This window comes from Aegilops tauschii, chromosome 4 (assembly GCF_002575655.3).
Source record: "Aegilops tauschii subsp. strangulata cultivar AL8/78 chromosome 4, Aet v6.0, whole genome shotgun sequence".
In the NCBI taxonomy this organism is placed as follows: Eukaryota; Viridiplantae; Streptophyta; class Magnoliopsida; order Poales; family Poaceae; genus Aegilops; species Aegilops tauschii.
Window position 1 is genome coordinate 125,308,769 of NC_053038.3, and position 72,089 is coordinate 125,380,857.

General features: G+C 42.7%; 1 protein-coding gene across 1 annotated transcript; it reads right to left on the minus strand.

Moving 5' to 3' along the window:
• Positions 1 to 19,418: 19,418 nt before the first annotated feature.
• On the minus strand, positions 19,419 to 22,264 carry LOC109757753 (probable proline transporter 2). Its single transcript, XM_020316578.4, has 4 exons — positions 21,922 to 22,264; positions 20,850 to 21,169; positions 20,205 to 20,735; positions 19,419 to 20,110 (listed from the first exon to the last, which is right to left on the minus strand). Exons 1-4 carry the CDS (start codon positions 22,040 to 22,042, stop codon positions 19,730 to 19,732), a joined length of 1,353 nt encoding a protein of 450 aa, XP_020172167.1. The 5' UTR covers positions 22,043 to 22,264; the 3' UTR covers positions 19,419 to 19,729.
• Between the last annotated feature and the right edge of the window lie 49,825 nt (positions 22,265 to 72,089).

Consider the following 72,089-nt stretch of genomic DNA (forward strand, 5'->3'; position numbering starts at 1 on the left):
TCCTCGAGTACTGTGTGTGTCAGCATACCGATCCAGGGATGACACTTAAGCACAGAGACTTGACCGTCTGAGGTCAGGTCGCTATAGAGGTCTGGGGTTCCTGTTGCACCCATTCGTGTGCGGAATTATGTTCTACTATAGGCTTTACTTCCACCACATGGCCCCGAAATCCATCCTCCACCTCGCCTCCTTCATCATACTCTGCGAGGCCTTCCTCCGCTGTGAGCCGCACTTCAACCTATGGCTGAAGACTTTCAGGGTCAAGCCGAAGTCTAGCAGCTCCGATCTGGCGGAGTGCAGAGGGGCCATGGTCAGCAAGAACCAAGGCGCCGAATGGTTCAAGGGCACCTTCATCGAAACAGTGAAGGAGTGGCAGTGGGAGTGGTTCTACATCAGCAAGCCGCTCACCCCTGGCTAGGCCGAGGTCCCAGTCTTTTTGGCCGGGCCTCCGAAGAAGCTCAAGACCTGGAGCGAGAAGGGTGTCGCCTGGGGGAACCCAGATGAGGTGGAGATGTTGATAAAGAAGATCAAGTGGTGGTCCACCGATAAGGACCTCCAGCTCCCCGATGTGTTAATATTATGCTCAATCGTTGTATTCTTTCGTTCCAACTCCAGGCCAAGCCGATGTGGGAGCACAAGCCCGAGGATGCGGGGCCCATCCTCCACTTCTTCCACGCCACTTTGGCCAGCATGTCACTACTGCAGGATGCTGCTAACGTGACACTACAATCAGAGACCTTCGACGAAACTGCGTGTGGTGCATTGATCGCAATGGTGAAGTAAAAAACCATCAAAAAATATGCAAAACGTTTGTGATGGTGGATACATCACACACGGTTCAGATTTTAGATGCGTGTGTGATGCGGGGCATATGGTTGATCCCTATGAACTGTTTGGGATGATACAGAACAACAGAAATGGGCAGCTAGATCAGGGTGTGTGCGATATACGGCATACAGTTCACCCCGATAAACTGTCTGTGATGAGGTGGAACAACATAAACTGGCAGCCAGATGAAGGTGTGTGCGATATACAGCATACAGTTCACTCGGATGAACTGTTTGTGATAGGCAACACAAAAGAAACGGTCAGCCCGATGAATGTGTGTGCGATATACGACATACAGTTCACTCGGATGAACTGTTTGTGTTGAGCCAAGAGAACAGAACCGGTTCTACTTAACAAAATGTGTGTGATACGCAGCAAACATGTCTGCAATCGAAAATGTGTGGGAAGACCGATAACAACACAGACGATTCCTATTAACAAGTGATACGTCTCCAACGTATCTATAATTTTTATTGTTCCATGCAATTATATTATCTGTTTTGGATGTTTTATATGGATTAATATGCTATTTTATATGATTTTTGGGACTAACCTATTAACCTAGAGCCCAGTGTCAGTTCCTGTTTTTTTCCTTGTTTTAGAGTTTCGCAGAAAAGGAATATCAAATGGGGTCCAAACGGAATAAAATTTTCTCGATGATTTTTCTTGGACTAGAAGACATCCTGAGGACTTGGAGTACACGTCAGGAAAGCCACGAGGCGGCCACAAGGACAGAGGGCGAGCCCCCCACCCTTGTGGGCCCGTCGTGACTCCACTGACCTATTTCTTCTGCCTATATATTCTCAAATATTCCAAAACCTACCAGGAGAGCCACAAAAACACTTTTCCACTACGCAACCTTCTATGCCCGTGAGATCCCATCTAGGGGCCTTTTCGGCATCCTGTCGGAGGGGGATTCAATCATGGAGGGCTTCTACATCAACACCATTGCCTCTCCGATGAAGCGTGAGTAGTTTACCACAGACCTACGGGTCCATAGCTAGTAGCTAGATGGCTTCTTTTCTCTCTTTGATTCTCAAAGCATGTTTTCCTCGATGTTCTTGGAGATCTATTCGATGTAATACTTTTTTGCGGTGTGTTTGCAGAGATCCGATGAACTGTGGATTTATGATCAGCGTATCTATGAATATTATCGGAATCTTCTCTGAATTCTTATATGCATGATTTGATATCTTTGCAAGTCTTTTCGAAGTATCGATTTGGTTTGGCCAACTAGATTTGTTTTTCTTGCAATGGGAGAAGTGCTTAGCTTTGGGTTCAATCTTGCGGTGCTTGATCCCAGTGACAGAAGAGGAACCGACACATATTGTATTGTTACCATCAAGGATAACAAGATGGGGTTTTCATCATATTGCTTGAGTTTATCCCGCTACATCATGTCATCTTGCTTAATGCGTTACTCTGTTCTATGAACTTAATACTCTAGATGTAGGTAGGAGTCAGTCGATGTGTGGAGTAATAGTAGTAGATGCAGGCAGGAGTCGGTCTACTTGATACGGACATGATGCCTATATTCATGATCATTGCCTTAGATATCGTCATAACTTTGCGCTTTTCTATCAATTGCTCGGCAGTAATTTGTTTACCCACCGTAATATTTTCTATCTTGAGAGAAGCCTCTAGTGAAACCTATGGCCCCGGGGTCTACTTTCCATCATATAATTTTCCGATCTACAATTTTAGTTTCCTATTTACTTCCTTTGCAATCTTTTACTTTCCGTTCCATAAACCAAAAATACTAAAAAATTACTTTACCGTTTATCCATCTCCATCAGATCTCACTTTGCAAATAACCTTGAAGGGATTGATAACCCCTTTATCGCGTTGGGTGCAAGTTGGTGTTTGTTTGTGCAGGTATTCGGTGACTTGTGTGTTGTCTCCTACTAGATTGATACCTTGGTTCTCAAAACTGAGGGAAATACTTACTCTACTTTGCTGCATCACCCTTTCCTCTTCAAGAGAAAAACCAACGCAAGCTCAAGAAGTAGCAGGAAGAATTTCTGGCGCCATTGCTAGGGAGATCTACGCCAAGTCAAGACATACCAAGTACCCATCATAAACTCTCATCCCTTGCGTTAATTATTTGCCATTCATCTCTCGTTTTCCTCTCCCCCACTTCTAAAATGATTTTATAAAAAAATTGCCCTTTCTTCGCCCCTCTTTCGTTCATCTTTCTATCGCTATGGCTGATTCTAGAAGGGCTTCCCAGGTTTTAATGCTTTGGATAGCCCCTCTTCCTTTCTAAGCTCATAAGTAATGATGCTATGGAAAGACTTACCAGGGTTGTTAAGGATGATTGCAATAATTCTAATGAAGATGATCCTGGGATTTTTCGTTATTTGCTTGATGAATCTTTGAAAGATGCTTGGGATAGGCTGTTGAGGATTCGAGCTAGCTATGTGCCCCAATATCAGATTGAGATATATTTGAAAAGCTTTTATATTGGCTTACCTCCTTCTTTTAAACAAGTTTTAGATTCTATATTTGAAAATGGTTTTCTTGGGGGGGGGATTCCATCGACACTTATGAGAAGATGAAAACCATATTTGGGCATCCTAAGGGAGAAAATGTTGAATCAAATGCTATTATGTGCTTTTATCAAAATGAAATAATCAAAGAGATGAAGGCTAGGTTGGATGCAAATTTTCGTAATGTGCTTAATCTTTCTTCTACTATTAATGGCCATGTGCTTTCAGAAAATAGAAAGATAAATGCCATAGATAAGAAATTCTCTCTTTGTTTCTCAAAGGGGCGGGGGGGGGGGGGGATGATAACATCTAGATCTATTCGTGTTTTATGCCTAGCTAAGGGCGTTAAACAATAACGCTTGTTCGGAGGCAACCCAATTTTATTTTTTGTTTTTGCTTTTTAGGTTCTGTTTTGCAATAAATAATTCATCTAGCCTCTAGTTAGATGTGGTTTTGTGTTTTAGTTAGTGTTTGTGCCAAGTAAGACCTTTGGGATAGCTTATGGTGATAGTTGATTTGATCTTGCTGAAAAACAGAAAATTTTGCGCTCAGGAAAATAATTCTCATTTTTAACAGAAGAGTGATTTTGAGTTGATTCTTTTTTCAGAAGATTAATAAACAAATTTCTTAGGTCTTCCTAATTTTTCAGAATTTTTGGAGTTACAGAAGTATTTGAAATATCCATATTGCTACAGGCTGTTCTGTTTTTGACAGATTCTGTTTTCTATGTGTTGTTTGCTTATTTTGATGAATCTATGGCTCGTATCGGGGGGTATGAACCATGGAAAAGTTGGAATACAGTAGATATTACACCTATATAAATAAATAATGAGTTCACAACAGTACCAAAAGTGGTGATTTATTATCTTATACTAACGGAGCTTATGAGATTTTCTGTTGAGTTTTGTGTTGTGAAGTTTTCAAGTTTTGGGTAAGGATTTTATGGACTATGGAATAAGGAGTGGCAATAGCCTAAGCTTGGAGATTCCCAAGGATCCCAAGGTAATATTCAAGGACAACCAAGAGCCTAAGCTTGGGGATGCCCCGGAAGGCATCCCCTCTTTCGTCTTCGTCTATCGGTAACTTTACTTGAGGCTATATTTTTATTCACCACATGATATGTGTTTGCTTGGAGCGTCTTGTATGATTTGAGTCTTTCCTTTTTAGTTTGCCACAATCATCCTTTCTGTACACACCTTTTGAGAGAGACACACATGAATCGTGATTTATTAGAATACTCTATGTGCTTCACTTGTATCTTTTGAACTAGGCAATTTTGCTCTAGTGCTTCACTTATATCTTTTAGAGCACGGTGGTGGTTTTATTTTATAGAAATTGATGAACTCTCGTACTTCACTTATATTATTTTGAGAGTGTTTAAAACAGCATGGTAATATGCTTTGGTTATAAATTTAGTCCTAATATGATAGGCATCCAAGAGGGATATAATAAAAACTTTCATATAAAGTGCATTGAATACTATGAGAAGTTTGATTCCTTATGATTGTTTTGAGATATGAAGATGGTGATATTAGAGTCATGCTAGTGAGTAGTTGTGAATTTGAGAAATACTTGTGTTAAGGTTTGTGAGTCCCGTAGCATGCACGTATGGTGAACCGTTATGTAACAAAGTTGGAGCATGAGATATTTTTTGATTGTCTTCCTTATGAGTGGCGGTCGAGGACGAGCGATGGTCTTTTCCTACCAATCTATCCCCCTAGGAGCATGCGCATAGTACTTTGTTTTGATGACTAATAGATTTTTGCAATAAGTATGTGAGTTCTTTATGACTAATGTCGAGTCCATGGATTATACGCACTCTCACCCTTCCACCATTGCTAGCCTCTCTTGTGCCGCACAACTTTCGCCGGTACCATAAACCCACCATATATATTCCTCAAAACAGCCACCATACCTACCTATTATGGCATTTTCATAGCCATTCCGAGATATATTGCCATGCAACTTTCCACCATTCCGTTTATTATGACACGCACAATCATTGTCATATTGCTTTGCATGATCATGTAGTTAACATCGTATTTGTGGCAAAGCCACCGTTCATCATTTTTTATACATGTCGCTCTTGATTCATTGCACATCCTGGTACACCGCCGGAGGCATTCATATAGAGTCATATCTTGTTATATTTATCGAGTTGTAATTTTTGAGTTGTAAGTAAATAGAAGTATGATGATCTTCCTTTTTTTAGAACATTATCCCATGTGAGGAAATAAAAGAAAAAAATGGGAAAAGAGAGAAATAAAGAAATGAGAAAGAAATAAAAATAAAAAAATAAAAGAAAGAAAAAAAGGAGGTAAGAAAGAAAAAATTAAAAAAGAAAAAAGAGAGAAAAAGAGAGAAGGGGCAATGTTACTATCCTTTTCCATACTTGTGCTTCAAAGTAGCACCATAATCTTCATGATAAAGAGTCTCCTTTATTGTCAATTATATATACTAGTGGGAATTCATTATATAACTTGGCTTGTATATTCCAACGATGGGCTTCCTCAAATTGCCCTAGGTCTTCATGAGCAAGCAAGTTGGATGCACACCCACTTAGTTTCTTTTTGAGCTTTCATTAACTTATAGCTCTAGTGCATCTGTTGCATGGCAATCCCTACTCACTCACATTGATATCTATTGATGGACATCTCCATAGCCCATTGATACGCCTAGTTGATGTGACACTATCTCCTTCTTTTTGTCTTCTCCACAACAACTTTCTATTCCACATATAGTCCTATGTCCATGGCTCACGCACATGTATTGCGTGAAAGTTGAAATGGTTTGAGAACATCAAAAGTATGAAACAATTGCTTGGCTTGTCATCGGGGATGTGCATGATTCGAATATTTTGTGTGATGAAGATGGAGCATAGCCAGACTATATGATTTTGTAGGGATAAGCTTTCTTTGGCCATGTTATTTTGAGAAGACACAATTATCGTGTTAGTATGCTTGAAGTATTATTGTTTTATGTCAATATTAAACTTTGGTTTTGAATCATACGGATCTGAAGATTCATGCCACAATAAAGAAAATTACATGGATAAATATGTTAGCTAGCATTCCACATCAAAAATTCTGTTTTTACCATTTAAGACGAGCAGGAATTAAGCTTGGGGATGCTTGATACGTCTCCAACGTATCTATAATTTTTTATTGTTCCATGCTATTATATTAGCTGTTTTGGATGTTTTATATGCATTAATATGCTATTTGATATGATTTTTGGGACTAACCTATTAACCTAGAGCCTAGTGCCAGTTCCTGTTTTTTCCTTGTTTTAGAGTTTCACAGAAAAGGAATATCAAACGAAGTCCAAACAGAATGCAACTTTCGCGATGATTTTTCTTGGACCAGAAGACATCCAGAGGACTTGGAGAACACGTCAGGAAAGCCACGAGGCGGCCACAAGGACGGAGGGCGCGCCCCCACCCTTGTGGGCCCTTGTGACTCCACCGACGTATTTCTTCTGCCTATATATTCTCAAATCTTCCAAAACCTACCAGGAGAGCCACGAAAACACTTTTCCACCTTCACAACCTTCTGTACCCGTGGGATCCCATATAGGGGCCTTTTCCGGCGTCCTGCCGGAGGGGGATTCGATCACGGAGGGCTTCTACATCAACATCATTGCCTCTCTGATGAAGCGTGAGTAGTTTACCACAGACCTACGGGTCCATAGCTAGTAGCTATATGGCTTCTTATCTCTCTTTGATTCTCAATACCATGTTCTCCTCGATGTTCTTGGAGATCTATTAGATGTAATACTTTATTGCGGTGTGTTTGCCGAGATCCGATGAATTGTGGATTTATGATCAGCTTATCTATGAATATTATTTGAATCTTCTCTGAATTCTTATATGCATGATTTGATATATTTGTAAGTCTCTTCGAACTATCGATTTGGTTTGGCCAACTAGATTGGTTTTTCTTGCAATGTTAGAAGTGCTTAGCTTTGGGTTCAATCTTGCGGTGCTTGATCCCAGTGATAGAAGGGGAACCGACACGTATTGTATTGTTGCCATCGAGGAGAACAAGATGGGGTTTTCATCATATTGCTTGAGTTTATCCCGCTACATCATGTCATCTTGCTTAATGCATTACTCTGTTCTATGAACATAATACTCTAGATGCAGGTAGGAGTCGGTCAATGTGTGGAGTAATAGTAGTAGATGCAGGCAGGAGTCGGTCGATGTAGACTCACAGATAACATATCACCGCGTCTCATAGTTGGGTTTGTCCGACTCGGACCTTATCTCAACTTGGATCCGACTACGTCAAATCCGACTAGATTCTTCTGAGTCCATATTATCCGGTTAGCATCCAATGCTCCATGGCTACTGAGACCAAGCCATTGACCGTGTCATATGCTAGTCTAGTCGGTTGCGCGTCCACACAGCCCTTTCGACTAGGGACCTTTTAGGACACTCATTATACAATGCATAGTCCCACAAACAAGTCATGTACTTGTTAATACACATCATTGATAATGTCCAAAGACTATCTTTATTCATAAACACATAGGAAATATCATCATACATGATTGCTTTTAGGGCATATCTCCAACATATGCCCACAACTAAAATTGGGAAAAGGTTAGATTTTTATTTTGTCAAGTAGTCTAATCTCCCCCCCCCTCTAGACCTACTTTCGATCCTACACCATACATGTGCTGAAAGCGGAGATGCTGTTCTTTAGGTACTTCATTGGTTTGGATCGCGATTGGATCGTGACGAGTACGATTACATCAACCGCGTGATATACGCTTCCGCTTAACGGTCTACGAGGGTACGTAGACACACTCTCCCCTCTATGCTTCTCCTAGATAGATCTTGGTACGTAGGAAATTATTTGATTTTCATGTTTCGTTCCCCAACAAGACTAATATGCGGTGCTCTTTTTAGTGTATATATTGTTGTTTCAATTATACCCCTAAATTTTATAAAAGCAGATCGGTAATAATACCATAATTATTCGAGTGTTTTTCTAAACTTATGACTCCGATAATTTTCTTCAATATTGAAGAATCACTTTATCTTTTTTCATAATGATCTTTATCTTCATTATAAAATATAATATTTGAACTCTTCAAATAATATATTCTGAATTTCCTTTGAACTATTCAAATATTCTAGATTTTATGTTAAGTAAATCATATTTTTGTAATCTTTAATGAAGCATAATTATCCACCGCTCCCTCTGTTATTCATCGGACCTTATACAGCACTATGTATTCTTGTATTTGATTTCTCAATCAATACATCATCTATATCAAGATTATTTCCCGATATAATCAAGCAATGCCACATTTGAGTGGAGCTCATCAGTCTTCTCAAGACGTTTAGCATTAATGTTATAAAATTTTCAAATCAGGATTTATGAAAATACCATCAAAATCTAAGGTAAATCCACACATATTCTTATAACCACTTCAACAACTATTGTTCAAAACTTTATAAGAATATCTGTCGCATAATCCAAAACATAATGTCTTACACAAGTCTGGAACATAATAACTATTATTCGATCCTAAGATAAATCTTGAATATAGACTCCATCAGTCTCGAGTAGCGATCCCATCACCATCCTTGACTAGCATCACATGTTTATTTCTTCTCAACTTGTGAGCTTTCTGTAGTCCCTGCATCGGATTGCAAACAAGAGCAATCGGTCAAATACTTCTGACATACAGAAACAAGTAAAACAACATTAACTTTGTATAACTTTTATACCTTTACCGAAAGAACTGTTCTTTTTATCTACCAAGTACATCTTGCAGTTACGCTTCTAGTGACCCTTCTGCTTGTAGTAGAAACAATCAATCTCTTTAGTGGCTCCGCCCTTGTTCTTATCTATAGTACCTAAATAGCTCATCCCCACTATTCCATTTCTCTTAACATGCAAGCTATCCATATCAGCAGCCCAGCCTTATCATTTTTTCTTTATAGGCTTACAGGGTGGACCCACCACTGGTTGACTAGTTGTGGTCAAGCCACGTAACCTGCTGCTGTCATCAATTTTTTTTGCACCGAGAAAACTCTGTCCCAAACGTTGCACCGCGTGCCGTTTGACTCTCGATCTTCCAACCGAACACTTAGTTGGGATTAAAGATCTTTCGTCGCATTGACTCAGTTTCCGGAACCGACGAAGGCATTCGAAGAGATATGACCGCTCACCTTTATTTACCGATCCTTGGAATCTCGAAATCTTTAGGAATCCAATAACTCCCGAACGTTCGGATTTTGAGCATTTCGTCCCGAACGTTTTTACATGGCAACTTTAGTTGATAGGGGATGGCAACTTTGTCCTTTTTTGTTTTTTCTCAGAAAATTGCCATGTTTCCCTAATCTCACGCAAACTAAACTTGCCATCTAAACCCATTTGTGTTGCCATGCTTAACTCCCGAACGTTCGGGAGTTATCATTACCAAATCTTTAATGTGAACTTGGCTAGCACCTCCAGGTCGCATCATCATCCACCTTGAATCCAATACGGAGGGGGAGGGGTTAGGGAGAGGCGGAACAGAGAGAGAATGGCAGCGTGCCGTGTAAGGGGGTGTGAGGTCTGCATCTCGGAGCTCCCCAACATGCCGCGGATGGAGATCCTGAGCGTGATCCTGAGCGGCGTGTCGTGTGCAGGGGGCGTGTTGTGCTCACGGTGCCACGAGGTTTAGGATCGGTGGCTGCTCATGACATCCTCACTCAGCCTCGGAGCCTCGTCAGGTGTGGAGACTAGATCGCGTACTCACGGTGACACGAGAGTACGAGACTCCAGCCAATCATGTCAAGGTGCTGCTCAGCCTGGGCGGAGATGCGCTCAGATAGAACCTGACCTTGCCATCGTACGCTCGGGACATGGCCATCTACCTATGCTCAACTTGACTTCCAACCCCTACGTGTGATGCGGCTGACCTCGACACAGGGTGTTTGTTGACATGTCGGTGCAGTTCTGCGACAACCCACAGTGCCAGTTCGTGCCCAGAGACATGATCGAGCACTCTGCCGAGCGCATGCACAACAGTAGTCGAGGGCTTTGTCGTCGGCCCGATAGGGACCGTATATCTTGGCTTGCCGGCGTCGTTGGATGCTGCGCATGGCGGGGTCATGGACACAAACATGTCCATGCCATAGTTTATGCTGCTGGAAGACGCTGACTATTACGGTGGGTCCATCCCATGGAGCTGCTCCTAGGACTCTGGTGCTGCAGTGCAGATCAATGCAAAACCGGAAGAAAATCACATGTACCTTCTGCTTTGTAGGCTTACAGTGACTTGATGCCAAAATTTGAAGTCCATAGTTTGTTGTTTGCTTGCTTATTCTATTTAACTAATTTTATTGGCATGTCTGCATCTTTCAACAAGCTCTGTTGAAAAAAATACAAAATCAGTAATGCTTACTGTTTAGTCCATTCTGATTATGTTTCCATGCAGATTATACATTTATATTGTTCAACTAGGCTCCAACTTAATTACTCCATACGATGTGCACAACCTAACTCAAGAATGTGCAAGTTAGTAATTTCCTTTACCTTTCATTTGGATGCATTTTCACTGCCTATTGTTTATATATGGATACAATTGCATGAGTCATAGGTGGCATCTTGCTACTGCACTTTACCACTGGCACTGTGGCACATGCAGACAACCCCATCAAGTTTCTGACAAAAGCCATCTGCCCGCGCGTTTTTGTAGTCCATACTGGCCCTGTTTGGATACTCTGACTCAGTTAGAGGTTAGAGTTAGATTCTAACCCTGAACCAACCCTGAACTAACTCTAACCAAAGAGGTATTTGGATGGCAGGGTTAGATTGACAATAAATGCTCTTTCTCAATCATTTGTCTACTTTGGACCCTATTACCTGCCAGATTTGGCGGAGCGAGCCCTGGCCGAGGCAGACGGGGACTCGCCCGGCAAGGATCCACGCTGGCCTCTCACGCGGCCCGCCGACCGAATCCACCGTCCCTACACGAGGGGTCGCGCCGACCGAGGCCGATGGGGACGGGCCACGCAAGGATCCGTGACTACTTACCAGCGGGCGGACGGGCTGCGGGGAGACGAGGGGGTTGGAACTGGAGGATAAGGTAGGGCTTCTTACCAGCAGCGGACGGGAGTGCGGATACGGCGAGGCGCCTTCACGGACGGTGCGGGAGGGAGGGAGGGAGAGGACGAGAAGCTTCAAGGAAGTGAGGAGGGATCTGCTGCGGGGAGAGCAAGAGAAAAAGGTTTTTTTAGGGATCCCAAGGATAACTAACCCAAATAAGCACATCTTAGGTGGGTTAGATTTTTTGAGTGGGTTAGATGCATCTAACCCAAACTAACCCTCTTGTTTGGATATTTTTGGGTTAGTTGAGTCCAAACTAACTCTAACTCGTGGAACCAAATAGGGCCACTGTATTGCCGAAGCGCAATGCTATCTTCCTCCATCATGTTTGTCAGTTGTGTCACCTCCAATCTAATAGTAGTGGTCTCTCTGTATCTCAGTCAAAATTTTCTCATGCATTCAACCAACGTGGCAATCAGTATATCCACTAGCATAGTTGGTTATTATGAGTTGCAGCGGAGCTCGGTTTAACAAGGTGTGGATAAATCTGTGAATTTTGCCGGTCCCATTGAAGTTTATTTTATTTGTCTTTCCTAAGGCGTCGATTGATTTTAATTATTTTATTCATCATAAAGGAGAGACTGAAATAAATCTCTATAGGTTGTCGTCGTAGGTGCAGTGATTGTCGTGAATATGGTCCTATAATAATATATATTTTGTGCTCAAAACGCACAGGCTAGAATTAGTAGCTTCATTTGGCTTATGTCAGTGCCTGCTTGCAATAATACCTTTTGAAGCAATGTTAAGTAGTTGACCTGGTGCTGAAAACTAACTTCATTTGCTTGCTGTATCTGCAGTTCTACACTATTTGTTGAACGAAAAATCAACCTGTATGTTACATCAATCTTCAACTTGCAAAACTAAATCACCTAACCAACATCTTCCTTTGAGTCTCAACAAAACATCTGCCTTTGACAAATACTCATCAAATCAAATCATCTGTCATATTTTTCTATATGAGAACCAGTGTTAAATGCTATATGGAAGTATGACTATTATTCAAAATAGTAATTGCAAATCCTCTATCCTATTTAGCATGTACTTAACCGCATGCCGACTTCTTGCAAACAACCAAAATAAGATCAGTGTTCCATTAGTAACAAATACAATGGTTGTTGAGACCAAGCCATTAACCATTCAGAAGCCTACTAGATGTCCCGCAGCAACGCGCGGGGTATTCATCTAGTTTTAAGAGACATTCTTACCGGCACGAGTAGATTTCTTTTTGGACTTGCCCCTCTTCTTGAAACTGGTAGTCTTGTTGACCATCAACACTTCTTTGTTCTTCTGCATCCGAGCTTCCGCAATTTTGAGCATAGCAAAAAACTCGTTTGCACTTTTCTCCATCCCATTCATGTTGCAATTCATGATAAAACCATCATAAGATGGGGCAGTGAAGCAAGCACAATATTTGTACCGAGTGTTGGCGAAATTCCAAATTCCAATGAACCAGGTCTATCAACATAGCCAACAAGCTTCACTATATGCTCACTCATTGAGGAACCCTCTTTCATCTTGCACTTAATAAAGGCCTTGGTTAATTCAAACTGTTCTGTCATTGCTTGTTTCTTGTACAGAACTTCCAGTGACCCAATTATAAATTGAGTGGTAGATCGTTCAAAACACTTCTGTAGTCCAGGATCCATGCAAGTTAACATGAGACACTGGACTGCCTCATAGTCATCACTACAAGCCGCATAAGTAGCAACTTCTTCTGGGTAGTGCATCCTTTATGGGAACATCACCCAGGGGCTGATCCAGCACGTAGTCCTTAGCACCCGTGAGAAGAAATCTCATGTTCCGGATCCAATCCGCGTAGTTTCCACCATTTGCAGCCAACTTTCCTTTCTCAAGCATAGGGGATAAGTTGAACATATTGCTAGCCATTTAATCTACAATGATAAACACATAAATAATTTTAGACATAATTCATAATTAATATTGCACTAGTTATTAAAACAAATTTTAATTTAAAGTTCACTCCCACTCAAATTAATATCTCTCATAATTAATAGTGAGTAATTCAAGATCCAAGTCTAGTTCGCAGGCATTGATGTGGATCGATGACGAGAATTTTGACCGGTGAGCAAACTTTTGCCGATCATATATCCATATGAATCTTGTTCATCTTCTGACGCTTCTTGCTCCGACTCAGAATGATTCTGCTAGAACTTCAAGACAACCAAGTGTTATTCGCATATATGGTCTAACCATCCCTGTATTACACCTCATGTCCCGTGTGTACTCATGTGGACATGACGCGCTCCGGAACGCTATGCGTTATAAACATTTGCAACACTGGGAAGAGCATTTTTTAACTTGATACTTACTGTGAGAGATCACCCTCATAATTGACTACTTCAGAATCAAAGGGTGCAAACAACAAAGGGATAAACATCTCATGCAATTCGTAATAGCATGATATGGTATAGCCCTGGTCACCGGGAGTTCTCCATGATCGTCTTCAATCTCCAGTTGAAGCGACGTGACGGCCCATATTTCGTTGCCGTGGCTACTGTTTCAAAAACGTTGCCGTGGCGGCAATCTCAGAAAACGCTGTTGTGGCAGCCGTTTCAGAAAATGTTGACGTGGCACCAAAATCTGAATTTCCGTTGTGGCAAGAAATTATCGCTCCTCGCCCCGCGCCCGGTACACCTTTTCTTTGTCGGAGGTCCTCCGTGTACGTCTTGCCACCGTCACGTGTAATCTATCTCTATGATATTTACATTAAGGTGGCGATCCCATGACTCCAGCCATCATGTCGTGACGCTCAGGCCACTTAACACTACATCTCATACATAAACTCATTATCATGACGAAGGTTATACCACATCATATGCAAACCCTGCAAAACCAAGTTATACGTCCTCAAATCAGTTTGGAAAATTTTAATTGCATGGCTTCTAGGGTTTTTGGATAAACCTAGCTACCTATGTGTACACCATAAAGTGACAATCCTTGTTGCTAGATTAACTTTTGGGGTGTGTGAAAGAAGAGAGCTTAATTAAAAATCTCGATCCCCCACACTAAACTTCGTCTAATACGCGTGACCCCCTAGAAGATCATCCATCTTCATCACCCTCTTGTGTATGCAAGGGTTCGCTATTCTTGACTCTGGTGAAGCCCAAGGAACTGTTAGCAGATCGTGGACAACCAGAGCCAAGCGATTGTCAAAACCTTGTGAAAAGCGACACCATGCCGTCAATGAACTGAACCAAAGCAACACTCGAGGGAAGCATAGCAAGAATATCACCCCAATCACATGTGATCTAGATCGAAACCTGCATCTAGTCATAGAACCGCTGATGATGCCACTATTGGGAAACATAGTAGAAAACAAAAAAAATGCCCTACAGACGCCCAAGAACAATATGAAGATGCATATCGGCTTTGGATCAACTATCGTTACAGACTCCAGAGTGTAGCCGAAGTAGACGAGTCGGTGTAGATCATACTTGGAGTCCCTCGAACATCGATGGCGATTCCGCAGACCGCCCTCGAACATCCCTCGAACAGAAGACCGAAAGCACAACCTCTCAACTTGGTTGCAAGCGTACCGTCTTCATGATCCGGCAGTGCTTCGCCTTCCAGAGCTAATCGTCGCTGAAGAATTAGAGGGAGGAGATTAGAACCATACGTGGCTTTTAATTACGAGGATTAGAGGTGGCCAGGGCTAGCTCTAATTAGTCAACTAGGACCAACTAGAATTAGAACTAGATCAACTAGAGGAAGCACCAAAACTTCTATCATCAGAGGGTGATCCTTAGTATATATAGCTTTAGGGGAGAGGAGGGGGCAGCCACCAAGGGGGAAGGAGTCCCCCTTGGTGCGTCGGCCTAGGGGGGTGTTGGAGTCGCACCCCTAGTAGGATTCGACGTCCCATAGTGGGAAAGGGGGACGCCTCCCTGTCGGGCCCTTGTGGCCCAATTCCTTTTCCACCTCTTGGCCTTATTAGGCCCATTGATATTATATTAAATATATATTTATTCTAAGCATTTTCAGAGCATTATATATATATATAACTTAACATCCTCGGAAACATTTTCCACCTATATATAATTAATCGGTAATACCCGGTATTACCCGATATTAACCGAAACCCTTCAGGTGACCCCAAAACGCTTTCGGAACCTCTCAGAACTATTCCGGATATTAATGAAACAATTCCAAAAATATATTCTCATTACTCCCGTACCACTAATACTCAGCAAATCCTGATTACCTTAAGCTTGTGAACCCGTAGGTTCGGTAAATCATAGACATGAATGAAACCCCTTCGTTCAATGACCGATAGTGGAACCGTGGACATCCATATCGGTCCCTATGATTACATGAATGATATTCAAGTGAACCTTTGGTTATTATGTGATGTTCCCTTTGCTTCGTGATACTTTACAAAACCGGTGTGCATCGGTATCCTCCTGAGTCATCACCATGCTCACTATACCGTTGCTCCCTTTACCGGTTTTGTTCTTCTTTCTCGTTAACATGTTCTGGCATCCCTGTGACATAGTCACCTGTGTCTGGCCAGACGATGATGAATGCATCGCGCCGAGAGGTCCCTAAGAATATCTCTCCATCGTTGGAGGAGCAAATCCCACTCTCGAGCTATCCGGTCACTTGTCAAACTTTCCGGTAAACCTGAAAGTTGTCCTTATGATCACCTTGTTACAGATGACGTTTGAGCAACCCCAAAGCCCAGCATCAAGTAGTAAGTGACTGAGACACTCTCATGGTCCGAGGAACTAAAACACATGCTAACACTACATGTTATAATAGATGATTTCAGATGATATAATCACAAAGTATAACAAACAAGTATTGGGTCGATTCAATATGATCATTCTTCTAACGTCATACCCTCAATGTTGTTTTAGGACTACCATTACACTTAACGATATCCTAAGTTCCGGAAAACGTGATCACCAACAACACTTGAGCCAGTCTTAGAGGCGAGACCGGGAACATATTGTTTAACCATTTATCATTTCACACAATCGCATATACCAGGATCATATCAGTTATAGCATGAAATATAAACTATTAATTATGAATAATGGAAATATAATAACACAATATTATTGCCTTTAGGGCATATTTCCAACACTATCCGCTAGTTATATTCACTTGTCATTGTTCTGATCCGTAGACCCGAAAGTGACAATAGTTGGGATACTCTCCAGGGATGACTGTAATTCGAGGAGTTCATGTATTCACCATGTGTTAATGTTTTGTTCTGGTTTTGTATTAAAAGGAGGCATTAATATCCCTTAGTTTCCTTATGGACCCCGCTGCCACGGGAGGGTAGGGCAAAAGATGCCATGCAAGTTCTTATTATAAGCACGTATGACTATATACGGAATACATGCCTACATTGAATTGATGAATTGGACCTATTGTGTATCGCTCTAGGTTGTGACTTTTATATGATGAATATCATTCAACACAAATATCCATTGTTGATCCAATGCCTACGCTTTTCTCATACTGATCTTTGCTAAGTTGTGGTTGCTGCTGCTGTTACAATCATCACAAACTGCGTGTTGAGGATGGCCTTGCGTGATTGTACGAACTATATTTTCGCTACTTAATTAATACAACTCTATTTCAGGAAAAAAGATAAAGCTCCAGCTCATTTTTCTTAAAGCTATTTTTTGATTCTAAAATGTTGATGGGCTAGTGCTTGTTATACATATGGTCTGGACCATTGATTCAATGGAAAAGCCCATTCTTGTACACGATAACATGATCAGACCACAGTGGGAGAGCCATAAGCTATAACGAGATATATCGACCTCTCGCCTCAGACGCATCGCCAACTAACCAGGCCATTATTGAAGTTATTTGCTCACTGTAGTTTGTTCGTTATATGTTCACTCTTGCTCTAGTTTATTGCCTTTTTCTTTCTTTCTTTTTCTTTTTCTTTGATTCTTTTTTGTTTTTTAACCAGTTTTCTTTGGATTTTCTTTATTCTTTGATATAACTTTGGGTTTCTTCATTTTTCTAGGGTTTCCCCGGGTTTTTCTTTGTTTTTCCTTTGTTTTTCACTAGCTTTTTTTATTTTCTTTGTTTCTTTCTTCCATTTTCGTTGTTTTTCCTCGGTTTTCTTTTTTCCTCTTTCTTCATCGATTTTCTTTGGATTCTTTCTTTTTAATGTGTTTTTGTTTATGGTCTTCATCGAGTTTTCTTTTCCTTCTCATTTATCTTCTTTTTCTTCATTTTTTGTTTCTTTCTTGGTACGCAATGTTTCTTTTCTTTGTTTCTTTATCGGTTTCCACTATTTTCCATTCTTTTTACACTTGTTTCTTTGGTTTTCTTATTCGTTTTCTATTGTCTTGGTTTCTTTTTTAGTTTTCATTGTTTTTTCTTTGCTTCTTTTGGTTTTCATTCTACATTTTTCGTATACGTCAATTTTTTTTTCTAATACACGTTTAACATTTTTAATACATATGCGACATTTTTTTGATACATATTTTAAACACTTTCAAATGCTTGATTAATATTATTAAAATAAAAGATTATTATTTTTTATTACATGGATAATATATTTTTAACGTTGTTGAATGCTTGATTAATATTTTCTAAATACTTGATTTTATGGTCAATTCATGGTCAACATTTTTTCTATACACATTAAAAAAATATTCAAATGCTTAATTAACATTTTTCCAATACTTGTTAAACATGTTTTTCAAATGCTTGATTAACATTTTCTAAATACATGAATAACTTTTTTCACATGTATGTTTTTATATACATGGGAAACATTTTCTTTGTAGGCATATTTTGAATGCTTCTGAATACATGATCAACATTTTTATACATATTTAAAAAAAAATCAAATACAAGTTAATATTTTTTTAATACATAATCAATATTTTTTTCTGCATATTTTAATATTTTCAAATGCTTGATTAACATTTTTCAAATACAAGTTTGACATTTTTAATGCTTTATTACCATTTTCTAAAAACTTGTTCAACATTTCTTCAGATGCTTCATTAAAAAAATTTAAACAAATGATCAACTTTTTTTACAAACAATGTATATTTTTTTATACATTTTTCTTATACATGAGAAACATTTTCTTTATACACATTTAACATGTTTCAAATTCTTGGTTAACATTTATTTTCAAATATTTTATGTAAAGTTATTTTTTGATATGTTTATTTAGAATATTTGGAAGTATAAACCAAAGTAATAAAAATAAAGGAAAAATGAAAATAAAAAACATGGAAAAGAACAGAAAACGTGGCCGTGGCATCCTGTGTGCCCGAGCCGGCCCATTTAAGGAGGCGCCTGACGCGAGAGCATGCTAGGTCTCACTATATGTGAGACATAGCGCTACTTAGACTACAGTCCCTCCCTGGCTTTCTGTAAAGCAAATGTAGACCTTAAATGTGTAGTTTGCGTCACCGAATATTTGTTTCCATGCTGATTTCTCAAGTACATAGTACTTATTCCAAATTCCTAATCTGTTTTTGCTCACGACTTTGCTTGGTCAAAGGCACGTCAAGCCAAAACTAAGTTAGGTCATTCAATAATAGCTCGTTGGGGTATTATTCGTGAAGCTGCAATGATGTGGGAACCCGAGACTTTATGACAGTTGATGACATGTTGTGTCACTTTGCACAATATAATTGTCGAGGACGAGTGTTGGGAGCGTCTACAGTCGGACTTGGCAAACCCGACTTATAAAGCTCAAGAATAAGTGGATTCTTTACCCTGCTTTAGTCCAACTCAAAAAGATAAAGCTCCCAGCTCATTTTCTTAAAGCTATTGATTCTAAAACATCCATGGGCTAATGCTGATCATACGTATGGGCTGGACCGTTGACTCAATGCAAAAGCCCATTCTTGTAGACAATAACATGATGATACCACAGGCCCTCCCCTGCTTTCTGTAAAGCAAATGTGGACCTTAAATGTGTGGCTGGCGTCACCGAATATTCGTTTCCATGGTGATTTCTCAAAGCACGCACACACAGAACTTATTCCAAATTCCTAATCTGTTTTTGCTCACGACTTTGGTTGTTCAAAGGCGTACGTAAGCCAAAACTACGCTAGGCCATTTTCAGTAACAGCTCAGTACTATGCGACAACACTCTTGTGTACTAGTAGTAGTAGGAGTAGTTGGCTAGCTATTGTTGCCGCTAACACACACACACACACACGCACAATAGTTAATGGAAGCGCTAAATGAAGGTAAGGCATGCTACATCATGCGGCTAGTTGCGTCGATGAAGGGAAACTATCCTCACTCCTCAGAGAAGCAGCTTGCTGGAGAGTGAAAGAAAGAGAGTCAGACATCGGCGAAGATATGGTATGTTTTGGAGTCGCGGGCGATGAGCCTGAGCGCGGCGATGGCGGCGGTGATGGAGAGGACGGTGAAGAAGACGATGTTGAGCCAGTGCCACGACTTCTGCAGCGAGGAGAGGCGCTGCCTGTTGGCGACGAGGTACATGTGGTTGGCGAGCACGAAGGTGAGCGGGAACGTGCTGAGCGCCCCCGTGAGGCTCATGAAGTCCCCCAGGAAGGGCAGCGCCGCCGCCATGAGCGTGTTGACGGCCAGGTACCCTCCCCTCACCCCGACCCTGAAGATCACGTTGTGCATCGCGAACGGGCCTCCCACCTTGCTCCCGAACCGGGTGTCCAGGTACTCGTACATGGGCGACGCGAAGATCTGCATGTCCAATTAACGGATTGATGATTGAAATTGCATCCTGAACTGAAAAACAGAAACAAAAACAAAAACAAGAAAAGAGAAGAAGACTTACGTGTAGTGCTATGACTGTCTGGAGGAAGGCAGCGAGGTTGGCAACTGCCTTGATCCACACGGGCCCAGTGACGTTGTTGAGCAGGTAGGTGGTGGTCTGGTTGCCGTAGGCCCAGTAGCCGATGACTATGATGGCGTAAAGGGGCACGGAGCCGGCGGTGAACTGGAACCACAGCGCCTTCTCAATGTTCTTCACCACGGGTGCCTGCACGGTGGCCTGGATCTCCGGCAGCATGCCGGTGTTGTAGGCGAACACCAGGCTCGCCGCCGCGCCGATGGTGGTGAACACCCTGCTCGACGGGTCTCCTTGGATGCTGTAGTCCCGAGGCGGCGTGCGGAAGCCGTCCTTGAGCGACAGCACGCAGGCCGCAAAGATGTAGGTGAGGCTGAAGATCGTGGAGAAGCCCAGCCAGATCCTCAGGGCCGACAGGTACGGGATCCCGAAGGCGAAGAGCGCGCACACGAACCCGGACACCGCGATGCAGTAGGGCAGCTTCATAGCCCCGTCGGCACTCACCAGCAAATACAGTGCCTGCACGTCCATTTTTTTTTATCCACCGTGTCAGTCAGTCAGCCAGTCAGTCAGTTAGAGACACTGACAATCACTCAGTATTAGATTAGATATACGAGTCGATCAACGTAGTACCTTGAGTGCTTGCCCTGCTATTATGATGAAGCCTGTGTTGATCATGAAGAGGTTGACGTACTGCATCGCCCAGGTGATCTTGTACATGTTGGGCCCGTAGATGTGGCCGGCGAGGTCCCTGTACCTGATGTGACGCTTGCCGCCGAGCAGGTGGAGGCGGCCCAGCAGCGTGTTGGCGTACATGGACACGGCGGCGGCCAGGAGGAGGCCCACGGTGCCGCCCACCCAGCCCAGCGGGACCATCAGCGAGCCGGAGTAGCCCAGCACGTAGGCGCTGTTCACCCCGGTGGTCAGCACGAACGCCACCTGGTACCATGGATCTGACAAAATTCCATCACACACATATTACTTCAGGGATTCCAAACAGGCGAAAATATTCAGATCCCTTGTGCAAGTACACATCGTGCATCTCCCATGCATCGTACTACTACCCGACAGCCAAGAAATTCGCACGTGCAAGCAAACCGAGGAAAAAATACTAGCACTACACATGAAACACAGTTACAGTACCACAGTAGTGGTAGTTTGTATAACTTGGTGGAACCCAAACAACATGGCTGAAACCTTTTGAGTTACTACAGTTTAAAAAAAGGCATCAACTGAACCCATGTGTGTTAATTTGACCATGGCACCGCACTGCACTAGTGTGGTACACGACAAGGACACAGCTGATGCTGGCATTATATATACTACGTATACTCCTATATTGTCACTATCCCTTCCTCTAGCTACAACGGACGATGCGGTGGACGCAAGCCTGGGAGAGATGGTCAAAGGATGCATGGATGGACGGATGGACGCTAGCTTCCCTCGATTAAAGTCTGAAATGGCTGCAACAACAAACAAGGCCGTAGTATAGTCAAGGAGGGAGCGCTCGTCATAGGTATAGATGGATGGATGGATGGATAGATAGATAGATTGTTGTCATGTAGCTGGCTTGTGCGGTTGGAACCTAAGAATGATCGATCAAAGAGGACAAAAACAAGAAGATGAACAAGAACAAGAACAAGAACAGGAGCTTCCTCTTTTTTCTGTCTAAGAAAAGGGATTCAGAAGGAGGGAGGGAGCGTACCAACGCCAATCTGGTGTGAGGTTTCATCGGCGACAGGCAGGTCATCAAGCTTGTCCCCGTGCCCGTTCTTGGAGGGGTTGGCGTCCACCACGATCACCTTCTCCGCCGGCGGCATGGCCATCTTCTTCGACCGTCTGTCGATGTATATGCTGGAAGGAAGGCAGGCGATCGATCGATGGGTTTGGTTTCGTTTGGTAGAGATATATATATATAGCAAGAGCGGTGCTAGTAGATGACCGAGAAATGGCCGGGAAGGGACTATGAATGAACTGAATGGAGGAGAATCACAGCTAGCAGGAGGGAGGGGGAGGGGGTCTCTTATAGGGGACGGGAGTCATCGACTAGGACTGATTTCCTGGTCAACAATTAATATATTATTGTACTACTACGTATTTCATGTGCGCCGCGTCCTTCAATTAATTACTCTGATCCTCAATCCTGGCTTGATTTCTTTTTAGGGACGATCCTGCCTGGATTTGTGTTTCCATCACGTTTTCCTCCTGCAAAGCTCATCAATCATTAACTGTAAAATTAACACTACATTTATACTAGTGATATCTTGCTTCGTTATGTAAAATTCACGACATTTATTTTTATTTTTATGTTTTAAAAAGAGGATGATTCTCGGTCTCTGTATCTGAAAGATGCATGCACCCATTTTATTAATTATTCACTATATTTATAATGTGGTATTGCCTGCAAACACGCCCGCTTGCACCTCTATTTTTCTGCGTGTGCGTTTCATCATTCATTCAACTAGTTGCTTTGATCTGCGGTCCCGGCCTTGCTTTGTTTTCCGTCACGTTTTACGTTTTCCACGCGCACACGTAGTAGTATGTGTACGCAGCCATCTGGGTGGAGAGGAGTTGCAAAATTCACGGCCCCTTTTTGTCCCATAATTAGTCACAATCACATGAAAGAAAGCAAAGAGATGCGCACTTGGAGTCTACACAGCGGCGTGTTATGCAAAAGGGGATCCCATCGGATCAACCTCCAATTGCGACGCCTTGATTCCATTCGTGGGCATGCATACCGCCACCCAACTGCACGCCAAACCAACATGGAAACAAACAAACCAAACTCCATCACCAACTTGCCATCGACTCAAGCCGGACCACCCTTCTCTTTTCTTTTCGGGAAACCAGGCTCTTCTTATCTCCAAGGTCCAAGCCTAGCAAGGAGAAAATGGAAAATGGAGGGACCTCTCGTCTTATCTCCAAGAGCTGGAGAAAATGGAAAGGATAAAATGTCTGCGTGTGCACATGGTTCAACTGCTCGTCAACATCATCCCATTCTAATTCTATCATATATATACCGATATGCTAATGTGTATGTGTATGTGTTGTGTGCTACTCCTTTACACGATAGGCTTGGGCTAGCACAAATTGCCTTGTGCCTCTTGCGTAATTAGGTCGACGCATCCAGCCATACACCCCCGTCGCGTCACGCTACATAATTACGCTTTTTATCACCATCGACGACACTGTGCTTGTACGTATATGTAGTACGCGCGGGCCTATAGCTAAAACCCGTGCGGTATGTGTCAAATAATTCAAACCTTTAGGGCACCGCAAAACGGACACGCATCACATCAGGGGATTAGTCTCTGGACACGAAAGCGGAAGTTTGTCACCCAAACTACCCGTATACATCTGGCCTCAATTTTTTCTTAAAGTCCACACGCTTTAATAACCATATAGTATAAAATAGTTTAAATGTTCAAATGCACCAATAGTTCAAGCTTTAAAAAGTTCAAATACTACACTTCAATATTTTGTTCTCTTTAACCGCTCGCAGATGCTTAAACAGATCTTCCTTCAATTGCTCGTGAGTTGCTCGATGCCGAATTTGTTGATGCATTTGAATAAACTCTTCAAATGCGACTGAATTCTGGTATGGAATTTTGATAGGACCACCCATGTTCTCAAATTCAAGAGCTGCGGCAGCATCCCCACCCTCATCTTCCACGATCATGTTCTGCATGATCACACAATAGATCATCACGTCACACAAGGTCTCTGGATCTTATTATTTAGTAGGTCCACAGATAACTGCAAAACGTACCTGCAGAACTCTAAATGCCCTCTCAACATCCTTTCTAGTTGCTTTTTTGTTTTTAGGCAAAGTGAGACTTTTTCTGGCCAATTAGATTAGAGATGGTGTTGACAAAGGTAGCTCACGGAAGATAGATGTCATCAACCAGATAGTAACCCATGTTGTACTCATGCCCATTGACAATATAGTGGCAAGGAGGAACTTTTATTTCGGTCAACCTAGCAAACAATGATGATAGTTGCAGCACATTGATGTCATTGTGAGACCCGGGCATGCCAAAGAAAAGCGTGCCAAATCCAAAAATCATGTGATGCAACTGCTTCAAGAATGATGGTAGGCTCCTTAACATGATCCTGATATTGCCCTTTAAAACTTTTGGGCAATTCTTCCATTTTTTCAATGCATGCAGTCAATTGATCCGAGCAAACCTGGCCACCCTCTTGCTTCCAAGATTGCCCAGATCCTCTAGGTGTCTGCCACAGTTGGTTCTCTTGGGTACCGAGGTCCAAACACATCGACTACGACACTTGTAAACCTAAAAATGGCATCTCCGCATTTGCTCTCAAACATCCGTAGGTACTTGTCCCACAAATCAACGGTCGTGCCATATGCAAGTATCCGCAATGCAGTCTGCACTTATGGTAACCAAAGAACTCAATCCTTCCCACGGAGTCCTTCTTCAAGATGAAGTAGTCATCAAAGGAAGAGATGCCATCGTAGAGACGATCGAAGATATTATTGCGCATCCGAAAGGGCCGGCGAAAATTGTCAGCGAAGAAGGCATCGGGGCAAAGTAGTTGTCCATTAGCGTCAAATGGTTGCGCACCCTATTGCGGTTGAGGACTCGATGACCCTTGATCGATCCCTTAAAATCGAGAACATGCTCCTCCGCATGCTCCGTGTCTGCAAGGACCGCCTGCATCATCGTCGTCTCATCGGTGTAGTCCTCCTCGTCGGACGACTCAACATAGTGCTCATATATTTACTCCATATCCGAATCCATTTCTTCAAAGAAGAAGGGACTTAGCACGAACATTTCACTGAACAGTTGCCGGGCACGGTGAGTATCGTAGGAGCAGACGGTACCTGCGCGGCGATCGGAGCAGAGATGTGGAACGGCCGCGAAGGAGAAGCTCTGTGCAGCCCGGGTGTACCGTTGAAGGTGACAGACTTGTCGAGCTCCAACAGGGGGGTGTGGGGAGGGGGGGGCAGTTGGGGGGGGGGGGGGGGCGGTTGGAGCAGCAGTGAAGGCAAGAGAGAAAAATGAAAGGAGAGATGGGAGGATGGAGGCGTGCGGTCCGGGAATGATTTTGGTGGGGTTTTTGGGTGGGCTGTGGGTGCCAGAGTCCAAAGTGGCTGCTGTCCGGACTTCCGCAAAGCCCCTTCCTCCTAATTTTTTCTGGGTTTACGAGAAAAAATGCGTCTTGATCGCTCGGCAGGCTGATATAGGCCCCGTGTTGGATGGCTAAACACGTTCGGACCGTGCAGTCCAAACGGTCGCTGGCTGTTTGTGAGTCCGCTTTAAAGATGCCTTCACCGTGAATTATTTTTCAGGATGGTGCAAATACCGTGGTACTCCCTCCGTCCGAAAATACTTGTCATCAAAATTGATAAAAAGAAATATCTAGAACTAAAATACATCTTTTTTTATTCATTTTGATAACAAATATTTCCGGTCGGAGGGAGTACAATACAACACTAATGTCCTCTCGCTGTGGCAGCGTGGCGCCGTCTTCCTCATCGTATACTGGGCACGCCCGGTACTTGTGATGTCTTGGCTTGCCCCAAGGAGGAGAATGGGCATGCTGAGGATCCCCTACCCCGAGTATGGGGCGGTCGAGCAGGCCACTTGTGAATTGTGATGGAGGATCAAATGAGCTATCCTAGGGACCAGTACTACTATTCACTTGTCTGTCCTCTGGTGACGTAGTAGTAGTACCGGTTAGGCTCAGGACCAGCTCTCACTCTCTTCTTTTTCTCTCGGTCCCGCCCTTCTTGGAAACTACTGTAAAAGTCATACTGTTTGCGCATGCTCTAGGTGATTATCGACATGCATCTACATAAACCAATTATTAATTGGATATAGAAACCGTTCCATGCGGCTGTACGTGAAGGAGATATTCCATTTCGTCTCCAAAAAAGTCGTAGAAAAAAGGTTGGAGTGCATCTCAAAGAACCTTTTTATACATACAGTGTGTGGACTTGTGTACACGCTAGTCTATCTAATCATCGACTTTGGTGGGAATCTAAAGCGCACTTTCGATCCAAGAATTCAAAAAGGAGCTCCCGGAAGGAAGAAGAAAGAAAGAAAGACGGATGGGACTAGCGTGCTAACAAAACGGGCCGACTGATCCAGCCCAACTATTATTGATTATGCCCATTTTCATTTCTGGTAGGAGTAGTAGGCTGGCGTACCTGTACTCACTTTTTGAAAATCATGCCGCATCCGTTGCCACGCGTCACAGGTCTAATTTGTTTATTTGTTTCGATTCGTAAAAAAGGAGGATCCAATCTGCTTTTGTAGACTAATAACCACTGCTGCTAGAAGATATTAAAGTAGACTCTACTCTCTCGAGAAGATTTATAGGTTCAGTTGCTGTCCCTTGCGCTTGGACCAAAGATCCATGACACAAATCATTTTTGTCAGAAACAAAAAAAATGTGCTAAAGACAACAAGTGGCGGAGCCATTAAAATTGTATCAGTGGAGTTGAATGCTGCTAAAACAGATTAGGAAGAACCAAGTCATTGGGAAATTGGATTTTAACAGGGACATAAATAATCACCAATTTAGCGGGCTCATTTTGATAGCCGAGAAGTCATACATGAAAACGTTTTTCTCCTCCCCCAAGAGAGACTAGGACGCACGCGTATAGGGTTTCCCCACTTCCTGTCGGTGCCACCAACGATCTGCCTTGTCTTCGGCAGTCTTAGGTCCATGGAGCCATGGTGGATATCAGTGGAAAATAATCCTATACGACCTGCTCTCACGCTTCATCTTGTAAGACCCTCGCTAGAGGATGCCACGTGTACTTCACCAACCTTGATGCACCCCTTCTTCCCCAATCCTCCTTGCAATTTATTTCCTGTGTCTACCGGAATGGTGGCTCACAGCCGTTCCTAGTTCACTCATCAAGTTGAGTAGACATACGCACATCCACCCGCGATGACTGCTATGACATCCGAACCTGTGAGACAAGCTTCTATTGCTTGTATACAAATCATCTGTCCGCCGTGCCTCGAGCTGATTAACTGTCGCCGCATTAGTGCAACTGCTCCTCACTATGAGCCGCCGGTCTCACCTCTGACAGCCCGCTACAGGGCAAGAGATTGGTGGAATCACTTCCATAGCCGCTACCAATACACCATAGCCATTGAATTGAATGTGTCCAATGTGTATATGCCTGTATTTTGTCTCTGCTGTTTTGAGATTTGATGTTTAATTGATGAAGCCCAAGCAATCCGGCATGCCCGTCGGTGCACTAGATGGCTAGCTTTCATGGGGATGGACGCTGGAGGAGTGAAGTTCGGGAAGGAGGATCGAGGAAGAAGGACTGCATCAAGATTGGTGAAGTACACGTGACATCTTCTAGCGTGGGTCTTATGAGATGAAGCGTGAGACCAGGTCGTATAGAATTATTTTCCGATATCGGCCCTGGCTCAGACTTCGTTTTTAGGTATTTTTTTTAGTTTGAAGGGTTTGTATCCTACCTAAGTAGGCAAGACGGTTGGAGACGCTTTCTGAAGATTGAATAAGGTTCTCCCTACCTAGCCCCCGTCCCGGCAATGCATATCGTTTCGTCGGAGGGCGTGTGGAGGTGCGTCTCTGGCGGATCTCGCAGGATTCGATCAGTGTTTGTTACCGGTGGATCCGTGTGGATCGGTCTCTGTTCGTTTGTGTTCGTGTGTCTATACATTGGATCCTTCCGATCCACATGTCTCTTTATTGGCGACGGTTGTTGTTCTGATGCATTGGTCCTTTGGCGCCTTAAAACGATGACTTCTCGACTGTTTATTGATTTCCCTGCTCCTTTGAATGAGTGGTGATGACGTCGTCGCACCTTCTTCTTGCTCCAATGTTTGTAGTTGTCACTTGGTATACTGATATGTGTATAATTTTTGTTACTTCTGATGTTCTTTGTACCGCCGATGAATAGATCGAAAGCTCTCGCCGTAAAAAGAATAATCACCAAAATTTGCACTGTGCTCCGTTTAAAAAAAAGTGTTGCACTGTTCATCAGCAAATTAGCACTACATCTCTGATCTTAGGAGGGTCAGGCCCGGAGGTCGTCCCTGTGTCCACCACTACAAAATAATATTATGCGGCTGTACTAGAATGGTCCACATATTACTGTATGAGATAGGCAGATAGCACAATACAAGGAAGAAGATATGTGCATGCATGCGCGCAAAAGAAATCAGAAACGGAAAAACGCAGAGATCGATCGGCATGATTATGAAGGATAATCGGAAATGACGGAAAGAGAGAGAGAGAAAGGGAGTGCGATTGGATGCGTGTACGTACGTACCGACGCCAATCTGGTGGGCACTCTGGTCGTCGATGCCCATCTGATCCGGCACCTCCTCCTCCATCATGGCCGCCATTCCTTGATCGGTTGATCGATCGGGCCCGGCCGGATGTAGAACTCAACTCAACTCAGCAGTTCACTTCAAATCTTCAATCAAATGCTAGCAATATTCGATGGGGTCCGGATGGATCCAAATCGGCTCGCCATTCCTTGATCGGGTCCGGCAGGATCAACTCAACAGTTCACTCCAAGTGCTAATTTCGTTGTCCGATCCAAATCAGCTGGCGCAAATTCAATCGATCGGAGAAAACGCGCGGCGGCACACCATGCATCGATGGGCCGCGTTTTTGGGTTTTGCTTGGTTGACAGCGGGAAGAGGGAAATGGAAGGGAGAGAACGAGTCTTGTGATCAGTCACTCCACAGAATGAGGTAGGACGTGTGTCGGGTACACAAGGCAACGCTAGCTGATTCGTCGGAGCGGAGGACCAAAATCAATTCCCCCCGCAAAAAAGGATATAAATTAATTTAATCTATTATTGTTCCGAAATAATAATAATAATAATAATAATTTACTCCTAAATAAAATCGTCCCGGATCTCATCAAACCCAACACATGCATCCTATACTAGTATATGTAGTGTAGGGATAATATGTTGTCCGCATCATGCATCAATTGCTGGTTGCACTTGCGTATGCTTTGTATTCCATGTGCGTCCATCACGTTTGGATGTCGCCCATTTTCCACGCAGGCGCATATGCACGGCTACTCGCGTACAAATTTAGTCAGGTCACATGACGGAGATGCGCCCGCACCAGCCACCAGCGCGGCGTTCCTTTCCGCTTCCGCTCCCATCAAGATCAAATCATTGTGGCGACCCCGGTGCGTTGAACGTTGCTGCCACTCTAGTCAGGCCCTAGTCCACAATTTGGGCGCCTTGATTCGTGGACATGCAACACAACGACCCAACCACCCCTCCTCAACGGCAAATCTCCCTACCACTACTGCTACCAGCGTAGGGGCAGCAGAACATGCAGAAAAGTTCAATTTATTTGCCCGTAAAGCTTTGTGTTTGTGTGTACACGATTGACCCGGTCGTCGCATCACTCCCCAAAGATTTCTCAGTGTTTTTGTCTCTTGCACATGTGCGCCCATACTCAGCAGTCATCACGACGCATGTTTTTCCCTCTCTCCTTTTGGGGTCTCGAGGCAACAAAAACTGCTTTGCGCGCTTGTACTGTCAGTTTTGTCATCCACTGAAAACCACCACTAGCGCCAGTAGAGTTTATATGGCTAGAAAAGAATTACAGAAACACGGAACTGGGTCGACCAAATGGAAGAAACGTGTTACTTCCAGGCCGATTGCTAAAGCCCAGCTACCACCTCCTTGGGGCCCACACCGCAAACGTGTTACTTCAATTCTTTTTGCTCAGCACGTACCCGGGTTGAGCCAGATTACCACACACAGCGACAATGGTAGGCCCAACCCACTACCTGGAAAGCCCACCACACCCCTCCCATGTTTTTCCAACACCGCGTGTCGGCTCGTCTCTAACGTCCTTGTCGCATCAAACGTCTCAAAAAGCGATCAAAACGAAAAACACAACACCATTGACCGGAACTTCCTAGGCACGCACGCGGGCATCCATTTACTTAAAGATTGGTGAATTTGTGTATGTTTTTACTTTTTTTTTGCGGGTTTTTTAGTCCTTAATTGATGTAATGTGATTGCTGCCAACTTTTGGCGCTTTTGGCAGCTCCATCCACTTCACCTCCTATGACTTTTCATTATTTATTTTCAAATTGGAATCTATTATACCTATTAAACCGAAAGTCCAAAGTAAGCTTTGTTTGCATATTCATGTTTGTTGCAACAAGTACTCTTGGGCAAGACTAATTTCGAATACATATTGACATTTTTTTTAATTTTTGCCAAGTTTTAAATATTAAGACCTGATAGTCGTAATATTAACTTTTACCAAGTTTCACCAATTTTCAATTGCTTTTAGGGTTTAGGGGTTAGGTCTTAGAGTTCGGGGTTTCAGTTTTAGTTTTTGAAACTTAGTGAATGTATCGTTCATTTCTATCAAGTTTTAGTAGTTGAAACTTGGCAAAGTTAAAAAAAACTTGTCAAAAGATATTCAAAGGTTGTTTTGTTTATTCGAAAGGTATTCAAAATGTCTGAAACGAGACATATATAAAAGAACTTTATCATCAGTATTAAATTCTCATTTCTGAATTCTTTTATCATGCCATCTTTTAACTTTTTATTTAAGCAACTTAACACTTTCGTAAGCTTCAGTTCTCCAATCAGGTGATTGGACAATAGGAGCGAAAATTAAAGCTTTCTTAAAAATTTCAAAGGCTTCCACACAATCATCGTCAAAAACAAAACAGACATCCTTTTGCAATAAATTAGTAAGAGGCCTATTAATTTTAGTGTATTATTTATTAAACCTTCTATAGAAACCAACTTGGCCAAGAAAAGTTCTTATACCTTTGATATCTTTAGGACATAGCATTTTCCAAATAGCATCCACCTTAGCTTTATCTACTTCAATGCCTTTTTCAGAAAATTGATGACCGAGCACTATACCTTCGTTTACCATGAAGTGACACTTCTCCATTTCAAGCCAAGTCTAGTTTCTTCACATTTCAGCAAAAGTTTATCAATGTTGTGTAAACATTCATCAAAAGAGATCCCATAGACGGAGAAATCGTCCATGAAAACTTTGACAATTTTTTCACAGAAATCAGAAAACATAGCAGACATACATCTTTGAAGGTAGCAGGCGCATTGCATAAATCAAATGACATACGCCTATTGTCGGGACCTCGATCCTAAGTCACACCGGTCTAGCATGTAACACATCATCTCACTTTGCGGCCTCACGCACGGTATTCCCACAGCTACAGCCTTATCTTGGCCGGGACCGTTTGTGCCTTTTAGCTCATGTATATGACTGTGTCGTTAGCACCCATATGACAGAGAACCCGGACCAACATAACTAGTCGTAAAACCAAGGTGGCACAAACTTACAGGGACAGGCATACGTAACCCAACAATGAACGTGTCGGTCATCAACGTATGAACCCAAGTCGTAGCAAGCTACCAGGACTTAAAGGAACAACGCGTGACATTCCCTGAAGGGACAGACACAAGAACAAATAAGGATACATGCCGGCCAACCCATGTGTTTCGGAGCAGTAGCAAACTGCCATGGCTTGGTGGAAGCACTAGGAGACATTTCCCCATAAGGAATGCTACCAAGAATAAAACCACTAGGTGTCAAATCCCACACATACCAATGCATTTCAAACATACACACAATATGCACGATATGTGTAGATACAACATGGCATCACAACATAACTCTACAAATTCAAGTATTTATTTAGAAGGCTCCGAAGAGCCATACATAACATGATATTACAAACAGGGGTCACATGACCCGTCATACAAAGCATACAGGCAACGGAAGCATAACATGTCTGAGTATAGACAACTACAAATGGGAAAGGCTGAGAAACCTGACTATCTACAAGACCCTCCCAAGGTACAAGTGTTGGGAAATGTAGCATGCAATTTCAAAAAAATTCCTACGCTCACACAAGATCTATCTAGGAGATGCATAGCAACGAGGGGAGAGTGTGTCTACTTACCCTCGTAGACCGAAAGCGGAAGCGTTTGACAACGCGGTTGATGTAGTCGAACTTCTTCTAGCTCCGACCGATCAAGCACCGAACGCACGACACCTCCGAGTTCTGCACACGTTCAGCGCGATGACGTTCCTCGCCTTCTTGATCCAGCAAGGTGTCGAGGAAGTAGATGAGTTCCGTCAACATGACGGTGTGGTGACAGTGATGGTGAAGTGATCCGCGCAGGGCTTCGCCTAAGCACCTCGAGAATATGACCGGGGGTGTAAACTGTGGAGGGGGGAACCACACATGGCTAACAATTGATGTTGCGTGTGCTAGGCGCCCCCCCTCATATATATAGGTGGGAGGGAGAGGGGTGAGGCCAAGGGGTGCCCCAAGTGGGGCTGAATCCCACTTGGGCTTCTGCCCTGGTTCGGCCCCCCTTCCTTGTATAGGCGCCAGGGGAAGGAAGGGCGAGGTGGCGCCCCCCTTTCCTTTCTCCCTTTCCTTTCCTTAAGGCTGGCCGACCTGGTGGAGGGGCGCACCAGCCCCTTGTGGGCTGGTCTGTGTTGGCGAATGTAGTAATTCAAAATTTTCCTACGATCACGCACGATCTATCTAGGAGATGCATAGCAACGAGACGGGAGAGTGTGTCCACATACCCTCGTAGACCGAAAGCAGAAGCATTTAGTAACGCGGTTGATGTAGTCGAACGTCTTCACGATCCAACCGATCCAAGTACCGAACGTACGGCACCTCCGTGTTCAGCACATGTTCAGCTCGATGACGTCCCTCGAGATCTTGATCCAGTTGAGGACGAGGGAGAGTTTCATCAGCACGACGGCGTGGCGACGGTGATGATGAAGTTACCAGTGCAGGGCTTCGCCTAAGCACTACGACGATATGACCGAGGTGTGTAACTGTGGAGGGAGGCACCGCACACGGCTAGGACCAATCTTGGAGTGCCTTTGGGGTGCCCTGCCCACGTATATAAAGGAGGGAGGGAGAGAGGCCGGCCCTCCTAGGGGCGCGCCTAGTGTAGGGAGTCCTACTAGGACTCCCAAGTCCTAGTAGGATTCCCTTTCCTTTTCGGAGTGGGAAAGAAGGAAAGGAGGGAGAGGGAGAAGGAAAGGGGGGGGGGGGGGGCGCCCCCACCCCTTGTCCAATTCGGTTTGGGCAGGGGGGAGGCGCGCGCCACCTCGTGGCCCTTCTTCCCTCTCTCCACTAAAGCCCAAAAGGCCCATTAACTTCCCCGGCGAATTCCCGTAACTCTCCGGTACTCCGAAAAATACCCGAATCACTCGGAACCATTCCGATGTCCGAATATAGCCTTCCAATATATGAATCTTTACCTCTCGACCATTTCGAGACTCCTCGTCATGTCCATGATCTCATCCGGGACTTCAAACAAACTTCGGTCATCAAATCACATTTTTTTTAGAAAAGGAGGATGACCCCCGGCCTCTGCATCTGGATGATGCATACGGCCATTTTATTAATTATTGACACAAGACTTTACAAAGTCATACAACAGTAAGACTAAAGCCACCGACTAAGCAACATCTGTCGCTATTCCTATCTAGTTGATGAAGGGGCGCTGAAAGTCTGGGCCTAATACCAAACAGACCTTGCAGCCAAACCTAACATCTAAGACTGGAGGTCCCAACCAGGACGCCTGCCGGGTATGGGCACCCACCAGTCCGGCGTGCTCCTCAACTAGGACGCCTGCCGGGTATGAGGCCGCCGCAGCCACCTGCCACTAATCCATCTTCAGAGCTGTATTGCTGCATCAACCTTGCCCGATCTAGCTACCGCCGATGCCACCACGGCGCCAGGCAGCGTCACCCTCCTGCGCGAATCCATCTCCGCTCATCAGGCGCCGAGTCTCCACTGCGCCACGCCGCCGAGATCCACCATCATCAATGGACAAGATGAAACACCGCTCCTCCTCTTGTCCCCTCCAGCCAGCACTTGGTCCAAAATGATGCCCCCAGGAGGGCGAACGACATCGAAACGTCGTCATCGTCCGATCCGGTAGACCCAGATCTAGGGTTTCCCCCCGAACCTCCCGATCAGGTTGACGTGACCTACAACAACGATGACTTGAGAAGGAAACGACGTCAGAGACGCCGCCATCGTCCGCCAAGACCGCAGTCAGGCGCGATTTTCACTGGAAGCCGTATCGTCCTGATCTCGTGGCTGGCTAGCGGAGTCTCGCCATGAAGACGTATGCCGCTACTGGTACTCTGGTAGAGATCCTCCATACCCTCACCGGTCCCTCCACGCACCGCCGACCGACCAAGACCACGCCGCGGTGGATCTGGACGGGACGCCAGATCCGCGGCCGCCGCGACCCATCTTCAGGCAGAGCCATCCACTGGTTCATCCATGGAGTGCTGCCACCATCCATGCACGAAGGGAAGCCCATCGCCGTCCTGGACCGCTGCCCGCCGCCGCACAGGCTAGGGGCGCCGCCCTGCCTGCTGCCCACAGGCGCACCACAAGAGACGCCCCTGCCGCATCAAGGGGATCCCGCTGCAGATCCCCCCGCCCTAGCGCCTTGGCATCGGGCCCGCCGCCACCGCGGACCTTGCCGGCGGCAGCGGTGGCAGGATGATGGCCGAGGGAGGCTGGCGGCGCTGGAATTTTTGGCCCCCTGGCGTCGCCCAGGGAGGCGACGCGAGGGGGTAGAGTGGATCTCTGTACCCTACAAATCACATAACTCATAATGCAAATCGTCATCGAACGTTAAGCATGCGGACCCTATGGGTTCGAGAACTATGTAGACATGACCGAGACACATCTCTGGTCAATAACCAATAGCGGAACCTGGATGCTCATATTGGCTCCTACATATTCTACGAAGATCTTTATCGGTCAAACCGCATAACAACATACGTCATTCCCTTTGTCATCGGTATATTACTTGCCCGAGATTCGATCGTCGGTATCATCATACCTAGTTCAATCTCGTTACCGACAAGTCTCTTTACTCGTTCCGTAATGCATCATCCCGCAACTAACTCATTAGTCACATTGCTTGCAAGGCTTATATTGATGAGCATTGATACGTCTCCAACGTATCTATAATTTATGAAGTATTCATGCCATGTTTACAACAAATTTATATGGTTTTGGTATGATTTGCATGGAACTAACCCGGACTGACGCAGTTTTCAGCAGAACTACTGTGGTGTCTTTTTTGTGCAGAAATGAAAGTACTCGAAATGAGCTGAAACTTTTTGACGATTTTTTTGGAACAAAAGAGACCCCCGAAGCTTCATGGAAGGACCAGAAGATGAAGGAGTAGGGCACAAGACACCGGGGCACGCCTGGGCCCTTGCCCATGCCCCGGTGGGTTGTGCTCACCTCGAGGCCCATCTTAGCGTGAAACCAACACCAAAATTCCTATAAATAGAGAAACCATCAGGGGTTAACCTAGATCAGAAGTTCCGCTGCCGCCAAGGCTCTATAGCCGCCGAAAACCAATCTAGACCCTTTCTGGCACCCTGCCGGAGGAGGGAATCATCTCCGGTGGCCATCTTCATCATCCCGGCGGCCACCACGATGAGGAGGGACTAGTTCACCCTCGGGGCTGAGGGTTTGTACCAGTAGCTATGTGTTTAATCTTTCTCTCGTGTTCTTGAGATGTCACGATCTTGATGTATCGCGGGCTTAGTTAATATAGTCGGATCATATGGTGTTTTCCCCTCTCTATCTTGTTGTGATGAATTGAGTTTTTCCTTCGAGATTTCGTGTTATCGGATTGAATACTTTTATGGATTTGAGAACACTTGATATATGTCTTGCAATTGAATACTCGTGCTGACAATGGGGTATCATATTGATTCACTTGATATATGTTTTGGTACTCAACTCACGGATTCCCGAGGTGAAATTGGGGTAATCTATGCATAGGGGTTGATGCACGTTCTTGTCTTTGTTTATCCGGTAGAAATATTGGGGCACTCTTTGAAGTTCTTTGTGTTGGATTGAGTATTATGAATATGAATTTGCTTTGGTGTTATTTTAGTACGAACTCTAGGATAGATCGAACGGAAAGAATAGCTTTATGTTATTTTAGTACGAACTCTTGAATAGATCGAACAGAAAGAATAGCTTTGAGGTGGTTTCGTACCCTACAAACAATTTATTCTTATGTTCTCCGCTAGATAGGAACTTTGGAGTGATTCTTCATCGCACTTTGAGGGATGGTTATATGATCCAATTATATTAGCATTGTTGAGAGATTGCACTAGCAAAAGTACGGATCCTAGGCCTCATTTTCAAGCATTGCAATACCGTTTTTGTGCCCGTTTACTATTTGTTACCTTGATGTTTTTATTTATTCATATTATAAAAATATATTTGTACCATCAATATTACACTTTTATCACCATCTCTTCGCCGAACTAGTGCACCTATACAATTTGCCATTGTATTGGGTGTGTTGGGGACACAAGAGATTTCTTGTATTTGGTTGCAGGGTCGTTTGAAAGAGACTATCTTCATCCTACGCCTCCCACAGATTGATAAACCTTAGGTCATCCACTTGAGGGAAAATTGCTACTGTCCTACAAAACTCTGCGCTTGGAGGCCCAACACGAGTCTACAAGAATAAAGTTGCGCAGTAGACATCAAGCTCTTTTCTGGCGCCGTTGCCGGGGAGGTGAGTGCATGAAGGTATATCTCTAGATCTTGCAATTGAATCTTTTAGTTTCTTGTTTTATCACTAGTTTGGTTTATAAAAGAAACTACATAAAAAATGGATTGAGGTTGCATCATATTATTGATCATCTTTAAAATATCTTCCTTGAAAATGGTGGTTCAGAAAATTGTGCTCAATTGTTAGAAGAAGAAGTCGATAAAATGTTTGGCACAAAATATTTTAATGATGAGCATGATTGCAATGTTGCTGGTATGAACTCTTTGAATATCCATGATGCTAATGATATGCAAAGCCCTAAGCTTGGGTATGCTATGTTTGATGAATATGATATTTTTAGTCCCCCAAGTTTTGATGTGAAAATTTATTATGATGATTGCATGCCTCCTATTTATGATGATTATATTGATGAAAGTGGATTTGGAGAGGTCATGACTTTATTTAATGATGAATCCACTATTTTGGAGGAGGTTGCAATTGATTATGACAACAAAGTTCCTATATATGATGATTATGGTGATGGCTTGTATGCAATATTGAATAATGATAACCACGAAACTTGTCATCATGATTTTAGTTTCCAATCCCATGATAGTTATTTTGTTGAGTTTGCTCCCACTACTATTCATGAGAATAAATTTGCTTGCGTGGAGAGTAATAAAATTTCTATGCTTGTGGATCATGAAAAGAATGCTTTATGTGATAGCTATATTGTTGAATTCATTCATGTTGCTACTGAAAATTATTATGAGAGAGGAACATATGCATTTACATATTGCAATAATATCAAGTTTTCTCTCTATGTGTTGAAAATCTTGAAGTTTTGCTTGTTTTGCCTTCCTATGCTAGTTGATTCTTGTTACCATAATTTGTTTGCTCACAAAATCCCTAAGCATTAGAAGTGGGTTAGGATTAAATGTGCTTGTCATGTGATTCATGATGCTCTCTTTATGTTTCAGTTCTTATCTTTTATGCGAGCATCATTGAAATCATCATGCCTAGCTAAAAGGCATTAAAGAAAAGCGCTTGTTGGGAGACAACCCAACACTTTTACCTACTGTTTTTGTGTGTTCACATGATTATGCTACTTTATTGATCATGTTTCATTGCTTTTGTTTCAATAAAGTGCCAAATAAAGCCTTTGGGATCATGTTAGGTGATAGTTGATTTGATCTTGCTGAAAAACAGACACTTTTGTGCTCACGAAAATCATTCTTATTTTTAATAGAAGAGTGATTTTGAGTTGATTCTTTTTGAAGAATATTAATATACAAATTTCTCACGTGTTCCTAATTTTTTCATAATTTTTGGAGTAGCAGAAGTATGGTTTGAGTACAGATTACTACAGACTGTTCTGTTTTTGACAGATTCTGTTTTCAATGCATAGTTTGCTTGTTTTCTAGTTTCTATGGCTTATATTGCTCAATATAAATTCTGGAAATGATATGCTACAGTAGGCATTTGTGCGGAAACAATTATGAATCTTGTCTTTTGACAGTACCAAAGTGAAATGGTTTGCTCTTTATCATACTAACCTATCTCACAAAGTTCCGTTAAGTTTTGGGTGAGATGTCGATATGAGGAGAATAAGGAGTGAAAATACCCTAAGCTTGGGGATGCCCAAGGCACCCCAAGTTAATATCCAAGGAAGATCCAAGCAACTAATCTTGGGGATGCCCCGGAAGGCATCCCCTCTTTCGTCTCCAACATCATCGGTAACCTCACTTGGAGCTATGTTTTCATTCGTCACATGATATGTGTTTTGCTTGGAGCGTCATTTTATTTTGTTAGGATTTTCTTCCTGTTATTTAGAATAATGTTTTGCATCTTTTATTTCAATAATAGTGGCATTGATACCCTTTACTATGCTTATTATACCAGTCTACATGTTGCTGTTTGAAAACAGAAAGTTTATCGATGTTGCAAAAATTCCCTAGAAAAGTCTGAATGTGATAAAATGTTGAAACTTTTTGCAAAATAAGCTCTGATAAATTTTATAAAGTGTGGTAATTGTTTCAGAATTTTTTGAGTTGGGGAAGTATGATTTGCATTCTTTACAGATTGTACTGTTTTGGCAGATTGCTGTTATGTTTGCATATGTTTGCTTGTTTAATGATCCTATTTGAGGATAGGAGTGTTAAATATGCAGAGGCATTTAGTATGCAATGTTGAATAATAATTTTAGTGATTTGCTACAGTAGAGAATGATAAGGTTTTTGCATTGGTTTATACTAACTTATCTCATGAGTTCTTGTTGAGTTTTGTGTTGATGAAGCTTTTGAGATCTAGGAAAACCGTGATATGAGAGGAATTAAGGAGACACAAAATCTCAAGCTTGGGGATGCCCAAGGCACCCCAAGATAATATTTCAATGAGTCTCAAGCATCTAATCTTGTGGATGCCCCGGTAGGCATCCCACCTTTCTTCTTCAACAATTATCGGTTAGTATCGGTTGAGCCTAAGTTTTTGCTTCTTCACATGACGTGTGCTATTCTTGGAATTGCATTTTGTTTTGTTTTTTCTTGCTGTTTTAATAAAATACTTAGATCTGAAGTTTTTTAAATAAAATAGAGTCCTAAAATAGTTGCCAGGGAGGCTAAGTAAGCGGCACTCACATCCCGTCAACGAAGCTCTTTTCTTTGGAATTGCTCTAGTGCTTCACTTATATCTTTTTGAGCACGGTGTGCTTTAGTATTTTTGAAGAAATTCTCTCTTGCTTCACTTAAATTAATTTGAGAGAAAAAAATATTATGCTCATGATCTTCACTTATATTTGTTTGAGATTATCAAAAGTAACACATGAAAATTAGTTCCAAAGTGATAGATATCCAAGAAGGATATAATAAAAACTTTCAAGAAGATCATTGGACAAAATAAACTTGATTCTTTGTAATAGTTTTGAGATATGATGATGTGATATGTGAGTCATGTTGATGAGTAATTATGCTTTAGTAAGAATATTGGTGTTAAGGTTTGTGATTTCCTTTGCAAGCATGAAAGTCAATAGTTGTGCAATGAAATTACATCCTACTTGTGGTGCAATATTCGGTGTTAATTATGCTCAATGCTCGCTTATGAGATTATTCGTTTCTTGGTTGGTCGCTTCTCAATCTTTTGCTAGCGTTCATTTTGCACTAAGTATGATCACTACTTGTGCATCCAAAATCCTTTAAACCAGTTTTGCCACATGAGTCCACCATACCTACCCATATGCGGTACTCTTTTGCCGTTCTAAGCAAATTTGTATGTGCCATCTCCAATTTTCAAAATAAATTTATCTTTTGTGTGCTCGTACCGCTCGCAGGGCAGTGAGGGGTGGCCAATATTTTCCATGCTAGATGTGTTATTCTCATGATGAGTGTTTATTCACTTGTCATTGCACGAGAATAAGGCAAAGGTATTAGGGATGCCCAGTCCCGAAATGAAAAATGAATTGACTTTATGTTGTCAAATAATAAATTCCTTGGAAAGTGTTGGTATGGAGGGTAACGGTGGATACAGCTAGCCGTAGAAAGTGAAAGTATGGTTGAAAAAGGAATAAACTTTATTTTCTGTTTGGGAACCGCATATGATGTATCTAGCATGGAAAGTGTTGGGAGCTCTAAGTCATTTTCGTTGGTGGGAAAAGTATGCCTCTCAAAATGTTTATATCTCTCAATTTTTCGCTTTGAGCTCTGACACCTCTACAAATCCCTACTTCCTGATACGTCCATTTTGCATCATACTTTTATATCAATATTTATTGCATTATGGGCTGTTATTACACATTATGTCACAATACTTATGCCTATTCTCTCTTATTTTACAAGGTTTACATAAGGAGGGAGAATGCCGGCAGCTGGAATTCTGGGCTGGAAAACGAGCACATATTAGAGACCTATTCTGCACAACTCCAAAAGTCCTGAAACTCCACGAAAGTTATTTTTGGAAATAATAATAAATAATGAGCGGAAGAAATACGTCAGGGGGCCTCCACCTGGCCACGAGGGTGGGGGCGCGCCCCCCTGCCTCGTGGGCCCCCTGTTGGCCCTCCGGTGCCCATCTTCTGCTATATGAAATCTTTCGTCGGAAGAAAAATCATAAGCAAGCTTTCGGGACGAGACTCCGCCGCCACGAGGCGGAACCTTGGCCGAACCAATCTAGGGCTCCGGCAGAGCTGTTCTGCCGGGGACACTTCCCTCCGGGAGGGGGAAATCATCGCCATCATCATCACCAACGCTCCTCTCATCGGGAGAGGGCAATCTCCATCAACATCTTCACCAGCACCATCTCCTCTCAAACCCTAGTTCATCTCTTGTATCCAATTCTTGTCTCTAAGTCCGGGATTGGTACCTGTAGGTTGCTAGTAGTGCTGATTACTCCTTGTAGTTGATGCTAGTTGGTTTATTTGGTGGAAGATCATATGTTCAGATCCTTTATGCATATTAATACTCCTCTGATTATGAACATGAATATGCTTTGTGAGTAGTTACGTTTGTTCCTGAGGACATGGGAGAAGTCTTGCTATTAGTAGTCATGTGAATTTGGTATTCGTTCGATATTTTGATGAGATGTATGTTGTCTATCCTCTAGTGGTGTTATGTGAACGTCGACTACATAACACTTCACCATTATTTGGGCCTAGAGGAAGGCATTGGGAAGTAATAAGTAGATGATGGGTTGCTAGAGTGATAGAAGCTTAAACCCTAGTTTATGCGTTGCTTCGTAAGGGGCTGATTTGGATCCATATGGTTCATGCTATGGTTAGGTTTACCTTAATAATTTTGTCATAGTTGCGGATGCTTGCAATAGAGGTTAATCATAAGTGGGATGCTTGTCCAAGTAAGGGCAGCACCCAAGCACCGGTCCACCCACATATCAAATTATCAAAGTACCGAACGCGAATCATATGAACGTGATGAAAACTAGCTTGACGATAATTCCCATGTGTCCTCGGGAGCGCTTTTCTCTATATAAGAGTTTGTCCAGGCTTGCCCTTTGCTACAAAAAGGATTGGGCCACCTTGCTGCACTTTATTTACTTTTGTTACTTGTTGCTCGTTACCAATTATCTTATCACAAAACTATCTGTTACCTATTATTTCAGTGCTTGCAGAGAATACCTTGCTGAAAATCGCTTATCATTTCCTTCTGCTCCTCGTTGGGTTCGACACTCTTACTTATCGAAAGGACTACGATAGATCCCCTATACTTGTGGGTCATCAAGACTCTTTTCTGGCGCCGTTGCCGGGGAGTGAAGCACCTTTGGTAGGTGGAATTTGGTAAGGAAAAATTTATATAGTGTGCTGAAATGTACTGTCACTTGTTACTATGGAAAGTAATCCTCTGAGGGGCTTGTTCGGGGTATCTTCACCCCGACCAGTAGAGCAAAGAGTTGCTCCTCAACCTACTGAACCTACTAAAAATGAAAATGTCCACTTTGAGATCCCTTCGGGTATGTTAGAAAAACTGCTAGCTAATCCTTTTGCAGGAGATGGAACAAAGCATCCTGATGAGCACCTAATCTATGTAGATGAAGTTTGTGGATTATTTAAGCTTGCATGTATACCCGGTGATGTTATTAAGAAGAAGGTCTTCCCTTTATCTTTGAAGGGAGATGCATCGACATGGTATAGGCTATGTGATGATACGGGATCATGGAACTACAAACGATTGAAATTGGAATTTCATCAGAAATTTTATCCTATGCATCTTGATCATCGTGATCGCAATTATATATATAATTTTTGGCCTCGCGAAGGAGAAAGCATCGCTCAAGCTTGGGGGAGGCTTAAATCAATGTTATATTCATGCCCCAATCACGAGCTCCCAAGAGAAATAATTATTCAAAGTTTTTATGCTCGGCTTTCTGATAACAATCGCACCATGCTCGATACTTCTTGTGCTGGCTCTTTTATGATGAAGACTATTGAATTCAAATGGGATTTATTGGATATAATTAAACGCAACTCTGAAGATTGGGATCTCGACGAAGGTAAGGAGTCAGGTATGACACCTAAGTTTGATTGTGTTAAATCTTTTATGGATACCGATGTTTTCCGTAAGTTTAGCACTAAATATGGACTTGACTCTGAGATAGTAGCCTCTTTCTGTGAATCTTTTGCTGCTTATGTTGATCTCCCTAAGGATAAGTGGTTTAAATATCATCCTCCGATAGAAGTAAAAGTAGCTGCACCTATTAAAGTTGAAGAAAAGACTATCACTTATAATGATCCTATTGTTCCTACTTCTTATGTTGAGAAACCACCTTTCCCTGTTAGGATAAAGGATCATGCTAAAGCTTCAACTGTGGTCCGTAAAAGCAATATTAGAACTTATACACCTCCTGAGCAAATTAAAGTTGAACCTAATATTGCTATTGTTAAAGATCTCTTGTCTGATAATATTGATGGGCATGTTATTTATTTCTGTGATGAAACTGCTAGAATTGCTAAACCTTGTGCTAAAGATAAACATAGACCTGTGGTAGGCATGCCTGTTATTTCTGTTAAAAAAAGGAGATCATTGTTATCATGGCTTATGTGATATGGGTGCCAGTGCTAGTGCTATACCTCATGACTTATACAAAGAAATTATGCATGAAATTGCACCTGCTGAGATAGAAGGTATTGATGTTACCATCAAACTTGCTAATAGAGATACAATATCACCCATTGGAATTGTTAGAGATGTTGAAGTCTTGTGTGGAAAAACTAAATATCCTGCTGATTTTCTTGTTCTTGGTTCCCCACAAGATAGCTTTTGTCCCATTATATTTGGTAGACCCTTCTTGAACACCGTTAATGCTAGGATAGACTGCGAAAAGGATATCGTTACTATTGGCTTGGGTGATATGTCTCATGAGTTTAATTTCTCTAAATTTCGTAGACAACACCGTGAAGAGGAATTGCCTAGTAAGGATGAAATTATTGGTCTTGCTTCTATTGCCGTACCTCCTAGTGATCCTTTAGAACAATATTTGCTAGACCATGAAAATGATATGTTTATGAATGAAAGAAGGGAAATAGATGAAGTATTCTTTAAACAGGAACCTATCCTGAAACACAATTTGCCTGTTGAAATCCTAGGGGATCCTCCTCCACCCAAGGGTGATCCCGTGTTTGAGCTTAAACCGTTGCCTGATACTCTTAAATATGCTTATCTTGATGAGAAAAAGATATATCCTGTTATTATTAGTGCTAACCTTTCAGAGCATGAAGAAGAGAGATTATTGAAAACTATGAGGAAGCACCGTGCTACTATTGGATATACTCTTGATGATCTTAAGGGCATTAGTCCCACTCTATGTCAACATAAAATAAATTTGGAGGAAGATGCCAAACCAGTTCGTGATCATCAACGACGGCTAAATCCTAAGATGAAGGAAGTGGTAAGAAAAGAAATACTGAAGCTCCTTGAGGCAGGTATAATTTATCCCGTTGCTGATAGTCAGTGGGTAAGTCCTGTCCATTGTGTCCCTAAGAAGGGAGGTATTACCGTCATTCCTAATGATAAAGATGAGTTGATCCCGCAAAGAATTATTACAGGTTATAGGATGGTAATTGATTTCTGCAAATTAAATAAGGCTACTAAAAACGATCATTACCCCTTACCTTTTATCGATCAAATGCTAGAAAGATTATCCAAACATACACATTTTTGCTTTCTAGATGGTTATTCTGGTTTCTCTCAAATACCTGTGTCAGCCAATGATCAATCAAAGACTACTTTTACTTGCCCTTTTGGTACTTTTGCTTATAGACGTATGCCTTTTGGTTTATGTAATGCACCTGCTACCTTTCAAAGATGCATGATGGCTATATTCTCTGACTTTTGTGAAAAGATTTGTGAGGTTTTCATGGACGATTTCTTCGTCTATGGATCCTCTTTTGATGATTGCTTGAGCAACCTTGATCGAGTTTTGCAGAGATGTGAAGAAACGAACCTTGTCTTGAATTGGGAGAAGTGCCACTTTATGGTTAATGAAGGTATTGTCTTGGGGCATAAAGTTTCTAAAAGAGGTATTGAGGTTGATAAAGCCAAGGTTGATGCTATTGAAAAGATGCCATGTCCCAAGGACATCAAAGGTATAAGAAGTTTCCTTGGTCTCGCTGGTTTTTATAGGAGGTTCATTAAGGACTTCTAAAAAATTTCTTGGCCTCTGACTAATTTATTACAAAAAGATATACCATTTGTTTTTAATGATGATTGTGTAGAAGCATTTGAAATACTCAAGAAAGCATTGATATCTGCACCTATTGTTCAGCCACCTAATTGGAATTTACCCTTTGAAATTATGTGTGATGCTAGTGATTATGCTGTAGGTGCTGTTCTAGGGCAAAGAGTTGATAAGAAATTAAATGTTATTCAATATGCTAGTAAGACTCTAGACAATGCTCAGAGAAATTATGCTACTACTGAAAAAGAATTCTTAGCAGTTGTATTTGCGTGTGATAAGTTCAGACCTTATATTGTTGATTCTAAAGTAACTATTCACACTGATCATGCTGCTATTAAATATCTTATGGAAAAGAAAGATGCTAAACCTAGACTTATTAGATGGGTTCTCTTGCTACAAGAATTTGATTTGCATATTCTTGATAGAAAGGGAGCTGAGAACCCCGTTGCAGACAACTTGTCTAGGTTAGAAAATGTTATTGATGACCCACTACCTATTGATGATAGCTTTCGTGATGAGCAATTAAATGTCATAAATGCTTCTCATACTGCTCCATGGTATGCTGGTTATGCTAATTATATTGTTGCTAAATTTATACAGCCTAGTTTCACATACCAGCAAAAGAAAAAGTTTTTCTATGATTTGAGACATTACTTTTGGGATGACCCACATCTTTACAAAGAAGGAGTAGATGGTGTTATTAGACATCGTGTACCTGAGTATGAACAGGAACAGATCCTACGCAAGTGTCACTCCGAGGCTTATGGAGGACACCACACTGGAGATAGAACTGTGCATAAGGTATTGCAATCCGGTTTTTATTGGCCTACTCTCTTCAAAGGATGCCCGTAAGTTTGTCTTATCTTGTGATGAATGTCAAAGAATAGGTAATATTAGTAGACGCCAAGATATGCCTATGAATTATTCACTTGTTATTGAACCATTTGATGTTTGGGGCTTTGATTATATGGGACCTTTTCCTGCCTCTAATGGATATACACATATTTTAGTTGCTGTTGATTATGTTACTAAGTGGGTAGAAGCTATTCCAACTAGTAGTGTTGATCATAACACTTCTATTAAAATGCTTAAAGAAGTTATTTTCCCGAGGTTTGGAGTCCCTAGATATTTAATGACTGACGGTGGTTCACATTTTATTCATGGTGCTTTTCGTAAAATGCTTGCTAAGTATGATGTTAATCATAGAATTGCATCTCCTTATCACCCACAGTCCAGTGGTCAAGTAGAATTGAGTAATAGAGAGCTCAAATTAATTTTGCAAAAGACTGTTAATAGATCTAGAAAGAATTGGTCCAAGAAACTTGATGATGCATTATGGTCCTATAGAACTGCATATAAAAATCCTATGGGTATGTCTCCGTATAAAATGGTTTATGGAAAAGCATGTCACTTACATCTCGAACTAGAACATAAGGCTTATTGGGCTACTAAAGAGCTCAATTATGATTTCAAACTTGCCGGTGAGAAGAGGTTATTTGATATTAGCTCACTTGATGAATGGAGAACCCAAGCCTACGAGAATGCCAAGTTGTTTAAATAAAAAGTTAAAAGATGGCATGACAAAAGAATACAAAAGCGTGAGTTTAATGTAGGTGATTATGTATTGCTATACAACTCTCGTTTAAGATTTTTTGCAGGAAAACTTCTCTCTAAATGGGAAGGCCCTTACGTTATCGAGGAGGTCTATCGTTCCGGTGCCATAAAAATCAACAACTTCGAAGGCACAAACCCGAAGGTGGTGAACGGTCAAAGAATTAAACATTATATCTCAGGTAATCCTATAAATGTTGAAACTAATGTTATTGAAACCGTAACCCCGGAGGAATACATAAGGGACACTTTCCAGAACGTTTCAGACTCCGAAAAGGAATAGGTATGTGGTACGGTAAGTAAATCGACTCCAAAACAGTTTTTATGGCAATATTTCTCCGTTTTGGAATATTTAGAAAAATAGAAAAATAAGAAGCAGTCCGGGAAGGACACGAGGCCTCCACGAGGGTGGAGGGCACGCCTACCCTACTGGGCGTGCCCCCTACCTTGTGGGCACCTCGTGTGCTCTCCGGACTCCATTTTCTTGCACGTTATGTATTTTGGTCGGTAAAAATTCATTATATAATCTCCCGAAGGTTTTGACTCCTGTATCACGCAATTGTCCTCTGTTCTTGTTTCGAGCTGTTCTCTGTCAGGGTTGTCAAGGCCAGGCATCGTGTCGTCCCCCTCCTCCAACAAGGGTGACAACGATGCTTGGCTAATGAAGATAGAGCTGAAGAGGGAAGAACCCATGGAGATCAACAAGGATGAAGGGATCAAGAAGGCCATGGAGGACCAAGTTCCGGCAACAGAAGACATCCTTCAACTTGATCACAATCTTCTTACCCCAACTGAGATCGAAGCTTTCAAGATGATTGAGCTAGCTCATATACAAAACAAGTATCTCACACGTGAAAATATTTTGTTGAAGGAGCATATTGTTGCACTCAAGGGCATTATCCGCAAGCTGGAGGATCTCTTACGCTCGATGTGCGACTACCCATCATCACCACCATCCTCTTCACAAACAAAGGAGACATAATCACATGGGTATGGGCACTCCCCTTGGCAACTGCCAAGCTTGGGGGAGAAGCCCCGGTATCGTATCACAACCACATCTCCTATCTTTACCGTTTTTCTTAGTTTGATCCTATTAGTAGTATCTTGATCTAGTAGAATAAAAGTTTTGGTATGATCTAGTTTTGAGTTTTGCTTTATGATCTCTCTATGTAATCGAGTCCGTGAGCTATATATAATAAAGATTAGTGTTGAGTCAAGGGCTTGATTATCTTGCTATGATCTTGAGTGAATAAAAGAAAAGAGAAAAGAATAAAAAGAAACAAATAGATCATATTGATCTTATTGAGAGTAATGACTTCACATAGGAAGAGTATGATGATTAAAAATTGTTGAGAGTTGACAAACATAGCTTTGGTCATCGTTGCAATTAATAGGAAGTAATAAAGAAAGAGAGGTTTCACATATAAATATACTATCTTGGACATCTTTTATGATTGGGAGCACTCATTAAAATATGACATGCTAAAGAGTTGATGTTGGACAAGGAAGACAACGTAATGGGTTATGTTTTCTTATATCTGAGATAAAGTATATTGTCATGGATCATCCAACATGTTGAGCTTGCCTTTCCCCCTCATGCTAGCCAAATTCTTTGCACTAAGTAGAGATACTACTTGTGCTTCCCAAAACCCTTAAAACAATTTTGCCATGAGATTCCACCATATCTACCTATGGATTGAGTAAGATCCTTCAAGTAAGTTGTCATCGGTGCAAGCAATAAAAATTGCTCTCTAAATATGTATGACTGATTGGTGTGGAGGAAATAAGCTTTATACGATCTTGTGATGTGGAAGAAATAAAAGCGACGGACTGCATAATAAAGGTTCATATCACAAGTGGCAATATAAAGTGACGTTCTTTCGCATTAAGATCTTGTGCATCCAACCCTGAAAGCGCATGGCAAACTCTGCTTCCCTCTGCGAAGGGCCTATCTTTTATTATTATCTTCTATCTTATGCAAGAGTCATGGTGATCTTCACCTTTCCTTTTTACATCTTATCATTTGGCAAGCACAGGGTGTTGGAAAGATCCTGATAGATATATCTAATTGGATGTAAGTTAGCATGAACTGTTATTGTTGACATTACCCTTGAGGTAAAAGGTTGGGAGGCGAAACTATAAGCCCCTATCTTTCTCTGTGTCCGATTAAAACTCCGTAACCACAAGTATTGCGTGAGTGTTAGCAATTATGGAAGACTAAATGATAGTTGAGTATGTGGACTTGCTAGAGAGCTCTGACATAGACTCTTTCTGATGTTATGATAAATTGCAATTGCTTCAATGTCTGAGATTATAGTTTGTTAGTTCTCAATAAAGTTTTTGATTCATACTTTGCATTGTGAATGGATTATTACTTGAGCATAAGAAATCATATGACAATATCCATATATGTTGCTGTTATGAGAATAATCATGATGCCCTCATGTCCGTATTTTATTTTATCGACACCTCTACCTCTAAACATGTGGACATATTTATCGTTATCGGCTTCCGCTTGAGGACAAGCGAGGTCTAAGCTTGGGGGAGTTGATACGTCCATTTTGCATCATGCTTTTATATCAATATTTATTGCATTATGGGCTGTTATTACACATTATTTCACAATACTTATGCCTATTCTCTCTTATTTTACAAGGTTTACATAAGGAGGGAGAATGCCGGCAGCTGGAATTCTGGGCTGGAAAAGGAGCAAACATTAGAGACCTATTCTGCACAACTCCAAAAGTCCTGAAACTCCACGAAAGTTATTTTTGGAAATAATAAAAAATAATGAGCGCAAGAAATATGTCAGGGGGGCCTCCACCTGGCCACGAGGGTGGGGGGTGCGCCCCCTGCCTCGTGGGCCCCATATTGGCCCTCCGGTGCCCATCTTCTGCTATATGAAGTCTTTTGTCGGAAGAAAAATCATAAGCAAGCTTTCGGGACGAGACTCCGCCGCCACGAGGCGGAACCTTGGCGGAACCAATCTAGGGCTTCGACAGAGCTGTTCTGCCGGGGACACTTCCCTCCGGGAGGGGGAAATCATCGCCATCGTCATCACCAACACTCCTCTCATCGGGAGAGGGCAATCTCCATCAACATCTTCACCAGCACTATCTCCTCTCAAACCCTAGTTCATCTCTTGTATCCAATTCTTGTCTCTAAGTCCGGGATTGGTACCTGTAGGTTGCTAGTAGTGTTGATTACTCCTTGTAGTTGATACTAGTTGGTTTATTTGGTTGAAGATCATAGGTTCAGATTCTTTATGCATATTAATACCCCTCTGATTATGAACATGAATATGCTTTGTGAGTAGTTACGTTTGTTCCTGAGGACATGGGAGAAGTCTTGCTATTAGTAGTCATGTGAATTTGGTATTCGTTCGATATTTTGATGAGATGTATGTTGTCTATCCTCTAGTGGTGTTATGTGAACGTCGACTACATAACACTTCACCATTATTTGGGCCTAGAGGAAGGCATTGGGAAGTAATAAGTAGATGATTGGTTGCTAGAGTGACTGAAGCTTAAACCCTAGTTTATGCGTTGCTTCGTAAGGGGCTGATTTGGATCCATATGTTTCATGCTATGGTTAGGTTTACCTTAATACTTTTGTTGTAGTTGCGGATGCTTGCAACAGAGGTTAATCATAAGTGGGATGCTTGTCCAAGTAAGGGCACCACCCAAGCACCGGTCCACCCACATATCAAATTATCAAAGTACCGAACACGAATCATGTGAACGTGATGAAAACTAGCTTGACGATAATTCCCATGTGTCCTCGGAGCGCTTTTCTCTATATAAGAGTTTGTCCAGGCTTGTCCTTTGCTACAAAAAGGATTGGGCCACCTTGCTGCACTTTATTTACTTTTGTTACTTGTTGCTCGTTACCAATTATCTTATCACAAAACTATCTGTTACCTATTATTTCAGTGCTTGCAGAGAATACCTTGCTGAAAACCGCTTATCATTTCCTTCTGCTCCTCGTTGGGTTCGACACTCTTACTTATCAAAAGGACTACAATAGATCCCCTATACTTATGGGTCATCACTTCCCTCCGTGAAGGGCCTTTCTTTTACTTTATGCATTTTTTATTTTTTATTTGAGTCTCCATCTTCTCTTATAAAGCACCAACTAGGGGGCACTATGATCGTACTTGAGCATTGGGTGTAGCTAATATGCGAGTGTGTTTCATGAATGGATCAATGATTGAGCATGCTGGGCTAGGGATAACTTATTTTAGCGTTGATATTTTGAAAGACATGGTTGCTTGTTGGTATGCTTGAGTATTTAAGTCCTCATGTCAAAACTAGACTATTGCTTTAAAGCATATAAAAGTCCAAATGTCCATGCTATAAAGAAAAGAATATGTGACGAATATGATAGGTAGCTTTCCACAACAAAAAATCCATTTTCAATTGCTACTTTATCATAATAAGTTTTATGAGAAAGAGTTGTTGTTATGATTCTAGGAAAAGTGATTGAAATTATCATTGATCAAACTTATGCACTTTGCTCGCATTCACACTTCATAAATTATTTCTTTTATCATTTACCTACTCGAGGACGAGTAGGAATTAAGCTTGGGGATGCTGATACGTCTCCAACGTATCTATAATTTATGAAGTATTCATGCCATGTTTACAACAATTTTATATGATCTTGGTATGATTTGCATGGAACTAACCCAGACTGACGCTGTTTTCAGCAGAACTACCGTGGTGTTGTTTTTTGTGCAGAAATGAAAGTTCTCCAAATGAGCTGAAACTTTGACGATTTTTTTGGAACAAAAGAGATCCCCGAAGCTTCGTGGAAGGAACAGAAGATGAAGGAGTAGGGCACAAGAGACTGGGGTGCTTGGGCCCTTGCCCATGCCCTGGTGGGTTGTGCTCACCTCGAGGCCCATCTTAGCGTGAAACCAACGCCAAAAATTCCTATAAATAGAGAAACCATCAAGGGTTAACCTAGACCAGAAGTTCCACCGCCGCAAGGCTCTATGGCCACCTAAAACCAATCTAGACCCTTTCCGGCACCCTGCCGGAGGGGGGAATCATCTCCGGTGGCCATGTTCATCATCCCGGTGGCCACTACGATGAGGAGGGAGTAGTCCACCCTCGGGGCTGAGGGTTTGTACCAGTAGCTATGTGTTTAATCTCTCTCTCTCTCGTGTTCTTGAGATGTCACGATCTTGATGTATCCCGGGCTTTGTTAATATAGTCGGATCATATGGTGTTTTCCCCTCTCTATCTTGTTGTGATGAATTGAGTTTTGCCTTCGAGATTTCATGTTACCGGCTTGAATACTTTTATGGATTTGAGAACACTTGATATATGTCTTGCAATTGAATACTCGTGCTGACAATGGGGTATCATACTGATTCACTTGATATATGTTTTGGCACTCAACTCGCGGATTCCCGAGGTGACATTGAGGTAATCTATGCATAGGGGTTGATGCACGTTCTTGTCTTTGTTTCTCTGGTAGAAATCTTGGGGCACTCTTTGAAGTTCTTTGTGTTGGATTGAGTATTATGAATATGAATTTGCTTTGGTGTTATTTTAGTACGAACTCTAGGATAGATCGAACGGAAAAAATAGCTTTATGTTATTTTAGTACGAACTCTTGAATAGATCGAACGCTTTGAGGTGGTTTCGTACCCTACAAACAATTTATTCTTATGTTCTCTGCTAGATAGGAACTTTGGAGTGATTAATCGCACTTTGAGGTATGGTTATATGATCCAATTATATTAGCATTGTTGAGAGATTGCACTAGCGAAAGTACGGATCCTAGGCCTCATTTTCAAGCATTGCAATACCGTTTTTGTGCCCGTTTACTATTTGTCACCTTTCTGTTTTTATTTATTTAGATTATAAAAATATATTTCTACCATCAATATGACACTTTTATCAACATTTCTTCGTCGAACTAGTGCACCTATACAATTTCCCATTGTATTGGGTGTGTTGCGGACACAAGAGATTTCTTGTATTTGGTTGCAGGGTCGTTTGAGAGAGACTATCTTCATCCTATGCCTCCCACGGATTGATATACCTTAGGTCATCCACTTGAGGGAAAATTGCTACTGTCCTACAAAACTCTGCACTTGGAGGCCCAACACGAGTCTACAAGAATAAAGTTGCATAGTAGACATCAAGCATTACCGAGAGGGCCCAGAGATACCTCTCCGATACACGGAGTGAAAAATCCTAATCTCGATCAATGCCAAGCCAACAAACACCTTCGGAGACACCTATAGAGCATCTTTATAATCACCCAGTTACGTTGTGACATTTGATAGCACACAAGGTGTTCCTCCGGTATTCGGGCATTGCATAACCTCATAGTTAGTGGAATATGTATAAGTCATGAAGAAAGCAATAGCAATAAAACTTAACAATCATAATGCTAAGCTAACGGATGGGTCTTGTCCATCACATCATTCTCCTAATGATGTGATCCCGTTCATCAAATGACAACACATGTCTATGGTCAGGAAACTTAACCATCTTTGATTAACGAGCTAGTCTAGTAGAGGTATACTAGGGACACTTTGTTTTGTCTATGTATTCACACATGTATCAAGTTTCCGGTTAATACAATTCTAGCATGAATAAACATTTATCATGATATAAGGAAATAAAATAATAATTTTATTATTGCATCTAGGGCATATTTCCTTCAGTCTCCCACTTGCACTAGAGTCGATAATCTAGTTCACATCGCCATGTGATTTAACACCAATAGTTCACATCTTTATGTGATTAACACCCATAGTTCACATCGCCATGTGACCAACACTCAAAGGGTTTACTAGAGTCAATAATCTAGTTCACATCGCTATGTTATTAACACCCAAGAGTAATAAGGTGTGATCATGTTTTCTTGTGAGAGAAATTTTTGTCTACGGGTCTGCCACATTCAGATCCGTATGTATTTTGCAAAAATCTATGTCTACAATGCTCTAAACGGAGCTACTCTAGCTAATTGCTCCCACTTTCAATATGTCTCTAGATTGAGCCTCAGAGTCATCCAGATTGGTGTCAAAGCTTGCATCGACGTAACTCTTTACGACGAACTCTTTTATCACCTCCATAACCGAGAAATAATTCCTTAGTCCTCTTAAGGATAATTTTGACCGTTGTCCAGTGATCTACTCCTAGATCACTATTGTACTCCCTTGCCAAAATCATGCTAAGTTATCCAATAGGTCTGGTACATAGCATAGCATACTTTATATAACCTATGACTGAGGCATAGGGAATGAATTTTCATTCTCTTTCTATTTTCTGCTGTGGACGGGTTTTGAGTCTTTACTCAACTTCACACCTTGCAACATAGGCAAGAACTCCTTCTTTGACTGTTCCATTTTGAACTACTTCAAAAACTTGTCAAGGTATGTACTCATTGAAAAAACTTATCAAGCATCTTGATCTATACCTATAGATCTTGATGCTCAATATGTAAGCAGCTTCACCGAGGTCTTTCTTTGAAAAACTCCTTTCAAACACTCCTTTATGCTTTCCAGAAAATTCTACATCATTTCTGATCAACAATATGTCATTCACATATACTTATCAGAAAGGTTGTAGTGCTCCCACTCACTTTCTTGTAAATACAGGCTTCACCAAAAGCCTGTATAAAACCATATGCTTTGATCACCTTATCAAAGCGTATATTCCAACTCCGAGATGCTTGCACCAGTCCATAGATGGACCGCTGGATCTTGCACACTTTGTTAGCACCTTTAGGATTGACAAAACCTTCTTGTTCCATCATATACAACTTTTCTTTAAGAAATCCATTAAGGAATGTAGTTTTGACTTCCATTTGCCAGATATCATAAAATGTGGCAATTGCTAACATGATTTGGACACACTTAAGCATCGCTACGAGTGATAAAATCTTATAGTAGTCAACACCTTGAACTTGTCAAAAACTTTTTGCGACAATTCGAGATTTGTAGATAGTAACACTACTATCAGCGTTCGTCTTCCTCTTGAAGATCCATTTATTCTCAATGGCTCACCGATCAATGGGCAAGTCAACCAAAGTCCATACTTTGTTCTCATACATGGATCCGATCTCAGATTTCATGGCCTCAAGCCATTTCGCGGAATCTGGGCTCATCATCGCTTCCTCATAGTTCGTAGGTTTGTCATGGTCTAGTGACATGACTTCCAGAACAGGCCGTACCACTCTGGTGCGGACCGTACTCTGGTTGACCTACGAGGTTTGGTAGTAACTTGATCTGAAGTTTCATGATCATCATTATTAGCTTCCTCACTAATTGGTGTAGGAATCACTGGAACTGATTTCTGTGATGAACTACTTTCCAATTCGGGAGGAGGTACAATTACCTCATCAAGTTCCATGTTCCTCCCACTCACTTCTTTCGAGAGAAACTCCTTCTCTAGAAAGGATCCATTCTTAGCAACGAATATCTCGCCTTCGGACCTGTGATAGAAGGTGTACCGAACAGTCTCCTTTGGGTATCCTATGAAGACACATTTCTCCGATTTGGGTTCGAGCTTATCAGGTTGAAGCTTTTTTACGTAAGCATCCCGGTCCCAAACTTTAAGAAACGACAGCTTAGGTTTCTTGCCAAACCACAATTCATACGGTGTCGTCTCAACGGATTAGATGGTGCCCTATTTAACGTGAATGCAGCTGTCTCTAATGCATAACCCCAAAACGATAGTGGTAAATCGGTAAGAGACATCATAGATCGCACCATATCTAACAAAGTACGGTTATGACGTTAGGACACACCATTACGCTGTGGAGTTCCAGGTGGCGTGGGTTGCGAAACTATTCCACATTGTTTCAAATGAAGACCAAACTCATAACTCAAATATTCACCTCCACGATCAAATCATAGAAACTTTATTTTCTTGTTACGATGATTTTCCACTTCACTCTGAAATGCTTCGAACTTTTCAAATGTTTCAGACTTATGTTTCATTAAGTAGATATACCCATATATGCTCAAATCATCTGTGAAGGTCAGAAAATAACGATACCCGCCGCGAGCCTCAACACTCATCGGACCACATACATCAGTATGTATTATTTCCAATAAGTCAGTTGCTCGCTCGATTGTTCCGGAGAACGGAGTCTTAGCCATCTTGCCCATGAGGCATGGTTCGCAAGCATCAAGTGATTCATAATCAAGTGATTCCAAAAGCCCATCAGCATGGAGTTTCTTCATGCGCTTTATACCAATATGACCTAAACGGCAGTGCCACAAATAAGTTGCACTATCATTATTAACTTTGCATCTTTTGGCTTCAATGTTATGAATATGTGTATGACCACAGAAGGTTTTATTCATGTAAACAGAATAAGAATTATTCTTTGACTTAAATGAATAACCGTATTGCAATAAACATGATCCAATCATATTATGTTCAACGCAAACACCAAATTACATTTATTTTAGGTTCAACACTAATCTCGAAGGTAAAGGGAGTGTGCGATGGTGATTTTATCAACCTTGGAATCACTTCCAACACACATCGTCACCTCGCCCTCAACTAGTCTCTGTTCATTTTGTAACTCATGTTTCAAGTTACTAATCATAGCAACTGAACCAGTATCAAATACCCAGGGGCTACTATGAACACTAGTAAGTACACATCAATAACATGTATATCATATATACTTTTGTTCATTTTGCCATCCTTCTTATCCACCAAGTATTTGGGGCAGTTCCGCTTCCAGTGACCATTTCCTTTGTAGCAGAAGCACTCAGTTTCAGGATTGGGTCTAGCTTTGGGCTTCTTCATGGAGTGGCAACTTGCTTGCCATTCTTCTTGAAGTCCCGTTTCTCCCCCTTGCCCTTTTAATTGAAACTAGTGGTCTTGTCAACCATCAAACTTGATGCTTTTCTTGATTTCTGCCTTCGCCGATTTTAGCATCGCGAAGAGCTTGGGGAATCCTTTTCGTCATCCCTTGTATATTATAGTTCATCACGAAGTTCCAGTAACTTGGTAATAGTGACTAGAGAACTCTGTCAATCACTATCTTATCTAGAATATTAACTCCCACTTGATTCAAGCGATTGTAGTACTCAGACATTCTGAGCACATGCTCACTGGTTGAGCGATTCTCCTCCATCTTGTAAGCAAAATACTTGTCAGAGGTCTCATACCTCTTGACTCGGGCATGAGTCTGAAATACCAATTTCAGCTCTTGGAACATCTCATATGCTCCATGGCATTCAAATATTTTTGAAGTCCCAGTTCTAAGCCGTAAAGCATGGTGCACTAAACTATCAAGTAGTTATCATACCGAGCTTGTCAAATGTTCATAACGTCTGTATCTGCTCCTGCAATAGGTCTGTCACCTAGTGGTGCATCAAGGACATAATTCTTCTGTGCAGCAATGAGGATAATCCTCTGATCACGGACCCAGTCCATATCATTGCTACTATAATCTTTCAACTTAGTTTTCTCTAGGAACATATTAAAAAATAAAACATGGGAGCTATACGCGAGCTATTGATCTACAACATAGATATGCAAATACTATCAGGACTAAGTTCATGATAAATTTAAGTTCAATTAATCTATTTACTTAAGAACTCCCACTTAGATAGACATCCCTCTAGTCATCTAAATGATCATGTGATCCATATCAACTAAACCATGTCCGATTATCACGTGAGATGGATTAGTTTTCAATGGTGAACATCACTATGTTGATCATATCTACTATATGATTCACGTTCGACCTTTCGGTCTCAGTGTTCCGAGGCCATATCTGCATATGCTAGGTTCGTCAAGTTTAACCCGAGTATTCTGCGTGTGCAAAACTGGCTTACACCCGTTGTATGTGAACGTAGAGCTTATCACACCCGATCATCATGTGGTGTCTCGGCACGACGAACTGTAGCAACGGTGCATACTCAGGGAGAACACTTATACCTTGAAATTTAGTGAGGGATCATCTTATAATGCTACCGTCGTACTAAGCACAATAAGATGCATAAAGGATAAACATCACATGCAATCAAAATATGTGACATGATATGGCCATCATCATCTTGTTCCTTTGATCCCCATCTCCAAAGCACCGCCATGATCTCCATCGTCACCGGCTTGACACCTTGATCTCCATCGTAGCACCGTTGTCATCTCGCCAACTATTGCTTCTACAACTATCGCTACCGCTTAGTGATAAAGTAAAGCAATTACATGGCGATTGCATTTCATACAATAAAGCGACAACCATAAGGCTCCTGCGAGTTGCCGATAACTTCTACAAAACATGATCATCTCATACAAAAATTTATATATCATCACATCTTCACCATATCACATCACAACATGCCCTGCAAAAACAATTTAGACGTCCTCTACTTTGTTGTTGCAAGTTTTACATGGCTGCTACGGGCTTCTAGCAAGAACCATTCTTACCTACACATCAAAACCACAACGATTTTTCGTCAAGTGTGCTGTTTTAACCTTCAACAAGGACTGGCAGTAGTCAAACTCGATTCAACTAAAGTTGGAGAAACAGACACCCGCTAACCACCTGTGTGCGAAGCACGTCGGTAGAACCAGTCTCATGAACGCGGTCATGTAATGTCGGTCCGGGCCGCTTCATCCAACAATACCGCCGAATCAAAGTAAGACGTTGGTGGTAAGCAGTATGACTATTATCGCCCACAACTCATTGTGTTCTACTCGTGCATATAACATCTACGCATAGACCTGGCTCAGATGCCACTGTTACAGAATGTAGTAATTCAAAATTTTCCTACGATCACGCAAGATCTATCTAGGAGATGCATAGCAAGGAGACGAGAGAGTGTGCCCACGTACCCTCATAGACCGAAAGCGGAAGCATTTAGTAACGCGGTTGATGTAGTCGAATGTCTTCACGATCCAACCGATCCAAGTACTGAACGTACGTCACCACCGTGCTCAGCACATGTTCCGCTCGATGACATCCCTTGAGCTCTTGATCCAGTTGAGGACGAGGGAGAGTTTCGTCAGCACGACGGCGTGGCGACGGTGATGATGAAGTTACCGGCGCAAGGCTTCGCCTAAGCACTATGACGATATGACCAAGGTGTGTAACTGTGGAGGGAGGCACCACACACGGCTAAGACCAATCTTGGAGTGCCTTTGGAGTGCCCCTGCCCACGTATATAAAGGAGGGAGGGAGAGAGGCCGGCCCTCCTAGGGGCGCGCCAAGTGTAGGGAGTCCTACTAGGACTTCCAAGTCCTAGTAGAATTCCCTTTCCTTTTCTGAGTGGGAAAGAAGGAAAGGAGGGAGAGGGAGAAGGAGAGGGGGGGCCACCCCTTGTCCAGTTCGGTTTGGGCAGGGGGGAGGCGCGCGCCACCTCGTGGCCCTTCTTCCCTCTCTCCACTAAAGCCCAATAAGGCCCATTAACTTCCCTCGGCGAATTCCCGTAACTCTTCGGTACTCCGAAAAATACTCGAATCACTCGGAACCATTCTGATGTCCGAATATAGCCTTCCAATATATGAATCTTTACCTCTCGACCATTTCGAGACTCCTCATCATGTCGTGATCTCATCCGGGACTCCGAACAAACTTCGGTCATCAAATCACATAACTCATAATACAAATAGTCATCGAACGTTAAGCGTGCGGACCCTACGGGTTCGAGAACTATGTAGACATGACCGAGACACATCTCCGGTCAATAACCAATAGCGGAACCTGGATGCTCATATTGTCTCCTACATATTCCACGAAGATCTTTATCGGTCAAACTGCATAACAACATACGTCATTCCCTTTGTCATCGGTATGTTACTTGCCCGAGATTCGATCGTCGGTATCATCGTACCTAGTTAAATCTCGTTAACGGAAAGTCTCTTTACTCGTAACGTAATGCATCATCCCGCAACTAACTCATTAGTCACATTGTTTGCAAGGCTTATAGTGATGAGCATTACCAAGAGGGGCCAGAGATACCTCTCCGATACACGGAGTGACAAATCCTAATCTCGATCTATGCAAACCCAACAAACACCTTCGGAGACACCTCTAGAGCATCTTTATAATCACCCAGTTACGTTGTGACATTTTACAGCACACAAGGTGTTCCTCCGGTATTCGGGAGTTGCATAATCTCACAGTCAGAGGAATATGTATAAGTCATGAAGAAAGCAATAGCAATAAAATTTAACGATCATAATGCTAAGCTAACAGATGGGTCTTGTCCATCACATCATTCTCCTAATGATGTGATCCCGTTCATCAAATGACAACACATTTCTATGGTCAGGAAACTTAACCATCTTTGATTAACGAGCTAGTCTAGTAGAGGCATACTAGGGACACTGTGTTTTGTCTATGTATTCACACATGTATCAAGTTTCCGGTTAATACAATTCTAGCATGAATAATAAACATTTATCATGATATGAGGAAATAAAATAATAAATTTATTATTGCCTCTAGGGCATATTTCCTCCAGTCTGTCCCTCCCTTGGCCCATTAAGCCCATATCTTTGCCGGGGGGTGCCCGGAAGCCCTTCCGGTGACCCTATATGAACCCGGTACCCTCCCGAACACTTCCAGTGTCCGAATACCATCGTCCTATATATCAATCTTTACCTCTCGGCCATTTCGAGACTCCTCTTCATGTCCGTGATCTCATTCGGGACTCCGAACAACATTCGGTCACCAAATCACATAACTCATATAATACTATATCGTCATCAAACGTTAAGCGTGCAGACCCTACGGGTTCGAGAACTATGTAGACATGACCGAGACACCTCTCCGGTCAATAACCAATAGCGTAACCTGGATGCCCATATTGGATCCTACATATTCGTTGAAGATCTTTATCGGTCGAACCGTTATGACAACATACATAATTCCCTTTGTCCATCGGTATGTTACTTGCTCGAGATTCGATCGTCGGTATCTTCATACCTAGTTCGATCTCCTTACCAACAAGTCTCTTTACTCGTTCCGTAATACATCATCCTGCAGCTAACTCATTAGTTAATTTTATTTCAAGGCTTCTTATGATGTGTATTACCGAGAGGGCCCAGAGATACCTCTCCGATACTCGGAGTGACAAATCCTAATTTTGATCTATGCCAACCCAATATACACCATCGGAGATACCTGTAGAGCATCTTTATAATCACCCAGTTACGTTGTGACGTTTGATAGCACATAAGGCATTCCTCCGGTATCCGGGAGTTGCATAATCTTGTAGTCGAAGGGAAATTTAATTGACATGAAGAAAAAAATAGTAATAAAACTGAACGATCAATATGCTATGCTATGGGTCTTGTCCATCACATCATTCTCCTAATGATGTGATCCCGTTCATCAAATGACAACACATGTCTATGGTTAGGAATCTTAACCATCTTTGATTAACGAGCTAGTCTAGTAGAGGCTTACTAGGGACACGTTGTTTTGTCTATGTATCCACACATGTATCAAGTTTCCGGTTAATACAATTCTAGCATGAATAATAAAAATTTATCATGATATAAGGAAATATAATACAACAACTTTATTATTGCCTCTAGGGCATATTTCCTTCAGTCTCCCACTTGCACTAGAGTCAATAATCTAGTTCACATCGCCATGTGACTTAACAGCAATAGTTCACATCTTTATGTGATTAACACCCATAGTTCACATCGCCGACCAACACCAATAGGGTTTACTAGAGTCAATAATCTAGTTCATGTCGCTATGTGATTAACACCGAAATAGTACTAAGGTGTGATCATGTTTTGCTTGTGAGAGAAGTTTAGTCAACGGGTCTGCCACATTCAAATATGTATGTATTTTGCAAATTTCTATGTCTACAATGCTCTGCATGGAGCTACTCTAACTAATTGCTCCCATGTTCAATACGTATCTAGATTAAGACTTAGAGTCATCTAGATCAGTGTCAAAGCTTGCATCGACGTAACTCTTTACGACGAAGTCTTTATCACCTCCATAACCGAGAAACATTTCCTTAGTTATCTTTAAGGTAACTAAGGATAATTTTGACCGATGTACAGTGATCTAGTCCTGGATTACTATTGTACCCCCTTGCCAAACTCATGGCAAGGTATACAACAGGTTTGGCACACAGCATGGCATACTTTATAGAACCTATGGCTGAGGCATAGGGAATGACTTTCATTCTCTCTTTATCTTCTGCCGTGGTCAGGTTTTGAGTCTTTACTCAACTTCACACCTTAAAATACAGGCAAGAACTTCTTCTTTGACTGATCCATTTTGAACTCCTTCAAAATCTTGTCAAGGTATGTACTCATTGAAAGTCTTATCAAGCATTTTGATCTATCTCTATAGATCTTGATGCCTAATATGTAAGCAGCTTCACCTAGGTCTTTTAGTGAAAAAATATTATTCAAATATCCTTTTATGCTATCCAGAAATTCTACATCATTTCCAATAAACAATATGTCATCCACATATAATATCAGAAATGCTACAGAGCTCCCGCTCACTTTCTTGTAAATACATGCTTCACCATAAGTCTGTATAAAACCATATGCTTTGATCGCCTTATCAAAGCGTATATTCCAACTCCGAGATGCTTGCACCAGTCCATAGATGGATCGCTGGAGTTTGCACACTTTGTTAGCACCTTTAGGATCGACAAAATCTTTTGGTTGCATCATATACAACTCTTCTTTAAGAAATTCATTTAAGAAATTCATTGAGATGCCTGATTCATTTGCCAGATTTCGTAAAATGCGGCAATTGCTAACATGATTCGGACAGACTTAAGCATCGCTATGAGTGAGAAAATCTCATCGTAGTCAATGATACGTCTCCAACATATCTATAATTTATGAAGTATTCATGCTGTTATTTTATCATTCTTGGATGTTTTACAATCATTTTATAGCAACTTTATATCATTTTTTGGGACTAACCTATTGACCCAGTGCCGGTTGCTTTTTTTGCTTGTTTTTTACATCGCAGGAAATCAATACCAAACGGAGTCCAAACACAACGAAAGTCCACGGGGATTTTTTATGGACCAGAAGGAACCCAATGGGCCAGAGCTGCACCTGGGGGGTGCCCCGAGGGGGCACGACCCACCAGGGCGCGCCAGGCCCCCCTGGCACGGCCAGGTGGGTTGTGCCCACCTCGGTGGCCTCCCGCACCCCCTCTTTGCACTATAAATTCCCAAATATTCCGAAACCCATCGGGGTTAACCTAGATTAGAAGTTCCGCCGCCGCAAGGTCTCTGTATCCACGAAAACCAATCTAGACCACGTTCTGGCACCCTGCCGGAGGGGGGAATCATCTCCGGTGGCCATCTTCATCATCCCGACGGCCACCACGATGAGGAGGGAGTACTCCACCCTCGGGGCTGAGGGTTTGTACCAGTAGCTATGTGTTTAATCTCTCTCTCTCTCATGATCTATGTCATGGGCCTTGTTAATATAGTCGGATCATATGATGTTTCTCCCCTCTATACTCTTGTTGTGATGAATTGAGTCTCTACCCTTTGAAGTTTTTATTGTCGGATTGAATATTCAGAGATGAGAACACATGATGTATGTCTTGCGGTATGAATACTTGAGGTGACAATTTGGGTATCATATTGATTCACTTGATATGTGTTATGGCATTCAACGCAGATTCCCGCGGTGATATTGGGGTAATATATGCATAGGAGTTGATGCACGTTTTTATTATCTTTTCTCTGATAGAAACTTTGTGGTCCCCTTGTTATTGTTTGTGTGGATTTAGTATTATGAATATGAGTTTGCTTTGGTGCTACTTTAGTACGAACTCTTGATTAGATCGATTGGAAAGAATAGCTTGCGTTATTCTAGTACGAACTCTAGGATAGATCGAATGGAAAGAATAGCTTTGAGGTGGTTTCGTACCCTACAAACAATTTATATCTTTTGTTCTCCGCTAATAGGAACTTGGGAGTGATTCTTTATTGCACTTTGAGGGATAATCTTATGATCCAACTATGTTAGCATTGTTGAGAGGTTGCACTAGTGAAAGTATGGACCCTAGGCCTTGTTTTCAAGCATTGCAATACCGTTTTTGTGCCCGTTTACTAATTGCTACCTTGCTGTTTTTATTTATTCAGATTACAAAAATATATTTCTACCATCAATATTACACTTTTATCACCATCTCTTAGCCGAACTAGTGCACCTATACAATTTGCCATTGTATTGGGTGTGTTGGGGACACAAGAGATTTCTTGTATTTGGTTGCAGGGTCATTTGAGGGAGACCATCTTCATCCTACACCTCTCACGGATTGATAAACCTTAGGTCATCCACTTGAGGGAAAATTGCTACTGTCCTACAAAACTCTGCGCTTGGAGGCCCAACACGTGTCTATAAGAATAAAGTTGCATAGTAGACATCAGTCAACACCTTGAACTTGTCAAAAACCTTTCGCGACAAGTCGAGCTTTGTAGATAGTAACACTACCATCAGTGTCTGTCTTCCTCTTGAAGATCCATTTATTCTCAATGGCTTGCCGATCATCGGGCAAGTCCACCAAAGTCCACACTTTGTTCTCATACATGGATCCTATCTTAGATTTCATGGCCTCAAGCCATTTGTCGGAATCTGGGCTCATCATATCTTAGTTCGTAGGTTCGCCATGGTCTAATAACATGACTTCCAGGACAGGATTACCGTACCACTCTGGTGCGGAACGTGCTCTGTTCGACCTACGAGGTCCAGTAGTAACTTGATCCAAAGTTTCATGATCATCATCATTAGCTTCCTCTCTAGTTGGTGTAGGCATCACGGGAATGGATTTCACTGATGTGCTACTTTCCAGATCGAGAGAAGGTACAATTACCTCAGCAAGTTCTACTTTCCTCCCACTCACTTCTTTTGAGAGAAACTCCTTCTCTAGAAAGGTTCCATTCTCGGCAACAAAGATCTTGCCTTCGGATCTGTGGTAGAAGGTGTACCCAATTGTTTCCTTAGGGTAACCTATGAAGATGCACTTCTCCGATTTGGGTTCGAGCTTATCAGGCTGAAGCCTTTTGACATAAGTTTCCACTGGTGCGCGTCGGTCCTAAACAAACGGTTTAAAACCCCTTTCTGTGACGGCATTTGGAACCACCACCAAGTGAGTGTGGGCGATAGGGGGTCCTTCCCACACGACCCAGAAACCGTCGGGGATAGGGAGCCTTGATGCATACAGTTGTCCCTATATAACCGTTTCCGATATCTTGAATATCCCAAACGCTTCATCCTTGCTACTCGTTTGTGCTCACATTGCCATCGCAGTCGGAGTTTTGTGGTTCTGCCTAAAACCAGGCAGATTCTAGGCACGGGAGCTTTCAAGGCAGATTCCAGGCACGGGAGATTTACGATGCCTGGTACATCACAAACAGTTCATGATTATAAACCGTGTACGATAGGTAGACAATCACACACATTTAGTTTTCCCACACCGTATGTGATAGTGTCTGACATCACACACGCTTTGCAAACGGCAACTGTGTGCATGCTTGCACACGTTTCCTATTTGTGAACCGTCTCGGATTATATAACAAACGTTTGTGTTTTACCAACTGTGTGTGCCGTAATGACCTGCACAACGTAATTTTGCCCTAATTTAATTGCTGCTATTTAAAATTGTACCTAATTTGAACTTGAAAGTAGGCTATAGCTTTATTCATATCCATCAGGTTCAAACAACCAATGCATTATTCGATTCACAGGTACATATGTTTAAGAATTACAGAAGCACCAAATAAATAATGATGTACCAGGGTTCTATACTTGTACTATTACAGATGGTAAAGAAAGAGGCGACAGACATTCCAGTTGCTGAACAAGGTGAAGCAGAATGGCCCTGTTGTGCTCTCCTGGATGCAGAAGGCATGCAGGACTCCAGTCCAACCCCTTGTGATGGCCGGCCGCCAATCATGTAGTTTGAGAGGTAATCTTGAGTAAACTGCTTCAGGATCGACTGCAAAAGAAAAAGGATTCACATATTGTCATCTAACACAACTCATTACAGGCAGTAAAAAGAAGGCTATAGGGTTCTTACTTACCATCCTGCAGTTCACTGTTGTCTTGCATAAAGTGTAAACAAATAGTTCGATTGACATCTTTTGACCCATTTTAGTAACAATCTTTATCAGTTTCCTCACTTGATGCTGGTTCATGAATATCTCATTTCCCCATACGCAGAAAGGGTCGAAGTGTGGATCTTTGGCAATGATATATGTACCTAAAATCACCAAGTTAATATTAGAAGCTAAACAACAATTGAAAAATGATGTAGTACAACACTCCATCCATCCCATTATATAAGATTTTATTACATGGTTATCTAGACATCATCAGAACATTAAGGTAACACTCTTCCTTGTTGCTATGTAGCCTAGGATTGCATATTTAGTCATTCAGTACAATGCATGTTGCTAAATAACAATTGAAAAACGAAAACATGTTAACTGCAATATCCTTAACAGCAACCAAATATCGTAATTCATAGTGGTATTGTTGAAACTGTTATTGATGAAAATTGAACTGCAGAGCAAATAGTTGCACATATAGAGCATCACATTGTGAGGAACTGAAATAAACAAGTCACAAGGACATCTCTAGGCGATCCTTAAAAAGTTAAAGGACTAAACCCCTTAGTGGATATATATATACTCCAACATTTTTTGGCCTTTTCTAGTCGATCCCCTAAACTTAAGGTTGTAAACTTCAATTTGATCAAGTTCATAGCAGGTTCAACCGAAAGTAGCATGCATTCAAACATAAACATAGATAGTTTTGCATAACTGAACATAAAACATAAATTTAAACTAAGCTAAACTACTTTCAGTCGAAGTAGAGGTCGAGCCAATCCTTCCTCGTCATGTACGGTGTGCCGCGAGCCGGGTCCGGGCCAGTACCATCGTCGGGGTCGTTGGGGAAGGCACTCCTCCACTCATCGACGTCGATCTCCTCGTCCTCGAGGCCCACCTCAACGCCCTCCGCGCTGCCGTCGCCGCCGCCTTCGACCTCATCATCAGAGGAGAGCGCGATAACCTCGCCGCTGTCCTCGCCGCCTTCGACCTCGTCATCGGAGGAGAGTGCGATAACCTCGCCGCTGTCCTCGCCGCCTTCGACCTCGTCATCGGAGGAGAGCGCGATAACCTCGCCGCCCTCCGCGCCAGCAAAGATCGCCCGCTCCGCCTCCACGAGCTCGGGGTGCCGCCGGCGGAGCTCTTGCATGTAGGCCTCGTCGGCAGCCTCGGCCTCGAGACGCTCCCACGCCTCGCGATCCTCCCGCGCCATAGCCGAGCTCACCACCCCTAGCTCCGGCGGAACAAGGTGGACCGAACGTGTGCTGAAGGGGAAATTGAGCCTAGCCGCCGCGCCGTGGTAGCGGACCTGCCAGCGGTCGTACTCCATGGCCGCGAGCTCGGCCGTGTGGAAGCTACCGAGCCACCGGTGGGTGTGGGTCTCTCGATCTGTAATCTCGGCGACCCACGTCCCCCACCGCCGCTGCCAGATCCTGAGGTAGGACTTCGTCGGCTGCAGGGTCCGGCGGAGGATGGGGAAGTCCTCGAACCGGCGTAGGGGCGCGGCGGCGGGCGGATCGGGAGACCGACGACGGCGGATCAGGCCCGCGGAGGACGACGGGGACAGCTCGGTGGCCACCTCGCCGGCGTCGCGCGAAAAGGCCGCGATAAACCTCTTTTTGGCCATTGGCTACTCGAGCTCCCTGGCACACAGGCAGAGGTTGAGGATGGAGGCGCCGGCGATGGCGGCGACCTACCATTGGTTTCGAGGGTTGTGTGTGTCTGTGTGAGCGAAGGTTGTGTTTGAGGAAATACTGCGGCAACTGAAAATTTTACTAGGCGGGAGTAACAAGGCGGGGCTACTGAAAATTTGGATCAAGGGCGAGCAGATATTTTTGAGATTGCGAGGGATGTAGAGGCGGGAGTAAAATGCCGGGGCTACTGAAAATTTGAATCAAGAGACTGAAGCAGAGAGGGATGCAGAGGCGGGAGTTTTGGGGGAGCGAGCTAGTGTGCTTGAGACGCCGGCTGTGGACTGTAGCCGACGCACCTTCTCGCGTAAGCCATAGGCGTACTATACACCGACGGTGCTCGAAGATATTTTGTACTACATCTCACACGGTTGGTGAGAATAAACCCTGTGGGATCTACTTGATTTGAATTACAAAATGGGGTCACATCGGCAATGGACGGTGTTTGAATTGCTAGACCTTTTATCTGCAGTGAACATGCAACTGTATGTGTGTCGTAAAAGAATTGAAATTATTCAGGGTTCGTTTGGACATTTCATACATTAAACTGGTTTTCTAGTCATTTCAGGTCCACAATTCAAAATTAAACTACATGCACATGCTCCGGTGCATACAAATTGGTTGAAAAATCAAATATGTGTCCTTGGGTGCATGCTTAGGTCCCATGCAAGAAATGGGAATGAATTTCAAACACCAGGGCATCGTTGATTGCTGACAAAACATTGAGATGCCTCGTTTTTAAATTCTAGTAAATCCAAAACACGTCTGAAATTCATGAAACTTGGCATGCTTTCATGGAGCGGCATCAACATGCCGTTGTAAAATTTTTGTCCTGTTTGGGGCAGGTTTGGGTATATGCTTCTCACAAATCAGAGCTTCTCACAACAAGCATCATGGTTTCGGTAGGGAACGTCCCACCTTTGGGGACGAAACGATATCCACTGCCTCTTATTGCTTCCAAATTTTTTCTCATGTCAACATAGAACAACAGGAGTGTTGTGTCAATTTTTGTGATTTTTCGGGGTTCTTTTGGACATTTTTATGCATTAACTGAGTTTTCAACGCATTTATGTGCATAATTCAAATTTGAACTACATGCACATGCTCCAGTGCATATAAATTGGTTGAAAAATCAAATCTGTGTCCTTGGGTGCATGCTTAGGTCCAATGCAAGAAATGGGAATGAATTCCAAACACCAGGGCACCGTTGATTGCCGACAAAACATTGAGATGCCTGGTTTTTAAATTCTAGTAAATCCAAAACTCGTATGAAATTCATGAAACTTGGCATGCTATCATGGAATGGCACCCGACATGATGTGGTATTTTTCGTGTCCATTTTGAGAGAAGGCGCACTCGAATAATGACAGCCAACAAAGGCATTTTGAAAAAATAGCTGCCAGTTTAATATCTCAAACATTTGTATAATTCAAAACGTGTGCGTTCTGTTAACCATTCACGTGACACCACGTGTCTTGGTTTTAATGGCTGTAGGAGGTGCCGTGCGGACAGCTGCTTGACCTTGATTGAATGGGAGGCATGCGAGCGCAGTCCGGTGCGCAGGCTGACTGAGAGGCGTGCAAGATGCCCTCCAATGCGCAGGTTCACCGGGAAGTGTGCGAGCTTTACGCTGCGCAGGCTCACTGGGAAGCGAGCCCTTTGACTTCCATGGCCGCCCGCTTTCCTCTCCATTAATGGCGCCCGAGCCGCTGTTTAATACGGGCGGCCTTACTGTTCGCCTCCCATTCCCCTCCCCCCGCAGACCTCCACCACCATGGCGCAGAATGATCATCTGCCGCTAGTCTTCAAGTTTGGTGAAGTCGACTCCGAGCCGGAGGAGATAGAAAATAAGGAGGAATGGGGCCTCATGGACATGGCCCAGAATGAGCTGGCCGCGGTGGTTGCTGCCCCCGCTCCCGTCCCAGCTCCCATCCCCGCGCCCGTGCCAGCGACCATCCCCGTAGCATTGATGGGCTGGTCGCCGAGCACTATCCAGAGCTGGAAACCGCGGGCATTAGCGAGGTCTCCGCGGACCCGCGCGAGCTCGTGTACATGCCAGCGCCAGCGCCCGTGCCCGTGCGCGCCCCTCCACCCACCGTGGCGTCGGCCCCCGTGCGTTTGGCTGCACCCGCCACGCCCGTGCGCGCCCCTCCACCCACTGCGGCGCCGGTCCCCATGCATTTGGCTACACCCGCCGCGCTCGTGCCCGTGCCGATGCGCGCCCCCCTCAGCGGCATGGGACGCTGCCATTGACCGCTACCTCTCAGCGGCGCCAGTTGCCGTCCTCCGGCGCCCCGCCCGTCGATTGCGTGACGACATGATGTTTGATTTACAAGTGAAGAACATTTTGTGCTGCCTTGAAGACTTCAACAAAGGTGTCCCGGAGGACGACAATGACGGCGTAGCACGCCGCCTCCGCCGCCGCCGAAAATAGTTTTTTTGAGGTTTAATACTGTATCTCGAATTCTCGATCATATGAATATAAATTCGCAGTGTGACTGAATGAAAGATATGGTTTGAACGAACTTGCGTTTCTCTCTCTTAATGTACAAACTTATCAAATGATTTTCTTTCTAAAAAACGTCAACGGGTTTAAATATAAAACACTCATCGCAAACGTTTTAGTTAGAACACCCGTATGCAAACCGACAGCTTTCCCAGGAAGCCAAGGGAAAATGTGCCGAGCAGGATTTCTGCATCCCTTCAACGCAAACGGTTGTTTTGCATGACCCGTGTGCAACCACGTACAAACAATTGGGTAAGATTTGCATATCTGTCATTTTGGGTATGTTGCCATTTCTCAAACTGGAAAGATTGACATTTGTTTATCTAGTAACATTTCCATTTGTCAACCTTGTAACACTGCGATTTGTTAAAATATGCAGCTACAAATCACTAGCACTATCTAATTTTTGCAACTAAAATCACTAGCACTGTTCATATGGACACCAGTAGCAGCCGTGAGTTCATGGACGCATATGCAAATGTACCATTGATTACATACAACAAGTCATCAACCCACAACGACAACGAGGATACACGTTGGATTATAGATCATTTCCAATAAAACATTCTAGTAAAGTTTTTCTCACACAACAAATAACAAAGCGATGAAATGAACTTTAGCTCAACCACTCGTCGGCGTTGGAAACACTTGCTTTGTACCAGAAGTGATTCTCTGGGAAGGGCCAGCTACTGTCAATCTCGAGACCAACGCAGGACTGATCATCCAGGCTGAAGCGGCCTATTTCAATACCCATATTGGGACGGTAGGGAAGCATAGTAATGTTCGAGGTATAGATACAGTTGCTTCTCATAAATGGTAGTAACGTTGTGTCAACAGCAGCTGGATCGCCTTCCACCACCATTGGATAGTTTTGTCCAAGGAAGAGCGAGTTTCCTCCAAGACTTTCAATACTGAACCAGGGAGAAGGTGTTGGCGCTAGTACACCAGTATCCATCCCGAATACCCTGCAACGGATGTTGGAATAGGTCCGGAGAGTGCGACCATACGAAACAACACCTGCTTCCTTAGTAACATCAGCAGTGCCCCGTATACAGACAAGAAGAGGTGATCCATCGGAATAAGTTGCCAGGCGCCACTGAGTATATGGGTCCTGCTCGTCCTCATGCTCATGAATAATATTTTCAAGTATAGGTGGTGGAATGTTCACAGGACCTTGGAAACACAAGAAGGTTAATTAGTAAAGGGAAACTAGCTAACCCGCATGCATGTGGATGAAACAATTATAATTACGGTGGAAGACAAACGTACCGAAATCATGAGGATTCCATGCAAAAACAGTGCCACGAGTGGTGGCAGCAAACACAAGACCCTCGTATTGAATTGCATCACAGTACTCATCCGTGTATAGAAACTGATTTTTGAGCAATATCCATCGAGTCAAACCAAGAAGGATGGCAACAAGCTTGTCGAAGATAGCGACAACATAAGCATTCCTATAACCCCAAGAGCGGTTGGGAAATCGACAAATTGCTATCTTCCGTAGATGACAGTCAGCATGATCGTATTTGAACTCACGTAGAATACCGGTGTACTCAACCTCTGGGCAGTCGTATGAGATTTTTCGAAGTGGAACCCAGTGACGAGTGTACACATTCACAAGTTCCCACTCGCAGTTGTACCCAATATAAACAACCCAATCTCCATTTGCGCCTGCCCAAGCCTTGCCCTCAAGCGATGGCATCTTAACATCATACGTATCATTATCAAGCGGCATCAACTTACACAAGGCGAGGCTTCCCTCGTCCCCGCGTCAGTCAGCAGGGTCACGGCGAAGAAGATAGGGGAGATCAAACCGCTCCTGAACCCTTGGGTTCCTTGTAATGATGTTATGAGTTGAGTCGAGAATGGTCTTGAACGAACCTGCCATGCTAGCCATGGTGATGATGTCGCACCGATCAATGAGTTCATCCACCGCGTCATCCTTCAGATCAGGGCAAGAATAACAGGGTCGTTTCTGGCTTGTTCCCTCCATGGAGAAGACGATCAAACAATGGCAGAAGGAAGGGTGAAGGAAAATGGAGGAGGGAGGAAGAGCTAGCGTGCGACAGCAGTTCCAAATCGAGAGGGAAAGGCGAAGAGTCGATGGAAGGTTGCCACGGTACACGAAGAGGCGCCTGGAGAGTGAACGGTTGCCAGAGAGGTCACACACTGACGACAAGGGCCGAGTGAATCGCATGCAATCTGCTACCTCTTGAGCATGTGTTGGTTTCCCTTGAAGAGGAAAGGGTGATGCAGCAAA

Coding starts and splice junctions, on each gene's coding strand:
- LOC109757753 (XM_020316578.4), bottom strand. CDS start 22,042: ATGGCCATGCCGCCGGCGGAGAAGGTGATCGTGGTGGACGCCAACCCC. Junction 21,170..21,921: donor CTCACACCAGATTGGCGTTG/GTACGCTCCCTC, acceptor GAATTTTGTCAG/ATCCATGGTACCAGGTGGCG. Junction 20,111..20,204: donor AGACAGTCATAGCACTACAC/GTAAGTCTTCTT, acceptor TTGGACATGCAG/ATCTTCGCGTCGCCCATGTA.